This window comes from Mytilus trossulus, chromosome 1 (genome assembly GCF_036588685.1).
Source record: "Mytilus trossulus isolate FHL-02 chromosome 1, PNRI_Mtr1.1.1.hap1, whole genome shotgun sequence".
Classification (NCBI taxonomy): domain Eukaryota; kingdom Metazoa; phylum Mollusca; class Bivalvia; order Mytilida; family Mytilidae; genus Mytilus; species Mytilus trossulus.
The window spans coordinates 14,119,933-14,192,021 of NC_086373.1; the positions used below are offsets into that span (position 1 = coordinate 14,119,933).

A 72,089-nucleotide genomic window follows, 5' to 3' on the forward strand; every position below is an offset into this window, starting at 1 on the left:
TTAATGTTTTTGGTTAATGTATCAAATACGAAGATGATGACTTTTTGGTTATTTCATATCAATCAAGTGGGAATTTATATAGCAACAATATGTCTCTGCAACAACATATCAGTATTTAAAACAAAAATATGGACTCGTTTTTAAATTTAGAATGTTTTGAAAATGTTTAACCGCTTTCACGTACATTCAATAGCAATGTGCATCTTATATACGAAAGCAATCGATAATATTGAAAAAAAAACATTCAATCATATTTTTGAAAATTTAAGGGATGCATGTTATTTTTTCAATTTTTAGTTTAACATGCCAAAGTTAAATCTAATAACAATCTATGACCTCTATTCATCACACCGAGCAATCAACGTGAAGACAAATGTGTACCCATAATCAAAGTCACGAATAAAACCTCCTCATTGGCCAGAAACTGCTTCTCAAGCTTTACTGTGACACATTATATCAGTCATAGGCTCCCAATGGCTTTAAACCCGTTCTTAATTAAAATTTAACTCAATTTTCTCCGTTTTCCACCAGTCTGCAGGGACCTTGTTTCGAAAGCCAGCAGTGTGTAACAATTTGAGGTACAACAATATCACTGAATTATCTTTCAGCTATTCATTTTATACATTTAATAGAAGGTAACTCATTTAATATACTATCGTCTTATAGTAATGATGATAATTACATTTTCTCATAAGGATATGATATAAATAGTAGATTTAAGAAATAACGGGTTATATGGGCTTCGAAGCAAGTTTCTTCATATTTAAAAACATTCTTATAATAACCCTGTTATAAAATTAGCTTGTCAGTTTCCTTTTTTATTCACATATTAATGTGCTGCATAACTGTTTGCAAGTTGTCATCTCAAATGAGACAAATATGTGGTCCTGTGCTTGCTCAATTAAATACAAATGTCAAATAAGGAACAACAACAGACATTTTTTTTTTTTTTTTTTATATAAAAAGCATCTAGCAGTTCTCTCAGTCAAGTCAAATTCATCTAGGTTTAAGCTGAGGGCGCTTCGGTTAACAAGTAAGTGTGGTGTTCCCTGCTGTCTGTGCCCTTGCGAACTCTCATAAGAGGATTACCACTGTCGCTTTTCTTTGTTGCATGAAACTTCCATGCTACGCTGAAGCACTCGATCTGTAAAACAAATGAAAAGTAAATTAAATATATACATTTTTTTATAAAGAAGGTTAAATCATAGAGCTCTACGCACTGGAATATTTTCATTAATGTTATCTTGAGTTTCAACTTTATATAAAAAAAAGAAGATGTGGTATGATTGTCAACGAGACAACTCTTCTCAAGAGACTCGATGACACAGAAATTCAGAACTACATGCCACCTTATACGACCTTTAACAATGAGCAAAGAATAACGTTTTTAACTTTAATCATCAGTTTGAGTGTTAGTCGTACCAGTGGTAGAACTGGTAAAAGACGATCTTTCTCCTTTGCATACTTTGAAAATTGGTTCCCACGAAAATAGATAAATCCACAGTAACAAAAAAAATTAGGAAAATGCATTAACGCTATCATTATTTTTATGTTGGCTGTGATTATACTGAAGAAAATTTAATGACTTACTGGTACAAAGGGTTCTTTTCTATTTTCAACCTCAATTTTCTCTATTTCTTCTGGGGTAAAAAGTGTTAATCTTATCTGTTTTACTGCTTTCTTTCCTATCTCTACATATGGCTTCTTAAGAACGACCTGTAATATTACAAAAACATGTATGTTCAATTTTTTTTCTGTATTAGTCGTAGCGTTTGATATAAATGCTGTTATTATAGAGTTATTTAATACCAAGTTTTATTTTGAGATATATTAATATTATTTGCAAATCAATGTGACTTGCGTAACCTGTAAAAACTATGTCAATTTCATTGGGATAATTATATTTATGCGATATAAATTGAAACTTAAAGAAGAAAAACAAATGATTGGATAAAGTTACAAGGATCAAACAGATTTTCTAGATTTTATGTACTTGTAAACTGGACAGCGGACACAAAAAACTTTACATTATTCAGTTTGTGAATCCATTGCCTCTGTTTGTACATTTATAATCTCTTACACTAACTGTTGAATCTAAATCCTATAATGCATAACTTCATCTTCATGATACATCTTTAAAAGTAAAGCATAAAGTTTCGTTACACACAACAATACCTTTCTTATTTGGAAATGAAATGTTACTTTTATATGTACAAAGGGAGATGACACAAAAAGTGCTTTTAATGTGTTTTGTCTCTGTGTTCTAGCTAGAAGAAAACGATTTACTCTGCGTAGACTATTCTGTCTTTGACAATTGTGGCGTAAAATTTACCATGAGGCGATTTCAGTTAATGATATATATAATCGTAAGGTACGAATTATGCGAGCAATCTGAAAAGGGTACCGGATATATAAGATATGAATTTGTTGTAGCGATTAATATTATAATAAAATTTATAGTCATACAATTTTTTTTTATTGACTTACAGAATTCACTTGTGCCCAGTCTCTTATGTATTTCAGTATCTTCGATTCGTCCATTGTTAAACCATCGCTCTTTAGTGACTCCACCAATGATTCTTCGGACAGCTCTGCAAATCCCTTTGATTTAAACACATCCTATAAAATAAGCATTTCAGGTTTTTAATTCATATTCAAAACTGTTAGAACAATGTTGGTATTTTGTAAAAAGAATTTTAACATTTGGCGATAGATTTATGGTGTACCTGATTTTAGTATTCCCTTCAATTGTAACCCATACCAATTGAATATTAGATTTAAATTATTAAAAAAGTATTTGTGTTCTACAGAACATGTGTATAGCCTGAAACTTCGGCTGACAATGTATTATTAAAATAATGACTGCAACAAATATACTTCTTTATTTATCAGTAAAATACAAAGAATGAATAAGATAAAACTTCACAACTTTGATCTACTGATCACGAAGACGGTTCTGTACTAGTTTCATAAGATTCCGTGAAGGTTTGAACAAGTTACTAATGTCTTAAACTCTTAAACCCCATCTTATATCTAAATGTTAATATTGTAAAATACGGGAATTTTTTTTTTTTTTTTTTAAATTATCTCTTATGAACCTTCTGTGCAAGTTTCGTAAAACATGGAGATAAGACAAAGTAATAGATTCCGAAAAAACGTAACCACAGATTGACTTCCAAAAATGCTGACAACACGACGATGCCGACAACATGTAGGATGCCTATATCTGGCGGCATTCACGAACTATGAAAGAACAAGATGGAAAAGAAAACAAACACAAAAATATATAGTATACCTCGGTGTGCTTATCAATATATAAGATGCATGCGTCTTTGAGTTCATTCTGGGCGAACACTATCGATGCTTGTAAACATTCGCAAACATTGTGGACTGCTAAATTCTCTATCAAATAGTGGCCTGCAAGCTAAATGGTAACATGAATTGAGAAGGTTGTCACAAACAATCAAATGATACACAAAATAAATGTTCATAAAACATTTAATTAATCACTTTGTAACAAAACTTTAAACCAAAAATAATAAAACGTTCCTTAACACATATAATAAAAAAGAAAGGATATGACACAGCAACAATCACACAAACAAAGGAACAGTGCTTTTAGTGTTGATCTTTAACCCCGTGATCTTGAAGCCTGTTTCTTTCATTTGAACTAGTGAAGATTTCAATCAGTTAAATACTGTTTTACAAATGTATTGCCTCAAATTTTGATTCCACTGCAATTCCCCTTTTACAAGTGATGCATATTTAGCATACCAAGTTCAAATGTTTTGTACATGATTATATCGCCATATGATGTAATGTATACGTTTTACATACCTTTCTTAATTCTTCTAGCCCGTATTCTAATCCTATTCCTAGCGAATCAATAGCCTACAAAACAGAATTACAGAAATATGGGTGAGCTTGTTTTACAAATAATTAAAAAAATAAAAGTCAATAAAAGTTAGCACATTGAAGTAAGTGAGAGTGTTGCAATTCTTTAAAACTTAAAGTTCGACAAAACAATGATGTTTACCCAAACAACTTACTTTGAAAGCAAATGCATGCATAGCATAAACACATTTGTCAAATATTTATAACATTACTTCCTATCACAACGATAAATCTAAAGTCTTTTCCATTTGATAATTGAACCTGCGAAAAAATATTTATCGATAATTATTTTGCATTTAAAAATCTGATTTGAGCATGCAAAAATTGATTGCTTGAAACTATCTACTAATACACCAATGTTAAACTGAAACGGTCATTATGATCTGGACAGCTCTTAAAAGGCTCAAACATAATCATTGAGTTATGTTTTAAAAGGGTCACTAGCTACGAGATATATAAAAAAATGTAAAGTATGATTTTTTGTGTTCAATCATTAATGAAAGTGATATAGTGAAATATCAATTAGATTTTAGCAGCCAGAATGGTTCAATTTTGTGAAATTATGCTAAGAATCGTTGATAATGAATTTCTCACTTGCAAGTGAATAATTCGACCTCATTATATTCGTTTTCATATGAACATCAATTTAATTCCTTAGTTAGATATGGATAACGCATGCATTCTGCGTGTTTAGTAATATTAAGACAAACAATGTCAACATTTAACGTGAAACAACGGTAAATCATTTGATTGACTATCTCGATCCACAAAAAAAATCATGCTTATGCAGGTTAAAACGATGGTTAACATATATTTTTAATCTATAATATGAAATTGCACACTGTACAAAATTCCAATAGCACGAGTATGCTTTATATTTATCAAATATATCTATTTTTATATCGATTATATGACAATCGGAGGTGTTCGGAGGACAACCTGATAGTTAATTAGATGGTGGCAAGACTGAAATTACACACAAAAAGAAGCTACATTTTTCGAGCCCATGCCCTATCAATTGTTTATTTTGGTTATTTTATCATTTCATAAAGTTTTACAAATATAAGAATTGGAGTCAAATAGGTGAACATGAATTTGACAGCTAGCGCCACTTTAGTTCCTTCAGCAAACTTTCAATCATTTTCAAATTGCGGTAAATTCGGCACTGATTAAACAATTCGCTTATGGTCAATAAAAATCTGTCCTCTCTATGTTTTAGTAGCTATTAATTACCTGTACGAAACAAAAACATGCTGAATTGTCTGAAAAGATACTGAACAGTACTAAATGGACTGCAAGCAAAATATCTGAACCGTAATTTATTTACAGCAAGAAAATATTTGAAAAAGAACTTTAACTATTATATTAAAGACTTCTTGTTTTTCGTTTCAGTTGTTGTTAAGATCAAAATGACCATTTCAGACTAAAATTACTTTACTAGTGATTGAAATTTGTTTAAAGCGAGTGAATTGCCTATTTAATATCGAACGCGATACATGGGTCTTACTGTTTTCATAGTCACCGAGAACATTTATCTATAAAGGATATACTGGTCCGGATATACTATTTTCGGTATTACATAGAAAACTAAAACACATAAAACCTACAATTTTTGGTGTCAGTGTTACACAGTTGGTGTAGATAAATTCCATCACAGCAAGAAATATATCCGGTGTCATGTCTGCCAGAACAAAAGGGACAGTATTGTCTACCACACCAGCTCTTTGTGCCTGATCTTGAAACATTGCCTTGAAAACAGCACATCGATTGGCTAGGATGCATCTGTGTGCGTATATTGGTTTTCTATTGGATCCGATCAAAAATTTAATGTCACTGAAAATATACAACAAACGAAATATTTGTGTATTCTCAATCTGTTTTGTGATAATCATGAACATATATTATAGAAAGATAGTGTCCTATAGGACTGCTGTTTGAATCTGGGATTAAAACAGACATTTAAAAAAATCTGAGACCACAATTCAATTAAATTAATATTTAAATGTTTAGAATTTTACATATTATTTGGTAACCAGGTAAAGATAGAATATCAAACAGTGTTGCTTTGGAATTACAGTGTGTGCTGAAACGATGAACATTATCAGCCCTGAGATACTGTCATACCTTTGTTCTTTGTTGTTCACCAATCTTTTCATCTGGACGGCAAATTCTTCTATATTCCCCTTCATAGTTTTTTCGTTCGCCATTTTGGAGTATTTTATTTCAAACACCTTCAGTAAAAATGTTTTAAAAGTTTATGCATAGCTAAGCGGATAAAAACCTATTAATCTGGATTAATTTATTTGGTTAATCATTGATTTAAAGAGATCTTGTTTGATGAAGAAAGTGGTATATATATATGACATTGTATTGGCTCATTAAAAATAGATGTTTAATATTTCTACAGAACAATACAGAAGCCCAAGTAAAAAAGATACGAATTATATTTCTGCAAAATGAAAAGACTGTACTAAAAAGGCCTTTTCATGCAAAAAGTTATAAAACCAGGATAATTCAAGGCTTATTACTATATTTATATATATGATTACTATACCTATCACGAAAAGCACATGAATCATGAAAAAAGCATCGTTATTGACTAGGCATGATGAAATACCACCGAATGGCATCAACTAAAATCATTATGATTGTGTTTTTTTATACAGGTAATAACAAGATGTATTCAATGCTCAACATTATACACAATAAGTACAATCTAATCCGATTTTGAACTTTAAAAAAAAGCAGAATATAGACGAAATAATGAGAAAATATCTTCTATAATCCGATACAGAAAAGATGAAATAATATATTATTAAAACAAAGACAATAAGAAGATCGTACTTATTCTAATATTTGCCAACACGTGAATGGTTAAAAAAAACCAGTTGTAAGCAATCATTTGATAATAGATCGATATGTGCAATTAGAATCATATTCAAAACAGTGTGGTCCTGGCCATTGATTGACGACCTAAATTATCCCATTGACTGGGACAGATTAGGTGAACGTTTGTCTGTAACGACCATTGCTCACTTCTTCCTAAAAAAGTTTCAATTACCATTGGCTTGGTATGGATTAAAAAAAAATGTGTGAACACCAGCTTTTAGAATGCATTTGTACCAGTTCTTGTAAGTCTATTGGTTATTCCTGTCCTTAGGAATACTGTCTGTTTGGCATATTTGCCGCATTTTCTGTTATTTATATCAACATTTGCAAGTCCAGTTGTTCATACCACATTTAGCTCAGAAAAGCCAATAACGACAAACGCCTCGGTGATCTTGACATGCTCGCCTCGAGTAAGCTCAACTCAAGACCGGGTAAAACCAACGACTTTAAACTTGGTATATGCTGCTTCACCACTATCCACGCAGTATTAAGGTGTAAAGACAAATACTGGTTGGAGCGGAATCAGAAATATATGTAAGGGTAGAATATGTTTTCTTCCTGTGGACTGTTCAGAACCTTCAGAACCATGACGTTAGAATCCATCTCAGCATGACAGTCTAATTTAAAGCAGTGTTTATATCCATAACGTACGAGAAACGGAAACGTACCGGACAGAACGGATGTCGAACGTACATACAACGGACGAGTACCGCATAAAACGGGCACATAACAGAAGCGTACCGGATAAAACGGATGAACAATATATAAAACTCGGCCTCACCTTACCGGATAGCACGAACGGACGACTAACGGATGAAAATAAAAGTTGTCCGTTGGCAAAATTGTTATCCGTTGGGAGTCCGTTGATGTATAACAGACGCGTAACGAATGGATAACGGACACACACCGGATATGCAACGTACGAGTAACGGAGACGTACCGGACAGAACGGATGTCGCACGTACATCAAACGGACGAGTATCGCAGAAAACGCACACCTAATGGCAGCGTACCGGATAAAACGGATGAACAAGATATACGGAAAAATTAAGGCGACAATAATAATACATGTAAATCGCATAAAAGCGTCTAACGGACATGAACGGATTGAAAAAAAGTTATCCATTAGACGTCCGTTCGAGCTTTCCGGTAAGGTGTGACCGAGGCTTTTCGGAGAATAACAAGCTTATAATTATTAAATTGATTGGTCGATACCAATATGCTAATCATCTTCGTTTGTTACAAAGATGCAGAAGAAACCAAAGGAAACAGTCAAACTCTTAAACCAAAACAAACTGCCAACGTCATGGTAAAAAATCTCGAAAAACGACCAAAAGACTAACAACTATCTACAAAACACAATAAAGAAAACTAACGTCTGAACAACAAAAACACCACGAAACACCGAGGGTTTTCTAATGTGCTTTGGATGGTAAGCAGATCATGATCTGCTCACTAATTTGCACCCTTCGTATTGCTCATGTAATTACAAACCTGGTGTAAATTATAAATCGGAAGGTCACATTCGAGAAATTGAGAACGTGATTGTTTAACAACATTTGGACTGTATTCGCCGTCATCTGTGAAACAGGTATTCAATAACGGCAAATAAACTCGTAATGGCGTCCGTTAAATTTTCGAAATGATAATTCATCTTCACAACTTGAAACTCTTGTTATCAATGAAATCATGATAGGAAATATATTTTGAAGATTTGGAATACCGTATCAACTGGGGAAAATAAACTCCATACGCAGGCTTTGGTGGAATGTTGCAACATAGAAATAGAAGGCTTCGGTGGAATGTTGCAACATAGAAATAGAAATTTCACAATTCGAAAGCCGAAATGATCTTTCTTGTTTTCAACTGACTCTTGTTGTCAATTTTTAGATGAAAGTTTAGATATGAGACAAATTTAAATGTATCTATTGTATCCTTTACTTTGTGCAATCAACAGTCATCAGATACACCACTCTATAAGTGAGAGGATATCATCTTTATAGCGGAAAATGCAGTTATCCGGATAATGAAAGCTTCTATTTATTCTTTCTGAGAACATCCTGTATGAAGTCAGCCTCATATGAATAAGGGAACAAGTCGTTAGGAGGGGCTTAGTTGTTGCCTCTGGATTGTAGATTGTTTGTTAAAAAAACATATCCTGCAAACGTATCAAATGAGTTGTCAATCTAGAAATGAAGCATCTTGATAACGTTGTTGTCAGAGATTTTTTTTTTAAACAGGCAATTTTTTTACAAAGACAAAAACCTTGTTTCTATGGTGGCAATCTATTTTAAGAAACAAAGCAGTACCAATTATTTCAACATTTGTTTTAGTTTGGAATTGGAAATACTTATGTACAGTGTAGAAAAGACAAAAATATTTCAATACTATTGCAAAAGGAAAGACAATCAAGTTGTATCAACTCTAACAGATTTTAGTAATTATTCAATATCTTCATCTTGTCATGCCAAGTCGAGTCGAGTCGATGGTTTCACAATTACTTTGAAGTCTGGTTTTGATTGCTGATAACATTTATTTTGATAATTTTTAAGGTTCGCAAAACACTTGGTAATCCTAGCAAAATCAAGTTGCTGGTTAACGTGTAATTTGGTATCCGATAGAGTGAAGTTCCGAAGACAAATAGATCAGACCTATGATTATTAAAGATTTCTTCCTCGTAAGTTTCAAGGGAGTATATGTTGAGTTCCCAAGTGAATTATCAATACCTAGTTTGTTTATCAAATAAACTCATCTTAGAAACCAACATTGAAATTTTATATGCGCGCCAGATGCGTGTTTGGTCTACAAAAGACTCATCAGTGAATCTTGTAGCAAATAAAGTTAAAAAGGCCAAGTTAAGTACGTAAAAAAAAGCATTGAGAACCAAAAATTCCTAAAAGTTTTGCCAAATACAGCTAAGGTAATCTATTTCTGAGGTAGAAAAGCCTTAAATTTAAAGTTTTGTAAACAGTTAATTTATAATTATGACCATATCAATGATAATTCATGTTAACGCTGAAGTACTGACTACTGGGCTGGTAATGCCCTCCCGGAATAAAAACTCCAACAGCAGTAACAGGACAAAAATGCTGAAATCCGAGGAAAATTCAAAACTGAGAGTCCATAAACAAATGGTAAATCCAAAAGCTCAAACTCGTCAAACGAATATTGATATTGATATTCCTGACCGGGCACAGGCATTTTCTTAAGTAGAAAATGGTGGCCTAAACCTAGTTTTATAGCTAGCTAAACCTCTCATTTGTAATAGTGTCGTATTAAATTCCATTCTACAACAAAATGTGAACAAAACAGACAGAATAGGCAAAAATGTAAAAAAAAGAGGTATAATCAGTTTATGTTATGTGATATATACACAAAATCGATGTTGTACAGGGCTTCATCTGCCAATGAGGTAGGAAAGGTTCTTTGTGACTTAGGATATTAAAAGATTAACACAGAAGAGAGACAAAAAAATAAAAACGACCAAAACAGTACACAAAACACAAAAAATAAAGACTTATCAACATGAACCCTCCTTACACCTATAAATTCGTGCATATGTTATATCAAGTGGTTATCACAAAAAAAGATAACAGGCAAATGACAATAGCGTTCCAAAAGGTAACCCATCAATCCATATGTTGTTAATATGTGAATTGTAAAGCCCCTAATAATAAAGGATGTAATGAAACTGCTTTGTACATATGTTTAGGAAAGATGTACCATCACCATTATCAAAGGCTTTTTATTAATGTTATAAAATTGCTTAGTCTTAATGAATGGTTTAAAAAAGACACTCATTAAATGTAATTAAGTAAGCCAGAGGATTGTTTTGTCTTCATAACAAAACTGAGAAAGGAAATGGGGAATATGTCAAAGAAACAACAACCTGGCCAAAGTGCTGACAACAGCCAAAGGCCACAAATGGGTCTTCAACACAGCGAGAAAATTCCACACCCTGAGGTGTGCCTCGGTGGCCCCATAAATAAAATTGTGTACTAGTTGAGAGAAAATGAACATCACAGCAAACTACAAAAGATATAACTATCTTGGACTAAAATTAAAACCATACAAGACTAACAAAGGCCAGATGCTCGTGAATTGGGACAGGCACAAATATGTGGCAGGGTTAATGTTTTGTGAAATAACAACCCTCTCCCTATATCTCAAGCCAATGCAGAATAAAGAAACTAATAGCAATTCACTTTTTCATAAGACTATTCAGTGGAAAATGAATTAACATATTATAAGAGCATTTAAAAGTATGAATGATATTTCATGTAAGGGACAGGAGCACTGACTTCAGAAATGAAAACAATTCTATTTACAAATATCTAATGAGAGGAACACATTTTTTCAAATATTATTAATGACTCATAAATTAAACAAAGAGTATGCTAATAAATTAATATTTAAATCTGCATGAAAGTGGGACGAAAGATACCAAAGGGCCAGTCAAACTCATAAAACAAACTGACAACGCCATGGCTAAAAATGAAAAAGACAAACAGACAAACAATAGTACACATGACACAACATAGAAAACTAAACATATGTTGTTCTGTCCATACATATGTTGTTCTGTCCATACATATTTCGTTCTGTCCATGACATTTGTTGCTGTTGGAACAAAAATCAAAGTAAAACACCACAATTTTTACTGCAATTATGAAACAATAATAATCACTATGATGAATTGTTATATTTAATAAATAAATTTCATATATTTAAACATATCTATTACAATCAAGTGAGGTCACATGAGTTTCTAATGATACATTCATCATACTTTAAATATAAATAAACATTATAAAACTTTAAAAAATAATTATTACCAAGTTATTCCCCTTGTACATATTATCTGATATGTAAAATTGCGTACATACTTCTTTTTCTCAAAGGAGGAAAAAGAAAATCCAAAATGATAAATGGTCTTGACTCATTTGATCAAAGGTCAACTATAATCTTAATCTTCAAAGAAAAAAAAGTTTGAAATGTTCATGCTGATGTGAAATCTAAACAATAATTTACTCATCAAAGGTATTAGATGTTTTAGATAAGGTACAATAAAAAATGATGTTGCTGCATCAATTTCTTCAAGAAAACTGAATTTGATAATGAATATTACAATGTTTGTGAACACCATATAAACAAATCATAACAAAAACTAATGGAATGTTTATTATAAAAAAATATCACATACAGCAAAAGGTACACAAACATCGCATAAAAAATGGACGGACCTACTTTATAAAAGGGTGGACACATACAAGTCAAAAAGGTTCACACAAAAGCACCTAAGTTGTAAAATTGCTAAGATATACTATAGACATATAACTATAAAATGAAATTAAAACTATGAAACAATAAAAATTGTGTAGTAACTGTTACAAATAAAGGTAAAATATACCATTTCTAATTTATCAACAAACAAACTTATTTAACAATACTAAAGTTGAAAAAAATTCAAAATAAACAAAAATGTTTACATCTAAACTTACATAAAAATTTATTCAACAATGACTTTGGACACATTTTACTAAAGATGTATCACAGAATATTGTTCAAAACAATCTAGTGAGATATAACAATGAGATTACGCTTTTATAATGAAACTGCACAAAAAATGATAGGAAATGGTTTAAAAGTTCAAAATGAGTACATATAACTAATGTCCCAATGCCTAACTGAGAAAAGATTATACATAATGCTTACCAGATTTGTAAATACAACTTAATACATAATTTGTTTGGAGCTATATAGGCCTAACAAATTTAATAAAAGCACACAATGCATTTAATTATTTCTGAGAATTTTATAACCCTTATATTCCCTACACTGCTAGCTCTTAAAAATTGATTAGAAATTCAAGTCTAGCTATCTATGTGCACACAGTTTTGATTATCACATAGTTTGAAAATTATTCATTTACTGGTCCAGGTATTTTAGATGATCTCTGTTTTCTGTGCCCTTTCTTCTCTTCATAAGAGGATTTGAAGGGTCACCTTTCTTTGTTGCATGGAAGCGCCATGAATTGTTAAAACAATCAATCTGAAAAAAAGCAACAATTTTTTTTATTTCAACAATGCATGAAAATAACTTCAATAAAAGAATTATGACATTAAACACTTTAGCAAGAATGGAAATAAACACCTATAAACTTTTAAATACTTTCACTTTTACAATCTCTCTTAAATTCTCTCATTTTGTAGATACATTTTAAGCTGTTGGTCAGCTTGTACTGAAAACTTTCTGCAATTAATGTTTACATTTTGTAAAATTTTCAAAAAAAGTTCAAATATTGTGTAAGTGACAAAGTGTAGATTGAATTCAGCTAGGATGTACCAATACAACAAACCACATTTTATAAATCAAAAAATGCAATAGAAATAATTTTGCTACTACTAAAATTTACTCAATACAGAGTTATTGGTCTAAATGTTTATAATTAGTTGATTGTAGTATCAATAGTATCATACAAAAAAGTAACCCAACAACTCAAAAAATCTTTAAAAAAAAATCTTTTGATAGATTTATATATACATATATTAAGTTCATAATTAGAAAGGATAATATCAGCTACTTACAGGAATAAGATTGTCTTTTTTATTGTCTTTTTCTATCTTCTCTAACTCTTCGGGAGAGAGCAATGAAAACCTAATCTTAGGTATAACTTTTCTGGCTACTTCACTCACTGATTTTTCTAAAACTGTCTAAATAAAAAGATACAAATGTGATATTTACTATTCATTTTGCATATAATTGAATGAATCAAAAGCAATTGTGAAATAAATGGTGAATGTGGCTAGTACATTTTGTGCTGCCATATTTATCAAAACTTCTACTTGTGTGTCTTAAACTGTATTTCCAAATTTTGTTCATTGTCTTAGTTGTCATTATTTTCACAATCTTGAGATCAAGGACTAGCCCAAATTTAACCAAAAAGACAAGTACATGTAATAACTACATAAATAACTGAAATCAAAGCTTAGGTAACATATGAAAAGTTGAAAACCAGTAGGTTTTTTTTAAGATACTCTGTGTGCATGCAAGTCTCCTTTTAGTATTTAACGACATTTAAGTGCTTATTAAGGCGGTATGGGTGTCTTTCGCCATCTTGGATTGTAAAAAACAGAGAATCTAAGGACCATATTTTCTATCAAGTTAGCAAAATTTGATGCAGGAATGCAATATTTAATGTGAATTTTCATTTAAAAGAACCAATTTATAAGAATATAACTTAGAAATATTCAATTTTTACAAGTGTAGATTATTTTTGGTTGTTTTTTGAATATTTTCAAATTGGCATTTTAAGGGGAGGTAACTCTAAAACAGTGCATTTTCTGAAGGACTCTACATGAAATTTTCCTTTTTTGTCTTTTAGCCGGAAAAAACATACGGTGACCCTATCTTTTCTTTTGATATTCTAAAAGCATTGTCTGAAAGCTATCTTTTTCTAATTTATTATACGATTCTATCATTTTGTTTAGTTTCTATTCACAAAATGGTGCTTTTTCCTGTATAATCCATACAAAATTTGTCATTTTGTCACAACCTGTAGCTTGAGAAAATGCGCAGTGACCAATCATTTTTATAACATTTTTGAACATGTATCAATAGATACTACATTTTGACAAAGTATGAACAAATTCTATCATTTTTTTTTTAGACTCCCATACCACCTTAATATTTCTGAGCTTACTTTTATACTGAGGAAATTTCATACCGTCAGAATATTCAGTTTTTCTTTAATAACTACATTTAGGTACTTACTGAGTTAATGGTTGCCCAATCTTTGACATATTTCAGCAGTTCAATCTCATCCATTTGTAAGTTATCACTTTGTAGAATTTCATTCATAGATTCATCCGAAAGTTCCTGGAATGCTTTGGACTTCAGAACAGCCTAAAATCAAACAAAGACAAATTACGTCAACCAAAAATAGTTATAAATGCTACAAGCTAGGGTATCCAGATATTTGAAGATAGATTTTTCTTGATTTTTGTTATATACTACTGAGTCATTGTACTTATAAATTTTAATATAAAACTGGGGCTCACAGACCTAGTTTTTTCATTAAAATACATTTTAAATTAACAAAATCAAAGCTATTTTATATTGTTTATACAGGATAATTGATTCTTCCTTATTGAAGACACAATAACAAAAAAATGTTTTTCATAGATACTTCTATAATATAAAAAAATAGGGAGTCATGGCCCTTATTTTCCTAAAAAAAAATAATGGTAAATCAAATTCAGTATAATTATCTCCCCTTGATTCTAAAAGATTTTTTTCCCTTAAAAGGTTAATACATGCAACAACACTTTATTTTATGAAATTTTTATCTTTATATTTAATATTTATATGTTTTTTTTGTATATACATTAATACATAGTTTGTAAAAAAATGTTATAACTAAAAAGTATTTTGCAACATAATGCCCAGATGGTCAAAATAAGAAAGAAAACACAATAATACAGTGTTTTTTATGTCTGATTATCCCCCCAATTCAATGACAAAATTGGCATGTAAAATTTCAGCTGATTATCATTTTTAGTCATTATTTAAGAGCACACAAAAGACACTGTAGTATATAAAGATGTAAAGATAACTTAATCTTTAATTATCAATTGATGTGGTCTACTGTACAGTAAATTGATGTGGTCTACTGTACAGTAAATTGATGTGGTCTACTGTATAGTAAATTGATGTGGTCTACTGTACAGTAAATTGATGTGGTGTACTGTACAGTAAATTGATGTGGTGTACTGTACAGTAAATTGATGTGGTCTACTGTACAGTAAATTGATGTGGTGTACTATACAGTTAATAGATGTGGTCTACTGTACAGTAAATTGATGTGGTCTACTGTACAGTAAATTGATGTGGTGTACTGTACAGTAAATTGATGTGGTCTACTGTACAGTAAATTTATGTAATGCCATCTTGTTTCTAGAGATAATTTTTAATATCACTCCACTCTGCTAAGAAAGGAAATTATCAGTCAGTAAGATCAACGGAAAATTTTATAAAAAAGCGATAACTATACATTATTTACCTCTGTGTGTTCCTCTATGAACCTGAGAGTAGCCCCCAATAATTCAATATTACTATAAGTGACAGCTACTTGTAGACATTCAGAGTAACTGTATACATGTATTACTAACCTCTGTGTGTTCCTCTATGAACCTAAGAGTAGCCCCCAATAATTCAATATTACTATAAGTGACAGCTACTTGTAGACACTCACAAGCGTTGTGTACACTTAGATTTTCTACAAGGTATAATGCTGCAAGCTGAAAAATACAACAAAACACAGCATGTATTTGAAAGATGTGTAGACATCATAATAACACAGTCAGAAAAAGACATGAGATGTGTGCATTTGACAATTTAAATTTCAATGAGATTCAATTACACAAATATTCAGAAAAAAATGGTTAATTATTGGTTACATTTTTAAAAGTGTTTTCTTGTGTGTCCATTCATCATGCAGTTACATTTTGTGTAACTTGTTTATGTACATGTATTGTCTTTGTCTTTTGATTTTCTATTCTCCTTTAAAGTTAATTGGCATTATATCATTTACCTGTTTCAATGACAGTTTTTCTGGCAATATCAGATTCATGTACATTGTACCTACCAGTGGCGGATCCAGAACTTTTTGTAAGGAGGGGCCTGCTGACTGACCTAAGGGGGCCCGCTCCAGTCATGCTTCAATGATTCCCTATATAATCAACCAAATTTTTCCTATGAAAGGGGGGGACCGGGCCCCCAGCCCCCCATGGATCCGCCCAAGCCTACCAACTAGATATGACCACTATACCTGAATTCATTTCTTTATGAAAACCATTATTTGTTACTCTTTCATTAATAATTTTTGCACATTGTAGATTGATTGTAGTATTCCTTTTTGGCTCATCATACATTTTTACTGTAATTTCTTTTATGACAATTTTAGTTGTCAAAATGGTCTACATTATAAATCAGCTAAATGATTTTTTAAGGTTACTTTACGAATGTCTTTAAATTACTGATTTTCATTTTGCCAGTGTTTTACAGTTGTCACCCTATAAGCCGTATGAAAGAACAGAACTTAACTATGAACATTATCCAATAAAGACCTGGCATTCATACATGTACGAAGTATTACATGTATAATAAAGTAATTAATTATATATGTCTTACTTTTCTAAGTTCATCTAATCCATATTCAATTGACACTCCAAATGTATCTAAAGCCTGCAACAGATTAGGTAGAAATGTATCTTTCAATTACATTATATATGACAATATAGTTTTTTCTAACTTTTCATTCAACAGAATTCTGTATCCTAATCAGTATACAGCAGAAATAAAAATAACCACTTACTACTAACTAGTGAAAAACATTTAAATTTAACATCCTGACGTGACAGAAATTAAAATTCAAAAACAATTGATCATTCAAAAATGTACACAAAACTAATGGGATATGGTTAGAATGTTTTAAATTTTATTTAAGATCTAAAGAACTACCCATAGTACTATAACATATGTACATAAATGCATGGTTTATGACATATGTGATAAATTACTGATTTTAAAATTGATTTTTAAACACATTTATTAAGATGCTTACAATTTTTGGTGTAAGTGAGACACAGTTTGTATACATAAACTCTAACATGGCCTGAAATATTTCTGGTGATGTGTCTGGTAAAGGAATCTCTACATCTCTGTTAGGGGTCTGTTCAGCAAACAAGGCTTTAAATATGGCTGATCTTGCTGATAGAATACATCTGTGAGCGTAAAAGGCTTTTCTGTTTGGTCCAATTTTGAACTTAACATCACTAAAAAATATGAAATACATATGAAATCTTATTTTGTTTTTGGCATGCTTCAAAGTTTATTCTAAAAATAAAAAATCTTTGAAATAAACCAGAATTCAGTTTTGTTTGGTATTTCCCTAAATCTTACTGCCTTTTCTCCTTTTGGTTTAGAATTTCAAATAGACTTTCATTAAAAGGATTAAGTTGTGTACAGGATTAGAACAAAATGTACTGATATCACATATACATGTACATGCTTAAGATTTTAAACATATGATTACAATGACAGCTCACATAAAATACTAATATAAATCAAGTGGCTGAAAAGCTACACCATTTAAAAACCTCATACATTAAATAGGTAATCTAACACAAAAAATGTTTAAATGCATCAGTACAAAAACAGTGAACCTTTGTGTGTGTAACAATGAAACAAACCCTTTCTGTACTAAGTTACCTTGCATGCTGAATAAAGGGTTCTTTATTATAGACCATTTTAAAATAACTAAATATTAAAATTGTGCTTCTTTTGATTCACATTCTTCTCTTGTAACAAATACAAATTTCCATTTTACTATTTGTTTGTAATTTTGACTATTCTTCTACATTAAAATTGAGTCTGTCAGTCAGTTTATTCATGCAATTTTTTCTGAACAACATAGTTTTATCTGGTTTAATTGATATTATTAATTTTTAAAAATAATTCTGAATGTACATTGTATTTGCCATTCCCAAGACAGGAGCCTGTAATTCAGTGGTTGTCTTTTGTTTATGTGTGACATATTTGTTTTTCTTTCATTTTTTATGGGCCCTGTAATTTGGGAAATAAAAATATTCTATTCTATTATATTCTATACATAACATTACATTATTACATTGTCATTTCAGGTCCTTTTATAGCTGACTATGCAATATGGGCTTTGCAGCATTGTTGAAGGCCGTAAGGTGACCTATAGTTGTTAATTTTTGTGTCATTTTGGTCTCTTGTTGAGAGTTGTCTCAATGGCAATCATACTACATGTACATCCTGTTTTTTTTTATATTAATCAAATTGCTCAAATGACTCAACACCAATTGCAATTTGTAAATGGTCTCTACATTTTTTTTTGTACAGTCAATCACTAAATTATTATTTAAATGTAACATAGTTTTTCTGGTACCTGTATTATTCATATTAATTGTGAGTTTTTAAAAAATACCCACTAAAGTCTACAAAAAAAGCCTTGAAATGTTTGTCTATATTATTTCTAATTAATGAATCGTGAAATGTGGAAAAAAAATAATTATGGTTTTAATCAAACTTCTTAAACTTACACTTTAAATTTGTGTCCAGAAACAATATAAAATTGAGAAAGGAAATGGTGAATGTGTCAAAGCCACAACCACCCGACCATAGAGCAGACAACAGCCGAAAGCAACAAATGGGTCTTCAATGTAGCGAAAATTCCCGTTTCAATGCATTTATGTATTGAAACAAAATGGCTCAAAGGTGTCAATTTAAACAGAAATTTCATGGGACATTTAAAAATTGATAAAATAGCATGTTTTTTTATTTTTGCTATTTGTTGAAGGCAGGCCTTACAATTACCTATACATGTAGTTGTTTTGAAATATCTGTGTCATTTAATGTGGCCATGGTCTCTTGTTGAGAGTTGTCTCTTATTAAACATGTTAAAGCAAAAAGCAATCATACCACATATTTTTTTATATCATAGCCATTCATCTCAGATCATGTGTTTTCGTACTTCATATGAATTCATACTAAGCATCGAGTGGGATAGGAGGGGGTCCTGATCCCGAAATCCTGAGGTCCTGAATTCAAATAATTTAAATACTGACATCCCGAATTTCGAAAAAAAAAAGAATTCCCGGATCCTGACAGTTTCAATCCCCAAATCCTGAGCTTACAAATTCCCGATCCTGGAGTCCCTATAAAGGTCCTATCCCCCCTCAAGCATGATGTTTCAAAAGGATTCTTAATAGCACGAAAACCTGTAAGAGAACATATAAAATTCCTTACAATCTATAGACCTAAACTCAGTTATTTGTCTGTTACCTTACAGTAATTCAAATGATTTACGAGAATCAGTACTGTAGCCATCAGTCTTTACCCCTAGACCACAAAATCTGTGTGGTGGAAGGGATGTGGACAAAATAAAACCTACAAACATGTAGACAAAAAGGCCAAGGGAAACCTTGGATCAGGACTGCACAATTAGTCTGGACTCAGGTATTTCCATGTTAAATTGGCCGCATTTTCATTTGATCTATTGTTTTATTTTTCTTTAATCTTTACTAGTTTTGGCTAAATCTCACAAATTAGCTTCATGAAAACGGTTACACTCCATTATTCTGACAGCCCATTAGTCCGACAGCGCATTGGTCCGACAACCCATTAGTCTGACAACCCAATAGTCCGACAACCCATTGCTCTGAAAGCCAAATACTCCAACAACCCATAAATCCGACACTTAGCAAATCAAGTATCAGGGTAAAATAAAATGTGCCTGTCTGTATTATTACGTTTAGATATGTAATAACATATCTTAAGAAATAACTCAGTATATATAACATAAAGGCTATGGTAGTTCAAATACTTTCTATATACTAGTAGTTGAAATCTGTTTATAGAATAGAACAGAAAACAATATTTCATTTTCCGGCAGTGTAAACTGACACAAACGACAAAATATAAAGACAAATAAAATACCAAGACACGTAAAACGAAAGAGGGACGAGGGTAAGGACTATGCAGTTGCAATACGCATGTGTATCAACTCCAATATACTGAGACAAATATCCGGCATGGAAAAATAATTGGAATCAAAACCACAAATATTATATGGGGACGAAGTCCCCAATTATGGTAGAAAAATCAATAAAAATAATTTTTACAAAAAATCGGGAAAATTTCCCGAATTTTTCATTCTACTAATGAACTCAAAATCGTTAACTTTTTTTTTCAGATCTACTTCCTGTTCCGGTTTTCCCCGCATTTGCGCAGATATCTGTCTTGTTTGCATGAGACTGATTTTTTTATATATTTATCAGTCTAGTAAATTATAAGATTGAATCTCAATACAAATTCAATTTTAATTAAAAACCAATTGTTCAGAGAACAATTGAAGGTCTTTCCACTGAAAACAATGTATTTTAATATGAAAGTTGTAAAATTAAGTTTAAAATGTCATTTCAATCGTCAACTGATAGATTATTGTACGCTGATTCCAGAAATATATGGTTTCTATACATTTTTTTTTAAATAAGGGAGATAATTTGTTACTTCCGGTTTGAAAAATGTTACTTCCGATAATATTTGAATATTTAATTGACAGTGATTCCAAAAAGATCTGGTTCTATATACTTTTTTATTAATAAAGTACAAAAAATAGCTACTTCCGGTTTACACAAGGTCACTTCCGGTTATTTTTTTCAAGGTTAAATGGTTTGATACCTTTCGCCAAAAGTCTCATGGCTATATCATGTATACATATGAGCTGAAAGCAAAGGTCATAAACTAGAAGGTCAAATTAATCTATGACCTTGAGATCAATTTCAAGGTCATAAACCAAGGACCTAAAATCAAAAGACCATAGGTCTTAATTATATTTGGTTAATCAGTTATATCACCATACGCATATTTTTAAATACAAGAGGGGAGAAAACTCACTTTTAAGTTTAACGTACCCTTGGCAATCAAAATTTACGTGTTACGACATGTCGCAACTAACAATTTAGAAAAAATAATTTGTCGATATCTTATACGGTTTCTGGAAATTAGTGGAAATAAGCCAAAGTCAAAAATTAGAATATGACCTTGACCTTTGACCTTCACCTATTTTTTATTTTTTTGGACCAAGGACCTCAAATCAAAAGATCCTAGGTCTCTATCACTTATGATTTATAAGATAGAAATTCATATCACTTATATCAGATGCATAAGGGGAAATAACTCTCATATGGAGCGGTCATATCGCTTCGGTCAAAATAGGACAAATCATGCGAAGGATATAACGAGCAATTTTGTAAAATAAATTTGTCTTAATCTTTTACGGTTGCGAAGGAGATGCGCTAACAAGGAAAACAGTGTTTGGGGAGATAACTCCTACAAAGAAAAGTATTCGTTTACGCAGGGTAAATTTCAAAAGCGCATAAACTGTTCGATATCATATACCAAATATCTAAGCGACATATTGCTAAACAAATGTTTATCGCAAGAGCAAAATTAGGCGGAAGAAAAAAAAAAAAATAATCAGAAGAAAAACAATAGGTCTTTCCACAGAAAAGTGGAAAGACCTAATTATTGTTTGATATGAAAAAAACGTTACCTGATGAATGCGTTTCTTTTGTTTACATCAAATATGACGTCATAACTTAATTCCCTTACAACAGAACCAAAATCGGGAACGTTACGTACGGTATTTCGGGTTCTTTTATCAACATGATTGAATTAAAAAAATAATACATACAGACTTCATCCCCATTCACAGGTTATGCCTGCCTCATATTAGAGAACCAAGTTGTTTTTTTTAGAGAAAATTTACCCATACACATAACAAAATTGCATTGTCGGAATAATGAGCTGTCGGAGTAATGGGTTGTCGGAATAGTGGGCTGTCGGAGTAAGGGGTGTCGGACTAATGGGATGTCACCATGAAAACTTGGCAGTACAGCTGGGTATATATTCTTTTTCACCTGACCGTACCTGTGTTCTTTATTGTTGATAATCTTTTTCATTTCTTTAGCAAATTCTGTAATGTTCCCTTCCATTTTAAGATCGTTAGACATTCTTAAAGATTATTATCACACTATTCTGATAATTTTCCACTGTATCCAAGCACTTGTTTTTCCGGATGTAGAATTAGCTCGAGTCGTAGTTCCGGTTTTGAAAGTGTAAAGTGTTCATTCACCTTCCAGGGACATTCAACTCTGCTTAATATGTAGGGTAAATAAGCAAAGCAATGCAAGAATGTTTCAGCAAAGACAATATTTTTTAATATAGAAATTGAACACAATACACATTTGCCATCAGTGATAAGAATTATGCTATCACAATAAAAATCCGGTTGTAACTAGATTTTGTAAACAAAAAATATGTTTATGTTGTTGGTCCACAGACAAATATGAAGATACTCATACTGCTCAAGAAATAATTGATGTCAGTTACGGTCACAGTCATCTTATGGGGGTCTCATTGGGGGGTTCCGATCCTGGATCCCGCTTATTGTTTTGTCAGATTCCCATATCCCGCTTATTGTTTTGTCAGATTCCCATATCCCGCTTACACTATATGCACGTAAGCAATTCTCATTTTTTTGTCATTTCCGAGTCCCACTAGACCACAATTCCCATTTTTACAACACAATTATTTGACTTTCACGTGTCACGCTTACAAAAATTCGGCAATCCTGGGTCACGCTTAGATCCCAATCGGACCCACTCTTATGTATGAACCCACTTATTGCTCATAGAATTTGGTTTACTTCGAATTCAGACAAATATTTTTATTTCATTTAAAAATCAAACTTTTTAAAACTTTTTTTGAAAAGGGGGGACAGGACCTTTATCAGGACTCCAGGATAAGGTGTTTTTTAGGGCAGGATTTCGGGATTGACCCTCTCGGATCTGGGAATTCTTTTTTTGAATTTCAGGATGTCTGGATTAAGATTTATTTAAATTTCGGGACCTCAGGATTTCGTGTTTTTATGCATTAAAGTATTTGGTTTACTTTCAAGTCATATTATTTAGCCATTCCGGTAAAGAAACCCTCCAAATACTTATATATATTTCTTTGGTTTTCTTACTTATCATGAAATTGTGTTTTATTAATCATTTAAGTTTTGATCAATTATATGAGCTACATGTAAGTCCTCTCAGATAAAGCATATTGTAAGCCTACTCTTGTTTACATAATCCTTGAACCTGAAAGGAGTAGGTCCGGTAAGACCCCTTTTTGGCCCCAAAATATAGCAGTTTTACCAAATTGTTAAAATGTAAACTTTTAATTATTTATTGGACAGAAGAATGCTTCTGCTACATTAATATTGGTTGTTTTTTTTGCAAAACAATGCACATATATCGAGTACTAGCACCATTAAGTCACGCTAAATTACTGAAATCTTCACAATTCTATCATTTTAGCTAAATTTTAGACGGTTTTCGTGTAAAACGAAAGTGGCCGCATTTGTGTTCATCCTTAATATTGAAATGTAAGTTGTATTTTATGATAATACATAACATATATAAAGATTTTGGATGAACACAGATGCGGCCACTTTCATTTTTGACAACAACTAAACTATCTAAAAAGTGACATTTTTCGACATATTTGGTAGATTTTCATATTTGAGCTTGAATCGGATCGTTTTTAACGACTAAATCAGTTAAAATCTTTCACATAAACTAATTGATTCAAATAAAATAGACACTTAAGTGTTTAAAAAGAGGTCAAAATCATTCATCAGATGAACTTGAAATTTGAGGCCAAAATTGATCCTTACCGGACCTACTCCTTTCAGGCCAAAATCAGCCCTTACAAGACCTACTCCTTTGACATACTTGTATGAAAACAAATATCTTTTATATACAGGACCTAAGAATTTCCTGAGTTCTAAACATTTTTTGCCAATTACCTCAGGTCAACTTTACTACTGCAGTTCATTTATATAAGGAAAATATTGAAAACTTGATTGTCTATAATTGATATTTCTTTTCAAACAATTAAAAGTCTTTATACTTACATGTACATAAGTAAACCAAACTATCCTATGCAAACAGAATGACTTAAATATGTTAAATGTTAAGTTCAGATAAGAGAAAGAAGAAAATATATAATTTTCCAATTTTATTTGCAAATGCCATGACAATGTGCTTGTTTTATTTGACCATCCTTCTAATTGCAACAAAAAGGCAAACTATGTCATTAATTTTCATGTGAAGTGAAAATTCCAGACATTTTGTTGTTATATCAAAATTCAGTTAGTAACTTGTCCTCATAACTAAAAATTTATCCCTCAAAAATCATCACAAAAGTGTTAACACTTTATTGGTTTACTAATAAGATAATTCAAAGTTCAAGACTGCATGTATGTTCAATCTATTAATACTTAAACATGTATATGTAAAAAGAATTCCTTTCAAACAATATTCAAGAAAAAATGAGAACTTCTTATGGTACTAGACTAGGACACACAAGTAACTGCAGGCAAGCAAATTTAAAACTAGGACTATGCATTAATTATTATAAAATCTAAATGTGAAGGAGGGTAGGAAGGGTCCTGATCCCGAAATCCCGAGCTTAAAAACATGAAATCTTGAAATCCCAAAATCCTGAGGTCCCGAAATTTGAAAAAAAAATTCCCAGATCCCGAAAGGGTCAATCCTGAAATCCCGAGCTTAAAAACACCGACCCCGGAGTCCTGATAAAGGTCCTATCCCCCCTCAAATGTGGAAGTTGCAGTCTATTCTATTCTTGTTTAATGGCTGCACGGGTTTACATGTATAACCACAAAATCTTGGTGTAAAAACAACTACATTGTATTTAATGACATTTCTACAATCTTATTCTATATTTGAGATAAAAATAATGAAAATAGGATCTAGGATGTAAATGACAATTTCAGTTTGTCCACTTTCAACTTCCCATATTTCAGTAGCAACAGATATAACCCTCTCCCCAAATGTATGACTTAAAATATCTCCATTGATATTTAAAGATAATTTATTTTCATATTATAGACATTAAAAACAGGGATATTCTCTTTATATGATTTTTTTTTCTTATCAGGTACATACAATATTCAATGAAATGAAATGAAATTGATAAACTAAAATCACCAGAGAATGAATTACACCAGATTTCTCAACAGACTTAGTCTGGCTAGAAAGCCCTCACCAATTCGTATATTGAGTAAGTAATTATTATCTATAATTGAATCAGAATGGTATTCTATGTTTGAATTTATTCTATGGGACTTAAAAAGATGTTTGTGTATATCAAATGATTATGTTAAGAAAATGATGGTTATTCGTTATTTTTTTCTGATAACAAGCAAAAAATTTGCAGTTGGCGGATGGAAGATATTTTTTTTTTATTAGATTATAGACTTTAACAAAATTTGCTAATCTCTAGTGGTATCATAGTTTATCAAGGCTTAATTGAAATGAATCAAAAGTGCTGGTAGTGAAGTAAACGTTTTTATTGTTGGATTTAAATTAGGAATAGACAGGATGACAGGAACTGCATTGTTTGTCTTTTTCATTATGAGCCATGGCGTTAGTCAGTTTTTTGTTTTTTTTTTAAATTTATGAGTTTGACTGTCCCTCTTGTATCTTTCGTCCCTCTTTTATATATGTATATATTTTCAACCTCTTTTTTCAGACCATGAGTGCTTTTAATGTCTTCACACTTAAATATATTGGATAGGTGTTAAATTAATGATCATGATATGTAAGTCAAGGTAAACATGCCCTATTTATAATTTGAAATTATAATTTGATAAAGCTTTCAATAACTGTAAGTACATGTACTCTCAGATTAATACTTTGTGGCATTAGTAATTTTGTTAGCTGTTTTTGTGCTTAGTTCCAATCCCATGAGTAAAGCCCTTTTCAACTGATTTTTAGTTTATTTTATACTTGTGCTGTTACCATTTAGAATTTTCCTTGGAGTTCTGACAGTTATTTTGTTATTTTACTTTTTACACCACTGTTCAAGGTAAGGTGGAGGATTGGATTTCCTTTGATATTTCATTCCTGCAAAATTTCCTAGAGGTTGATGGTTGTAATAAAAAAAAGATAGTATGGTAATTGAAAACTCACATTATCATGATTATTTTCAAGTTTAATCTAGGAAGGTATGAAAACAAAATCTTAAAATATCAAATGTTATGGGTTGTGGTATATTAGGAAGATATGAAGATAGTCAGATAGTCTTTTTTTTTTTATACAAACAGATTTCAATTGTGAAGTTTTAGTTTGAATAAAGTTTAAGTTTTAAGGAATAGAATGTCTTGGAACAAATACACTTTAGCAACAGGTCATATTTTAAATGGTTTTTGCCAATACTCATTTGAAACACAGCACATTAATAATACTTCTGAGATATAGCCAATGAATATGATTTTTTTTATCAAAATTAAAAACATTTCAGCTGCCATTTTGAATGAGAGTTCAGCCGAGATGATTTCAATGGCAGGAGGAATGCCAAATACACAGACTTTCCCAATAATGGAGGCTTCTTTCAAACTAAGGTATGACTATATATATATACTGTAAAAGCAGAAATTTTCGTGGATTTAATTTTGTTTTTTTCGTGGAAAGAACACATCCACGAAATTAAAAAGCCCCAGGAATATTTAACCTTCATATACTTTCACTTGCATTTAATAGAAACAACGAAATTAAATCCCCATGAAAACTTATGTAGATACAAAACCACAAAATGTTTACCCCACGAAAATTAATGTTTCTACAGTATATATATAAGAACAATATATGAGTTTGCTGTTACCTACAAATGTCAGATGACAAGTGACAAACTTGACCATAGCTAATATTTTTTTTAAAATATTAATTTTGATCAAAAGGTGAAAAACTTTAACATTATTTATTATTGGGTGATTAAATAAATAAAAACATAGGACAACACTCATATTCAATTATTAAAATCTGTTGAGTTTGAAAAGTATTAGTGTTCAACATACTTTTTACTATTTTGTACAGCTTGTTAATGTAGTGATTGCAAATAAACAAGAACTAAGCTATCAAATTACATTTTAGGGATGGTACTGTGTTAAAGCTTGATCAGAAAATTATGAATAAAGGATTACAGTATGCTCCCACACCAGGGTTTGTATTGTTAAAAGATATTTCTAGAAATTAATACTGTTTTTGAAAAAAACGTGCTAAAGAGACACATCTGTTTGGCAGTGCAGAATATATAAATATGTGTGAATCAGAAGCCATGTTAGTCAGGATGAGGATGTTGTGATGTTAGGTGTAGGTAGATGGCAATGCTATAGAAAATTTACTATGTTGTTTGTTCATGAATATTCATGACCTGTAACCATGTTTATACACTTAATATCTGTGTGGTCACCTTCCTGAAATATTGTCTCTTTCTATAGAAGAGTGCTTTGCTATGTTTATTCATGCATACTAATTATGAGCATTTGTATTCGTAATATAAGTTTATGATAAGGTCAGTTTAAGGACCAAAGAAAACAGACACAATTAAAAAAAATAGCGCTTAGACTATTTTTTCTTTAGTCTGCCAGATTTGGTACAGTGGATAGAAGGCTTACAGTCGAGGGTGCATAACCCGCCAACTTATAATGACAAGAGCCATCCAGGTAAAATGGAATGCTTGGTAACCTGTGGGAGTCAAGATGGATTATGTAAGGTAATAAATAATATTTGATTTATTGAAAATTCAGAAATTATTGCATTGTTTTTTTTAAGGCTAAAAATGTGACAGTATCAGGATCACAATAATAAAAACTTACAATCATAATTTTCAGAAGTGATTTTTCCTTCAAGTTATTGTAAGCACATTAATTATAGAATAACAAATCAAAGAATTCAAATGAAGAATTAAGAAATATATTCAATAAGTAACTGAACAACAAATTATAAAGAATATATTACACTCAAACAATCTTTTTCATATCAGACTTATAAAGCATATGGAGTTGTCTTTCTTTACCTGTTTTATGGTGACTTGAAAAACACCGGTACCACTCAGATTACAATTCTACCTTGACAGGTAAGTTTGTATCTAGCCTATAACATACTTATTTAGCCTTGAGAATTTAAAGGTCAGTTTATCCCATACATACAAAAGAAGTTTACCTATGAGGGTCAGAATGGGGTTAACAGAATAGAGAATACATGTAATAGCAGCAAAAAATAATAGAGAATAGAGAAAATGAACATCAAAATAAAGAATAGAGAATAATTTACTGCACTGCAAAAGTATAAAGAATAACTGTGCAAAATAAAGGGTTACTTAGGTAACTGAAATGCAATACTGATAATATAATCATGATCAATGTACATAATGGATAAATAATCTTGTAACAGAAAGACTAAATAGTAAAATCATTTTCATGAGAATTTTACAGTATGAGTTATTTCAAGGCTATTAAAAGAAAATGTCCTAAAACTTTAAAGAATACAGATATTAAAAAAAACCATCCAGGTCCTCAGGTTATTTACATTGTCAAAATATAGGCCACACCATTGTTATTCCAAGAATAATCTAGACATCTAGTCAAACCGGTTTTAAACTAGAGATCAAGTCAAACTGGTTTGGTATAACTGACAGTTTGCTCCTGCCCTAGATGTCTATTTCACAGTGACCTTATGTGTTTGTGCTTAGAGTACATTGTACTGTCATATTTATTGATTTTTTTGTTGGGACATGACCTAAACATGCAAAACAGTGGCTTGAGATTTCAATTTAAAAGGAATCAATAAAATCTTAGAAAGTTTATTCTACATGAACTTATTTTAGTATAATAAATTAATATTTGGAATTTTATATCCTGATTGATGTTTATTTTTTTGGGACCAAGATGTTTTCTTCATTCTAATTCACATTATAATTATTTAACCTTCAATTCACATTAAAAGATAATAATAAAAAAAAAATTCAGCTCTCGTTTAAAATATTTTGCAACTAAATTTGGTGTAAACAAAAAACAAGAGAACCTGCAAGCATAGTCTATTTCTATAAAGTCAAGCCGACATTTTTTTTTATATCTGAAAAGAAAACTAACAGGTAAAAAAAAGGCCGAAAGTAACCCCTAAAATTCACCATTAACATATTTTAAACAATTGAATCAAGATGCACAAAGTTTAAGCATTGGTCAGAATATAGGGTTCTTTTGTACTTTAACAATATCACAAGAACAATAAAGTGACCTTAATTTTGGACAAGGTAAATGGCATGAAGCCAATTTTACCAACTTCTTTTGTATGAATGGGATAAACTGACCTTTCAATTCTCAAGGCTAAATAAGTATTTTATAGGCTAGATACAAACTTACCTGTCAAGGTAGAATTGTAATCTGAGTGGTACCCGTGTTTTTCAAGTCACCATATATATGATCATTGATACATCTATGGTATGATGTTCTGTGTATGTTAGCCAATGAAGTATCTTTTAAAATGTGGTTTTTCTTCTATTCTCAGGCATTTGAAGCTTTAGTTTCTGAAGGAGATAATGTTTTATTGGAGCATCCAACATACTCTGGTACTTTGGCTATAGTAAGTAGTCCAGATTAATTTCTTTTTTTTTTGCACAAGAATTTTTATGCTGAAAGTTATGTTTTTTCATAAGTTTAAACAGTTTTGTAATATTTTGAACAGTCAAGCATGTTTTCTTGGTACATGTTGAACTTTCTCACATATATTGTACTAATTCCCTAACAAAGTTATTAAAAAGCGGACATAAATTACCCAGTAGCACATGTATGTTATTTTCTTAATTATTTGAGAAAATGTTAAAATATTAAAATACCCCAAATCCCTGACCTCTCTATACTTTTTAAAATTTTGTATTCAGTTACCACCATTCATTTCATATGCAAAATCTATGGGCACTTTCTTTCCGTTAAAAAGTTGTATGTTAAGAAATTTCTGATTGAAAATTATAGTTTAAAAATATAAGAATTGAGTGTGAAGTAAACTGAGATTTGGAGGTCTTAAAAACTGTTGTTTCATGCTTGCATTCTTTCAGTTACAGGATAAAGCAAGCCTCTTAGTTCATTTATACCCTGTTCACACTATACCTTTTTAAACCGGGTTTCTACCTGAATTAGTAAATCCAGGTAAATCCAGGTTAAAATCAGGTCGAACCCAGATTAAAATTAACCCTCACTTGAGTTGGAGTTAATGTGTGTGGGGGGGGGGGGGGGGGGGGAACCCATATTAACTACCTCACTTTTAAGTGTGAACACAAAGGGAAGTTAATTTGAGGTTGTTGCTCTAGTGACATATATGAAATTTGCTTTAAAAGTCATCAATTTGACGTAACTATTACGTGACGTCTGATTTTGACAGACATCCAGTAAATGTGTATACTGGGTCATGAATAATATAATCATAAAGTATAAAACAAAACAAAAAGAGGGATTTAAGTTTATTTTGATAATCTGAACAATGACAAACGATGAAACCTATATCTCTTTTTGGGCAAAAAAAATGGGTGCAATTTGGATTAAGTGAAGTTATCTGAAGAAGAAAAAAACAGAAAGCCATTGTTTGTGAATGAACTCCTCAAATGTGACCATTTGGGTAAAATATTTCAGACTTTAAAATAATCATTTGTCATGAGAAAAAAAATATGTACAGTCGACATGCAGATGTGGGTTACATTTTTTAGCTCACCTGGCCCGAAGGGCCAAGTGAGCTTTTCTAATCACTTGGCGTCCGGCGTCGTCCGTCGTCGTCGTCGTCCGTCGTCGTTAACTTTTACAAAAATCTTCTCCTCTGAAACTACTGGGCCAAATTAAACCAAACTTGGCCACAATCATCATTAGGGTATCTAGTTTAAAAAATGTGTGGCGTGACCCGCCAAACCAACCAAGATGGCCGCTATGGCTAAAAATAGAACATAGGGGTAAAATGCAGTTTTCGGCTTATAACTCAAAAACCAAAGCATTTAGGGCAAATCTGACATGGGGTAAAATTGTTTATCAGGTCAAGATCTATCTGCTCTGAAATTTTCAGATGAATCAGACAACCCATTGTTGGGTTGCTGCCCCTGAATTGGTAATTTTAAGGAAATTTTGCTGTTTTTTGTTATTATCTTGAATATAATTATACATAGAGATAAACTGTAAACAGCAATAATGTTCAGCAAAGTAAGATTTACAAATAAGTTAACATGACCAAAATTGTCAGTTTACCCCTTTAGGAGTTATTGCCCTTTAAAGTCAATTTTTAACCATTTTTCGTAAATTTTATATATCTTTTACAAAAATCTTCTCCTCTGAAACGGCTGGGCCAAATTAATCCGAAATTGGCCACAATCATCTTTGGGGTATGTAGTTTTAAAAATGTGTGGCGTGACCCGCCAAACCAACCAAGATGGCGGCCATGACTAAAAATAGAACATAGGGGTAAAATGCAGTTGTTGGCTTATAACTCAAAAACCAAACCATTTAGAGCAAATCTGATATGGGGTAAAATTGTTTAGTAGGTCAAGATCTATCTGCCCTGAAATTTTCAGATGATTGGTCAACCCGTTGTTAGGTTGCTGCCCCTGAATTGGTAATTTTAAGGAAATTTTGCTGTTTTTTGGGTTATTATCTTGAATATTATTATAGATAGAGATAAACTGTAAACATCAATAATGTTCAGCAAAGTAAGATTTACAAATAAGTCAACATGACCAAAATAGTCAGATGACCCCCTAAGGAGTTATTGTCCTTTATAGTCAATTTTTAACAATTTTTCATAAAATTTGTAAATTTTTACTACCAGTAACATTTTCCACAAAAAACTACTGGGCCAAGTTCATTATAGATAGTTGTAATTGTAAGCAGCAAGAATGTTCAGTAAAGTAAGATGAACAAACATGTCACCATCACCAAAACACAATTTTGTCATGAATCCATCTGCTTCCTCTGTTTAATATTCACATAGACCAAGGTGAGTGACACAGGCTCTTTAGAGCCTCTAGTTTTTTGTTGAGAGGGAAAATCTCAAACCAGGTTAATTTTTTATCAAGTGCAAACTGGGGTAATTAATTTCGGGTAAGTTAACCCAGGTTTTCCCCACGGTGCAGATTTTATAATGTGAACACAGTATTAGGCATGTTTAATATAGGGTCATTTGGATCATTACAGAGAACTTTAATGATGAAAAGGACAAATAATGTTTTTTCTATCCTTTAGATGTTTGCCAGTCAGTTCCACCAATGTTTTAGTTATATCAGAAATGGTTGACCAGGAAAATTTTGAATGAATGTTTACTTTTGGAACATGATGATTGAAAGATTTATTGAATTTAGTGGGTTATTTGATAGCAGTTATACCCCTCCCTTCATAAGATCAATAAAAGTTTATCTTTCGTTTGACTTAATGTTTGATATCTTAATAACATTGCTAACATCTTTAAAAAACCTGATTTTCTCTTGATATTTTATATTTTATTAGGTTGGACCTATGGCAGCTAACCTTATACCAGTAAACTCAGATAGTCAGGGATTAGATCCTAGTCATTTACGAAAGACATTATCAAGATGGAGTCCATCTGATTTTTCAAGATCAGGCAGTGGTGCTCCTAAAATTTTATATTGTATACCTAATGGGGGAAACCCAACAGGAACTAGTCTAAATTTAGAAAGAAAGAAAGAGATATACAAGATTGCCCAGGAATATGATTTATTGATATTGGAGGATGATCCATATTTTTATATTCAGTTCACTAAGGTACATTTTATAACAAGATTAGTTTAAAGCTTATAGATTATTAGCCGGTTTTGTTTTCTCCAAAATTTACACTTTTATGCCCCACCTAAGATTATTCTTTCTGGTTTGTGCGTCCGTCCGTCCATCTGTTCATCCGTCTGTCCCGCTTCAGGTTAAAGTTTTTGGTCAAGGTAGGTTTTGATGAAGTTGAAGTCCAATCAATTTCAAACTTAATACACATGTTCCCAATGATATGATCTTTCTCATTTTAATGCCATATTAGAGTTTTTATCCCAATGTCACGGTCCACTGTACATAGAAAATGATAGTTCGAGTGGGGCATTCGTGTACTGAGGACACATTCTTGTTTTTTTATACATTTGGAATTTTAATGCATCTAAAAGAGGGTCAAAAGATACCAGAGGGAGAGTCAAACTCATAGATAGAAAATAAACTGACAAAGCCATGGCTAAAAATAAAAATAAAAACAGACAATTATTAGTACAGAAGACACAACATAGAAAACTAAAGACTAAGCCACACGAACCCCACCAAAAACTGGGGGTGATCTCAGGTGCTCCGGAAGGGTACGCAGATTCTGCTCCACATGTGGCACCTGTCGTGTTGCTTATGTTATAACAAATTCGTTAAATAGTCAACTTCAATAGGTCACATTTGTGAAAAGGGAAGGGTATTGTAGTTATGATATAAGGAACATATCCGATATCATCTGTGAATTGGTTATTCCATAATGGTCTACTTTGTATCTGTTATAAAGAGGAAAAACAATGGTCAGTGATTAGTAAACAAGCAGAGGAGGGACAACTTTATACACATGACATGCTTATTTGTCTTATATTATAGACCAGTAGCAATGATGATTTACATCATGTGGTTTTGAGGAAATATACTGTACCATGTGATGCTTTTTCAAATGCATTCTGATCTTGCACTAATTGAGGAACTCATCAGTTTTAAAAAATCTGAATCAAGGAAGAAATATTTATTTTTATAGAAATGAATAGCATCTTTTTTTTTTAATCATTTTTAATTAGAAACTTTACATAGAAAAAATTCTGTTAATCTTTAATGTAATAAGATCCAATAGTTGCTATTTTAGTTTTGCATTTTAAACTTAATAAATAGGAACATAAAATCTTTAAGATATGTTCAACTTGCAAAAAAACACAAGTATTGATACAAAATGTATAAATATAGTTTACATGGATTTTATTATAGTTTCATTGCCAAATGTTCTCTGTTGTTATAAGTATTTTATATATTGTGTCTGATTGGAAATCCATTATTTCATAATAAAATTAGCTATTGAAATATCACAATTATGACAAATTTGATGAAAAACAATACATATTTGCTAGACCTATTTCATTTTCATTTGTAGCCTTATATACCTAGTCTGTTATCCATGGATGTAGATGGAAGAGTTTTACGTTTTGACTCAATGTCAAAATTGTTATCGTCAGGGTAAGATAGTCTTATATTTAAATGGTCGTAAAAAAAAACCTCCCTTATTTTTTTACTTTAAAAAGCTCAATAAGCCAATGATGATAACTTAATATCTTAATAGTTTTAAGATTTATGCATTGACAAAAGGCACTGATGTGCTACTTTGAATGAATTTGATAGGACCAAATTAGTTGAGGAACCGTAGCTCTTAGGATCTATGGTCCGCAAATAGTCAAAAAATAACATAAGGACCTAAGAGCCACGGTTCCGCAGCTAGGACCTGATAAGCCTTTAGGATTTTAAATGACCAAAGCAAAGAAAAATATTTAAAAATAATAACCTTTGATATTCTATGATCAAAGATGGTAGCATGCTTTGCTTTCACACCAACACACCACTTCAGGAATATTTTTTTTTATATAAATATTTGAATTATATAAGTGATAATTGCACATTGCTAAGGACAGATGCAAGTATTATGCACATTATAAATCATTGATAGCATTTGAAATATGATATACTCTTATATTTTTGTAAAGTTTTCATGATTAAGTCTGTATATAAGATGCGTTACTTAATTTGTTATGGCTGTAATGTCTTAAGCTATGATACAAGTGGAAAAAAACACACTTGAAAGACACATGCACCAGTGAAATTTTATCCATTTGTATTTAATAACTAGGAAACAGTAATTTTTTATTTATGGTTTGAGGAAAATCTTTATCAATAACAGTTACTTAAAATACACTTAAAAATAATGTCTGTATTTATTGTTCTTATTAGAATGAGCTATTCATAGATCAGTACCTAGTCTAGCTTTATATAAAATGATACTCTTGACATTTATAAATATATATGTGTAATTTTTTTTTCAAAATAGGGTCAAATGTGGTAAAGAAATTATATCATGGTAGTACATTTTCAAATGTTAATTCGTTACTTCATTATTACAATGTTTTTGGTTTTTATATTTGAATTTTTAGTTTTACTGTTTGAAATGGAATCTTAGATGTCTCACCTGTGACACAATTCACAGAATTGTGAGATATATGACTGTTAAACAGAAAGGCAGTATAAAAGTTATACTTTAAACTGCTTTTATATAATAAAAGTAAAGTCTTTATAATGTCATTGGTTCAATGCATATTTTAAAATTTACCTTCAAAAGGAAGTCTCAAAGCTGAAAGTTATAAAAGTCATAAAAATATGAATACATGATAAGTTTTATAACCAAATAAATCCTAAAATTAGGTAAAGTTTGAAACCCTTTCTCTTTTGATTTTTTGTCTGAAATGATATAATTTAAATGTATCATCTGATAATTTATTACAATATTGTAACAAATCATTATCAGAGCTGAAATATGGACTTTTGCATGGCTATACATATATCAGTTTTATTTATCAATTTAAGCCATTAAAGAGCATTTAGGGATTTACTCTCTACAGGAACATTAAAAGCCAAAAGTTTGGGAAAACCAATGATGTATACTGGGTAAATACATAGGGATTTACTGTACAGAAAACCAATGACAAAACAACTCCCAGTCAAGTGTAACTTTTGATGATTTAACCTCCCCTTGATAGTTTAAGTAAACAATGACATCACACCACAGCTCAGGTGGATTTTGCTTTGTCCACTGGCCCACCATGGGAGTGGGCAACGGGTGGGAAAAACTTCTACCTTGTCCACTCTGTCCATCTGTAGGAGTGGGCATGTATTTTTTTTTGTTTACTCTAAAGACTTGCAAGTATTATCACTTGAAAAAAGCAGATAAGCATTTGTAATCAATATTTTTACAAAAAAGAGATTATAGCTAGAGTGGGCACGGGTGGACTGCCCACGGTTGGCCGGTGGAAAAAGCAAAATCCACACGGGCTGTTGTGTCAATAAACACCTCATAGATACCAGGATTGAAATTTTATATTTGCGCCAGAGGCGTAATTTCAACTATTTGTCTACAAAAGACTCATCAGTGACGCTTGAATCAAAAATTGTTAAAAAGGCCAAATAAAGTTCAAAGTTGAAGAGCATTGAGGACCAAAAATTCCTAAAAGTTTTGTCAAATACAGCTAAGGTAATCTGTTGCGGAGGTAGAAAAGCACTATTTTGGATCATGGAAGGGCTACTTTCACACACATACAATCTGAACTGAAGTGGTTGAATTTGTGGTCTGACACCTTTAGGCATTGACTTTAAACTTATAAATTGTTAATGATTACTTTTTAAGGGACACAGTCTCACCTTCAGAGTACGTAAGTTAGTATACTGTTGGCCTATGCTTTCATTGTACTATGTTTTCCTTTATTGTACTGTATGCCTTATGTTCATCATTTCATTTTTCTAGGTGAACAGATAGTTATAAGGGACTGCCTTGGAAATTAAAATGTTTGCTATCAAAATCTAGACTCACAACCAAGACATATATGGATCATTTCTAAAAAGTGTTGAATTTTAATACATCTATGCCAAAATTTATATCTTAATTGAAAAATGAAGTTATTTTAATGTCTAAATAAAAGTTTGTAGGATTTTTGTGTCTTTTCATTAATAATAAACACAATTAGATCAGATTAAAATATATTTAAGTCAGATTTTTGTGTAATTTATGTCAATACAGTGTTAGGATAACACATTTCAAACTATTTTTTTCATGTTTTCTGATTGCCTTGAAATCTGAAAAATGAACTGTATTAGAAAGTTTATAATAACTCAGATAAAAATCACAGTTTCTTTTTTATTCTACTTCATATTTTCTAACACAAACTAAACTCAATCAGTGTACATAAAATTCTGTCTATCCTGTTATCGATACTTGTAATAGAACAGCTTAAATTACTCCTCCCTATAAATATGGAACTATTCAGGGATGACTTTAAAAAAGCATCCTTAGAATTATAGCTTTATCTTTGCAATTTGCTTACATGAAATGAAGTACTTCTATCGGTAACAGGAAAGACAATAAAGGTTACAGGAAAGACCTTAGTTTAGTGATTATGATATATCGTAAATGCACTTTCCTGTTACCAAAGAAAAATAAATAAAAGAAGACAAAACCAAAACAATAGGTGAGGGAAATGCTTGATGCTAGGTTTATTATAAAGAGGAAAATACTGCACAGTATTTATTGCTATCTTAGACTTAACCCTCTTGCTGTTGACTGTTTTTCGAGGTTTCATTTCATATGCGGGAAATTAATACAGCTCGATGTCAGTGATGTAATATGCCAAACAACGACGTCATTCGATATATGACGTCATCTAAATAATAGCCGTTACATTTGGGACCCATTGGAGACAACATAACACTGTTTAATCTTCGGTCTTTTGATTGAAAGAGATACAGCATTGACGAGAATTAAGCCTGCATAAATTTAACCCTGGCCATATGTGTCCCTCCGGCATCAAGAGGGTTAAAGTGCTGGTGGTAATTTTTAAAACCTTTGAAAATCAAATATATTTGGATATTTTTTGGTATGGACAATTGACATACTATCTATCAATATGCCGAAAGAAAATACATTGAAGCTGTGTTCTTGAAAACAACCTTATTGACCTCAAACAAGCATGAATTTTATCAAGACCTTTTCTAAATAGCTTAAAATTCTTATTGACAATGGTAACAGGAGAGACAAAATATTGCATCAATCACCTATCAAAAATAGTTTTAATATATTCTTGTATGACATAAGTTAGATTGCATTTTTTAAATGTTGCTCTAAAACTACTGTTTGTTTTGATATATGCATATAAAGAGGATAGTCTTAACAAGTAACTTTTTTCCAATTTTTTCAATTTCAAGATTCAACATTATTTTGTAAATGTCCCATATATATGTCAACAGTTATCTTTAACAAAATTTTAAATCCTAATGAAAGTCCATAAAAAGGAGCATTATTGATTAACATAGTTTAGGTAGTGCTATTGCATGTCTTTTTTAATGCTTCTTTACTGTGAAAAAATAACTACTTGGCATTTTATTTTACCCAACGGTAATACTCTCTGTAAAAAATATCCAAGTTAATCATTTGTAAGGGTACAGTACCAATTTTTTGGCCTGTTATTCTCTGAAGGTGAGTTCTTCACCTAGCCTTACTTTTTACAGTTTTTTGTCTTCTAATTAAACCAATTGACAAAAGATTAAGAAAAGGAATATAAATTCAAAACATATATAAAGCCAATGTTACAAGATAATTTTGCTCTGATTATTTCAGGATGAGAATAGGAGTACTAACTGGTCCAAAACCAATTGTTGATAGGGTGAACTTACATATGCAGTGTTCAGTGATGCATGCCAGTGGTTTGTCAAAGGTATATACATTGTACATCAAAGTTTGATGAAAAGACTGATATAACACTGGGTTAACAATGATCTGACAATCAGTTTTGACTGAGACTACTACAACATATAGTTAAGCAGCTTACCACAAAAATCATGCAAATTGCGATACAAGCATGAAACTTTGTGAGAACATGCCTGTAGGTGTATGTAATCATATTAGGGAGGTAGCCACGAAAAAAAATCATCCAATCATGGTGGCCATCTTGGATTTTTGAAATGACGTCTTTACAGGAAAAAGACATTATATTTATGGCCCGTTTTGCTTGTATTGTATCCAAAATGTTACAAAATGGAGTAAATCATTGTTATATGAGATAAAGTATCACTTTCGGTCAAATATCGGTCGATAACCCTCTCATGATTTTTTATATAATATTCCGAATATGACTGTTTTAAAACCCGATTAATATCAGTCGTTATATTCCACAAATATTCAATTGCTACATTAGGTTCGATATGTTATATGCCATTAGAGGGCGCAATTTTATTCTAGTAAATCGTTTTTAGAGTGTGTGTGTTCTCATTGTTATAAGACGTGGCTCGGTACTTGTCTATCCACCGTTCATATTTTAGTTACGAAGTTTTATTTTCAATTCTGATCGGATATTAATTTGAAGGAATTCTATCCCTATTTCTAACACAATTCCATAATAATAATGTTGTTAATACATCAAATCACATAATTAGAAAAGTAATCTTGAAATTTTTACAATTTCTAGAATTTTTCCTGTGACGTTTCTCTATGTTGGGTAAATGAATTCAAGTTACAATTGTACACTTTTCGTGCACTTCTTTTAATAATAGTTGAAATATATGAATTATTATTGCTCAAATAAGATTTGTGTTGTTGTTCCATAAGTTCATTGTTGATAACTTTTGTTTATATAATAGTCACTTAGGTTTTGAAAAGAATTCGCTTATCAGGTTCTTCAGCAGATAGTTGGGAAACTGATTGACAAAATGTTGTTTGTGTCAGGAGTTCATAACAGACCTACTGAAATCGTCAGCCAAAGAATATACAATGTTAGGCAAAAATATCCCTCTTTTTCATGAATTAAACACCCTCCCTATCCCTCTTGATAATCGTCGATTAAACCACAGAGATGGTATTGAACTCACAATGAAAAAAGAAAATGCCAAGTACCATAAGTTGTGTAGGATAAAGTTCAGTAATACTAAACTTGAGAGAGCCCAGAAACGCAATGTGTCACCGATACCATCTGGAAGTTCTAGTGATTGTACGTGTACTCCTCATTCTAAAGATCAACAACAAAATCCAGTTGAAAATGTGCATAAATTTTTCATTTGTGATAAAGAGTCACCATTATCTGTCTTAAGAGAGGCAGTGATAATGAAACTAAACCAATGACTAGTGGTTTGTGCAACAGCTTTTCAGGATAAACAACTGTTGGCAAAGCTGAGTAGTGGTGATGCCATAGCACAAGAGATAAAGCATAACCCGTCTCGTCTCGCAGCTGTATATAACAGAGAGAGATAAAAAAAAAAAAAAAAAAAAGAGACAAACAGAGATCAAAAGCACTTGCACACAGGAGGAAACTATAATAAAAGAAACTGCATTAGCTGAGCTGGTCACCTACATTTTTGAAACTCATAGAAACTCTGAGGAGTCGGTTGTGTTTCGATTAGCAGACCTGGCACATCTGTTTAAGGAAAGATTGGCACAGCTTGGTTCTTCTCCTGCACAGGTACATTCTACTCGACCCAAGGACAAGCTATTGCAAAAGATACCAGAATTAGAAGCACACACAAAGGGCGGAGATGTACATTTGATTTTTGAAAAAGATATAGCGTTTGCTTGTGATTAAAATTATTATTTCAAAATAGGTTATGTACTTCTTACGATCAGTTACTGGAAATATCAAATCAACTAGATGAAGTTGTTGTTTAACATTATTTAATTGAAGGTGTGGTATGCCCGCCTTTATTAAAGGGCACAGTGTTTACCACAGCTGCAGTCGACAACATAGATCACAACTCAACAACATCAAAATCATCTTTTCATTTGACCAAAATCTCTATTTTTATACGACCGCAAATTTTGAAAAAATTTTCGTCGTATATAGCTATCACGTTGGCGTCGTCGTCGTCCGAATACTTTTAGTTTTCGCACTCTAACTTTAGTAAAAGTGAATAGAAATCTATGAAATTTTAACACAAGGTTTATGACCATAAAAGGAAGGCTGGTATTGATTTTGGGAGTTTTGGTTCCAACATTTTAGGAATTAGGGGCCAAAAAGGGCCCAAATAAGCATTTTCTTGGTTTTCGCACTATAACTTTAGTTTAAGTTAATAGAAATCTATGAAATTTTGACACAAGGTTTATAACCATAAAATAAAGGTTGGGATTGATTTTGGGAGTTTCATTTTCAACAGTTTAGGAATTAGGGGCCAAAAAAGGGCCCAAATAAGCATTATTCTTGGTTTTCCCACAATAACTTTAGTTAAAGTAAATAGAAATCAATGAAATTTAAACACAATGTTTATGACCACAAAAGGAAGGTTGGTATTGATTTTGGGAGTTTCGGTCCCAACAGTTTAGGAATTAGGGGCCAAAAAGGGACCCAAATAAGCATTTTTCTTGGTTTTCGCACCATAGCGTTAGTATAAGTAAATAGAAATCTATGAAATTTAAACACAAGGTTTATGACTATAAAAGGAAGGTTGGTATTGATTTTGGAAGTTTTGGTCCCAACAGTTAAGGAAAAAGGGGCCCAAAGGGTCCAAAATTAAACTTTGTTTGATTTCATCAAAATTGAATAATTGGGGTTCTTTAATATGCCGAATCTAACTGTGTATGTAGATTCTTAATTTTTGGTCCCGTTTTCAAATTGGTCTACATTAAGGTCCAAAGGGTCCAAAATTAAACTTAGTTTGATTTTAACAAAAATTGAAACCTTGGGGTTCTTTGATATGCTGAATCTAAAAATGTACTTAGATTTTTGATTATTGGCCCAGTTTTCAAGTTGGCCCAAATCGGGGTCCAAAATTAAACATTGTTTGATTTCATCAAAAATTGAATAATTGGGGTTCTTTGATATGCCAAATCTAACTGTGTATGTAGATTCTTAATTTTTGGTCCAGTTTTAAAATTGGTCTAAATTAAAGTGCAAAGGGTCCAAAATTAAACTAAGTTCGATTTGAACAAAAATTAAATTCTTGGGCCTCTTTGATATGCTGAATCTAAACATGTACTTAGATTTTTGATTATGGGCCCAGTTTTCAAGTTGGTCCAAATCAGGATCTAAAATTATTATATTAAGTATTGTGCAATAGCAAGTCTTTTCAATTGCACAGTATTGTGCAATGGCAAGAAATATCTAATTTCACAATATTGTGAAATAGCAAATTTTTTTTAATTAAGAGTTATCTTTCTTTGTCCATTATAGTAAGCAAGAAATATCTGCAAGAATTTTTTTAATTGGAGTTATCTTTCTTTGTCCAGAATCAACTTAAATCTTTGTTATATACAATATACAATGTATATTCACTTTTTACTACCAACTGATAAATTTAAATAATCTTTACCATTCAGTGATAACAAGCAGTTTTTTTACATCATGTATTTAAATGAGTAGTAATTGTTGCAAACTCCATTAGAATATTTTAATTGAAATTAGTTTTGGAATAAGGGAAAGGGGGATGTGAATAAAAAATTGGGTTAAATTTTTCTCATTTGAAATTTCATAAATAAAAAGAAAATTTCTTCAAACATTTTTTTGAGAGGATTAATATTAAACAGCATAGTGAATTGCTCTAAGAGAAAACAAAAATTTTAAGTTCATTTGAATACATTCATTCTGTGTCAGAAACCTATGCTGTGTCAACTATTTAATCACAATCCAAATTTAGAGCGGAATCCAGCTTGAATGTTGTGTCCATACTTGCCCCAACCGTTCAGGGTTCAACCTCTGCGGTCGTATAAAGCTACGCCCTGCGGAGCATCTGGTTCATAAATGATTATGGAAATCCATTTCTTGAGGATTCTTAAGATATTTACAAGATAGACAGTAAACATATTGTACAAGTAGGCACAGGGAAACTGTCACAAATTAAACAAATTGGAGGCAATCAGTATGCTGACTTCAGAAACAGAATGCAGAACACGGCAAGCATTTATGAGCCTATCAAGAAAAACAAATTCTGTTGTTCAGTCGCCAACCAAAGAAAAGTTCATGTGAAACAAAAAGCAAACTTGACCTCGCCCGAGAAGATTGCAGTTTGTTTTCAAGGCTTTTCATATCCTGTCAAAGCAGACAATGCAACTTGGAAGAGTTTTTCAGCCACGCAAATCAGAAGTTCCCTCCATCTTAACCACAAAGTGGAAAAATCAATATTGGCGTCAAATCACAGCTAATGGAAATCCTAGAAGCTAAGGGAGATTTACCAAAAAAAGAACATCAGACAGACATAGTAGTTGTTGATGGTGCGGCTATGGTCAATTCAAGACTTGGTCCTAAATCAGAAGCTTTGCCATTTTTTCATGCATTTACACGGTCTCCACTTCGGCATGGCAAATCGGCATGGCAGACGTGGGAAATATTTGATGATGAAACCAAGGTTTTTGAACGATTAAGGCATTTGTTGTGGTTATGTATGACAAAACTACAACAAAATTTGACATCAACGAATCCAGACTTGAACTGTTTGCACGCAAACAAAGACAGTATGACACCATTTCACCAACTAGAGCTGCGCTGCTTGAGCATACACAACGAGCTACATAACAAGCTGGCCATGTATGGGGACAGGCAGTCATGCAAAATCAACATCTACCTAGTCCTAGTGAGTGCAATTGCTGCATCTTGCCAGGAGTTACACCAATGTGGCCGCAAAACAAACCAACTTGTTCTGGTAGATATAAGTGTTACAAAGCTGCCTTGAACTGAAGGAGAAACACGTATAAATTAAATAAACAAACGACAACTACTGTACATCAGATTCCTGACTTAGGACAGGTGCAAACATTTGCAGCAGGATTAAACGTTTAAATGGATCCAAACCTTCTCCCTTTTTCTGAAACAATAGCATAACATCACAACATAGAAAAACACACAGTAAAATATCAATTGGCAGACTTAATTCAATCAAAAAATGTAAATTAAGATTGATCTTAAGTATACTGACTTGTTCATCTGTTACAATCAATCTTAGTCATAAGATTTTTGTTAAACTGACTCCAGATCCTGTGTCAAAGCTTTGCTTACAAGAATCTGAGAACCCCCTATCCTACATTCTTTTTTAAAGAACACTTTGGGAGCCTGTGTCTTTTATTGAATTATTACTTGCTGTAATAAAAAAACTTTTTACTTTAGCTTATAAATTTTTCTCAGGCATAAGGTCCTAGACCACCATTGTCGTCCCTTGATTTACGTTGTTCACAAATATAGTCCCTATTGTTGACAGTGGGTTACTTCCCATCAATTTTTATACCCCTTCCAAATTTATTTCTCCATGTTCAATGCCTCAAATTGCAAGTAGGGGGATGAAATTACACTAAAAAAATTTGGGTGCAGAATTGTAAAGGAAAGTAGTGATTTGGTCCAGCTGAAAAAGGTCGAAAATGAGCACTTCGGAATGTGTCAAAAGATTTCAAGACGCCCTAAACATAAAATTGTCCATATTTTGAGTTAGAGCCGATGAAGTTTTCTATAAATTTGATATAATTTGTCCCAAAAGTAGTACAACACACTGTAAAAGTTTCTTTGAGAAAGAGCAGGTGGGATTTTTTAATTTTTCATTTATGAGAGGTGAAATCTGTAAATATAGAATCTGTACTCTGGCAACTACCCTAAATGATTTGATGGTGTCAACTTGTCAAATAGCATGAAACTAAAGGATTTAAACTTTTATTTTATAGAATTTCTGCAAAAATGACCAATTTTGGCATTTTATGGTCAAAATAGACATTTTATAACTTTTTCAATATTGATGCATAAATGGCATCCTGACTTTCTATCTGACAGGTTTTCATGTGTCAATATTTGTGTTTCTATGCCTTTATCTGCTTCTTTTACTTATTTATGAACTCTGAATCTACAGAAAAGAAGTTTATCTCAGACAAAATGTGCAAAATGTGTTGTATAAATGACCCTTGTCTAACGCCTTGTTTGGATGAAGTCAATAGTGGGGAGCTTGGTACATAAAATTTGATGTCCATATTAAAGACCTAACTAAATTTGTATCAAATGCACTTTACAATGTCTATTGTACCTGTTCCATTTCACATAATATATTTCTTTTCTTCTGTAGGATAGCAAGTGATTTAAATATAAGCCTGTTGAGAATAAATTGCATGCAAGTTTTTCCCTAAAAAGGCAAAAATCTTTGTATCAGCCCATACTGCTTGTAAGAAAGGTTATTTGCAAGAGTCTTTTTGTGCTCAGATTTGTTGTATCATGTCACATGAGTATAGAAATGATAAAAAAGACACAATTTTTTATTTCTGATAGCCTCAATATGCATTTTTTAATGTAAATATGTGGCACGGCCTAAATTGACCCTAAATTTTTTTTCAAGAGGCCCTAAACATAAAATTGTCCATATTTTGAGTTAGAGCCGATGAAGTTTTCTATAAATTTGATATAATTTGTCCCAAAAGTAGTACAACACACTAAAAGTTTCTTTGAGAAAGAGCAGGTGGAATTTTTTAATTTTTCATTTATGTTCTAAAAGAAATGCACTACGAATTAATTGTGTTCTCGGACCTAAGAGGTGAAATCTGTAAATATAGAATCTGTACTCTGGCAACTACCCTAAATGATTTGATGGTGTCAACTTGTCAAATAGCATGAAACTAAAGGATTTAAACTTTTATTTTATAGAATTTCTGCAAAAATGACCAATTTTGGCATTTTATGGTCAAAATAGACATTTTATAACTTTTTCAATATTGATGCATAAATGGCATCCTGACTTTCTATCTGACAGGTTTTCATGTGTCAATATTTGTGTTTCTATGCCTTTATCTGCTTCTTTTACTTATTTATGAACTCTGAATCTACAGAAAAGAAGTTTATCTCAGACAAAATGTGCAAAATGTGTTGTATAAATGACCCTTGTCTAACGCCTTGTTTGGATGAAGTCAATAGTGGGGAGCTTGGTACATAAAATTTGATGTCCATATTAAAGACCTAACTAAATTTGTATCAAATGCACTTTACAATGTCTATTGTACCTGTTCCATTTCACATAATATATTTCTTTTCTTCTGTAGGATAGCAAGTGATTTAAATATAAGCCTGTTGAGAATAAATTGCATGCAAGTTTTTCCCTAAAAAGGCAAAAATCTTTGTATCAGCCCATACTGCTTGTAAGAAAGGTTATTTGCAAGAGTCTTTTTGTGCTCAGATTTGTTGTATCATGTCACATGAGTATAGAAATGATAAAAAAGACACAATTTTTTATTTCTGATAGCCTCAATATGCATTTTTTAATGTAAATATGTGGCACGGCCTAAATTGACCCTAAATTTTTTTTCAAGAGGCCCTAAACATAAAATTGTCCATATTTTGAGTTAGAGCCGATGAAGTTTTCTATAAATTTGATATAATTTGTCCCAAAAGTAGTACAACACACTAAAAGTTTCTTTGAGAAAGAGCAGGTGGAATTTTTTAATTTTTCATTTATGTTCTAAAAGAAATGCACTACGATTAATTGTGTTCTCGGACCTAAGAGGTGAAATCTGTAAATATAGAATCTGTACTCTGGCAACTACCCTAAATGATTTGATGGTGTCAACTTGTCAAATAGCATGAAACTAAAGGATTTAAACTTTTATTTTATAGAATTTCTGCAAAAATGACCAATTTTGGCATTTTATGGTCAAAATAGACATTTTATAACTTTTTCAATATTGATGCATAAATGGCATCCTGACTTTCTATCTGACAGGTTTTCATGTGTCAATATTTGTGTTTCTATGCCTTTATCTGCTTCTTTTACTTATTTATGAACTCTGAATCTACAGAAAAGAAGTTTATCTCAGACAAAATGTGCAAAATGTGTTGTATAAATGACCCTTGTCTAACGCCTTGTTTGGATGAAGTCAATAGTGGGGAGCTTGGTACATAAAATTTGATGTCCATATTAAAGACCTAACTAAATTTGTATCAAATGCACTTTACAATGTCTATTGTACCTGTTCCATTTCACATAATATATTTCTTTTCTTCTGTAGGATAGCAAGTGATTTAAATATAAGCCTGTTGAGAATAAATTGCATGCAAGTTTTTCCCTAAAAAGGCAAAAATCTTTGTATCAGCCCATACTGCTTGTAAGAAAGGTTATTTGCAAGAGTCTTTTTGTGCTCAGATTTGTTGTATCATGTCACATGAGTATAGAAATGATAAAAAAGACACAATTTTTTATTTCTGATAGCCTCAATATGCATTTTTTAATGTAAATATGTGGCACGGCCTAAATTGACCCTAAATTTTTTTTCAAGAGGCCCTAAACATAAAATTGTCCATATTTTGAGTTAGAGCCGATGAAGTTTTCTATAAATTTGATATAATTTGTCCCAAAAGTAGTACAACACACTAAAAGTTTCTTTGAGAAAGAGCAGGTGGAATTTTTTAATTTTTCATTTATGTTCTAAAAGAAATGCACTACGAATTAATTGTGTTCTCGGACCTAAGAGGTGAAATCTGTAAATATAGAATCTGTACTCTGGCAACTACCCTAAATGATTTGATGGTGTCAACTTGTCAAATAGCATGAAACTAAAGGATTTAAACTTTTATTTTATAGAATTTCTGCAAAAATGACCAATTTTGGCATTTTATGGTCAAAATAGACATTTTATAACTTTTTCAATATTGATGCATAAATGGCATCCTGACTTTCTATCTGACAGGTTTTCATGTGTCAATATTTGTGTTTCTATGCCTTTATCTGCTTCTTTTACTTATTTATGAACTCTGAATCTACAGAAAAGAAGTTTATCTCAGACAAAATGTGCAAAATGTGTTGTATAAATGACCCTTGTCTAACGCCTTGTTTGGATGAAGTCAATAGTGGGGAGCTTGGTACATAAAATTTGATGTCCATATTAAAGACCTAACTAAATTTGTATCAAATGCACTTTACAATGTCTATTGTACCTGTTCCATTTCACATAATATATTTCTTTTCTTCTGTAGGATAGCAAGTGATTTAAATATAAGCCTGTTGAGAATAAATTGCATGCAAGTTTTTCCCTAAAAAGGCAAAAATCTTTGTATCAGCCCATACTGCTTGTAAGAAAGGTTATTTGCAAGAGTCTTTTTGTGCTCAGATTTGTTGTATCATGTCACATGAGTATAGAAATGATAAAAAAGACACAATTTTTTATTTCTGATAGCCTCAATATGCATTTTTAATGTAAATATGTGGCACGGCCTAAATTGACCCTAAATTTTTTTTCAAGAGGCCCTAAACATAAAATTGTCCATATTTTGAGTTAGAGCCGATGAAGTTTTCTATAAATTTGATATAATTTGTCCCAAAAGTAGTACAACACACTAAAAGTTTCTTTGAGAAAGAGCAGGTGGAATTTTTTAATTTTTCATTTATGTTCTAAAAGAAATGCACTACGATTAATTGTGTTCTCGGACCTAAGAGGTGAAATCTGTAAATATAGAATCTGTACTCTGGCAACTACCCTAAATGATTTGATGGTGTCAACTTGTCAAATAGCATGAAACTAAAGGATTTAAACTTTTATTTTATAGAATTTCTGCAAAAATGACCAATTTTGGCATTTTATGGTCAAAATAGACATTTTATAACTTTTTCAATATTGATGCATAAATGGCATCCTGACTTTCTATCTGACAGGTTTTCATGTGTCAATATTTGTGTTTCTATGCCTTTATCTGCTTCTTTTACTTATTTATGAACTCTGAATCTACAGAAAAGAAGTTTATCTCAGACAAAATGTGCAAAATGTGTTGTATAAATGACCCTTGTCTAACGCCTTGTTTGGATGAAGTCAATAGTGGGGAGCTTGGTACATAAAATTTGATGTCCATATTAAAGACCTAACTAAATTTGTATCAAATGCACTTTACAATGTCTATTGTACCTGTTCCATTTCACATAATATATTTCTTTTCTTCTGTAGGATAGCAAGTGATTTAAATATAAGCCTGTTGAGAATAAATTGCATGCAAGTTTTTCCCTAAAAAGGCAAAAATCTTTGTATCAGCCCATACTGCTTGTAAGAAAGGTTATTTGCAAGAGTCTTTTTGTGCTCAGATTTGTTGTATCATGTCACATGAGTATAGAAATGATAAAAAAGACACAATTTTTTATTTCTGATAGCCTCAATATGCATTTTTTAATGTAAATATGTGGCACGGCCAAAATTGACCCTAATTTTTTTCCAGTCTTACCTGGCCTAAGACCCTTGTAAACTAATATGATATGTTATTTGTAACTTTTCTTTCCATTTAAAGTACTTTCAATACATATGTAAGGATTATTTATAACCAAAAAGCTTCACAAATTTAAAATTGCTGGAAAATATTACAACTTCATGTAAGGCCCCCCTTCATTGAAAAACCTAAATTTTTAGGCACAGGCTCATATAAAGTTGACTTTTGAATAATTATGCCAAGTCTGATAAATCAAATGAGTACTCTATTGCTTTTAGTACATGATAAGTTATATATTAAGGCATTTAAAAAGTATTTTTTTGCAATATTTGAATTTTTAAAGGCCCAAATGTTGATAGTTGAAATTTTTCAATTTTAACGTCAAAATTTTACACGCAAAGATGAGTATAGAACTTAACTTAATGTCTTTGATATACATCCTATTGTCATGAAACTTTGTAAGCAATGTTATAATTTATTAAGCTTTGTTCATACCAAGATTTTTTAAGATTTGTCAACTCTTTCTACCCTATTAGGTCCGAGACCACCATTGTCGTCCCTTGATTTACGTTGTTCACAAATATAGTCCCTATTGTCGACAGTGGGTTACTTCCCATCAATTTTTATACCCCTTCCAAATTTATTTCTCCATGTTCAATGCCTCAAATTGCAAGTAGGGGGATGAAATTACACCAAAAAAATTTGGGTGCAGAATTGTAAAGGAAAGTAGTGATTTGGTCCAGCTGAAAAAGGTCGAAAATGAGCACTTCGGAAGCTGTCAAAAGATTTCAAGACGCCCTAAACATAAAAATTGTACATATTTTGAGTTAGAGCCGATGAAGTTTTCTATAAATTTGGTATAATTTGTCCCAAAAGTAGTATAACACACTGTAAAAGTTTCTTTGAGAAAGCGCTGGTGGGATTTTTTTAATTTTCATTTATGTTCTAAAAGAAATGCACTACGAATTAATTGTGTTCTCGGACCATAATAAACATCCTTTATTCTTATCATAATTCATAAAAAGAATGATTGTTATGAAATTAAAATAATACAAACATACAATAGAATAGATTCAAAGTCATGAACTCTTTCTTTAATTGGAAACCTCAAAATCTTTTTTTTCTTTCAACTTTTAGATTAATTTTAATGACAACATAAGGATTGCACTTTATTTTGAAGATTTCCCCCAAAATCCTTTCATTATAAATACAAAAATTCATTTCATGTTTATTTTTAAACTCAGAAGTCCAATTTAATATATTTTTTGGAAAATAATTTGTTCAAAATCTATGATTACACAACTAATAACCCGTAATTACTTTTGAAATTTTAAATCATGGGTGCATCCATTATTCAGCATAACTAGTTGTACAGCAATATGATTCAGTATGTAGGTGCCTCTAACCAAGACTGTTTATTACCATAAGATGTAAGTCCCTCATTCAATATTTTAATTGCTTTTATACAGTTGTGTTTAATTTCTTTCCATTTTGACTTGTGCTTCATTGACTGATTAAGTTTAACACCCTTATACAAAAGCAAGTCATTGTGGCCTATAAGTTATGCTTCAGTGACTAATTAAGTTTTTCACCCTCATACAAAAGTGAGTCATTGTGGCCTACAATTTATGCTTCAGTGACTGATGAAGTTTTTCACCCTCATACAAAAGTAAGTCATTGTGCCCTACAATGTATGCTTCAGTGACTGATTTAAAGTTTAACCACATAGTTCAGACCTAAGATACAAAGCAACCTACAATTATAACATATTGCAAGGATGCAAATTTAGGGACTTCTATCCATAGATACTTTCTCAGGTCTTTTAAAAATCGAAATAAATCATATAGCAAAGTTATGAAGCATTAAATTCTGAGATATATGCCTGTGGCACTTTTGTAACTGTTTATCAACAAATAGCAAGATAATGTTAGATCTTCTCAATATATATAGTGGTGATTATGGACTATTGTTCAACATCCAGTGGCAAATATTACATGCATTTAAGGACAAGAGAATGTTAATGTGATATGTGTATGAACTATTCTTTGTACTAATTTATCCAGATATTTAACAGGCTTGTTTATAAAGTTAAAAACTGGCATAAAGGTATGACAACCTTCTGCAGACATGCTTATCTATCTAATAGCTGATCAATCTTTCCTCATACTCCTATTTGTGTTTTTAAGCAGAGAAGCAGCAAATACCAATTGAAATTTCAATTCTTTGTATTCACCTTGCTGTAAAGTAACCCAACTCCACCTTGAGTAAGACACTATGATCAGAAAGGTCATTATATGTAACGGTAACCTTTGTATCTCTGTAACAGTTTCAGTTTATAACCAAGTTGTTAATAAGCAATCTATCCCTAGAGCTATTTCACACCTTTTTCATTTCAATCACACTATATGATTAAGGACAGGCTGACCTATCTGATTTACAAAACATCAAGGAATTTGAAAGGTTGTGAGTACACAAAATGTCATCCTCACTAACCTTTCAAATTTAAAAAAAAAAACATCAATGGATTGAAAGGTTATGAGTACACAGAATGTCAGCCTCACTTACCTTTCGGACTGAAAAAAATCATCAATGGATTGAAAGGTTTTAAGTACACAAAATGTCAGCCTCACCAACCTTTCAGACTTTTAAAAAAAGATCAATGGCTTTGAAAGGTAATAAAGGACATGAAATATCAGCTGCTACTTGAATATTATTTTCACAGTCTTTTTTTATTGCCATCATTGTCTACCACCTTGACTGAAGTTTGTAATGCCAAACTGATGTATATGACGCATAAACCCCCCCCCAAAAAATAGTTTATTCAGAAAAGATTTTCTTTAAATAATTTTGTTTTAATTATAGTCCCTGTTTTTCACAATATATGAATCATGCTCAAAATTCACAAATATTTTTTCTTTAAAAGTTTAATTTGAAAATACTGTGTTTTTCTTTAAAAATAATCTGTAAATTTCAAAAATGATATTATGACATTCTGCCATTTGAAAAATTTGATATGCAATAGATTTTTCATATTGCCAATTTTTGACGCCAGATATATAATTTTTTCGACAGGTTGCCTACTATATGGTAGGTAATCCTTGTACTCTGTCATGTAAAGAGCAACTAAAAAAGTAAAGTCCAACTTTAAAACATATAATCAATGCATTTTTATGCCCCACCTTCTATAATAGAGGGGCATTTTGTTTTCTGGTCTGTCCTTCAGTTTTCCATCCATCCTTCTGTCCCTCTGTCCCAATTCAGGTTAAATTTTTTGGTCAAGGTAGTTTTTGATGAAGTTGAAATCCTATCAACTTGAAACTTAGTATACATGTCCCCTATGATATGATCTCTCTAATTTAAATCCCAAATTAGAGTTTTATCCCAATATCAGAGTACACTAAACATAGAAAATGATAGTGTGAGAGAGGCATCCATGTACTATGGACACATTCTTGTTCTTCTTATTTTTCATATCTTCAAAATTTATTAGATATTTTTTTCCATAAACATACGGTATAATTTAATTCAAAGTTAATTATAAACCAAAACTTTGTTTATTGAATTATTAGAAGATTAATGAATTTATCCACTTTCTGCTACATTTCCTATCATATCTTTGTCACAATGCTTTGTCATTTGGTCTCTTGTGGAGAGTTGTCTCATTTGCAATCACAACAACCTATGGAAGTTTTTAACGACCTCGACTGGCTATACAGCCCTTGCATGGTCGGTAAAATCATACCACATCTTCTTATTTTTATATTATCTTATTACCTCACAGTAGAACTGGTTGTTTAATGATGTTATTTACACCGATTGGTCTTGCCGTAGTTGCGTCAATAGGTGTAACTCATTCATAGAAAACAACTAGAGATTGGTATTTAGATGTATAATGCATCATATAGAATTGTCAATATATAACATACAATCTACATTTAATTTTAGGTATTTCTTATGAAACTGTTTGAACATTGGGGCCATGATGGTTTTCTTCAACATGCTGAAAAAACTGCCACATTTTATGAAATGAAGAGAGACCTTTGTTTAAAATCAGCAGAAAAACATTTGAAAGGTTTGGAATGATCTTCATTTTTTGTCAAATTTGTTCCATATTACACTAGAACTGTTACACTGTGACCTTTCATACAGAGTAGAATGCAACCAACCAGTGGCGGATCCAGGGGTTGGACGATCAATGCATTTGAATGGGGGACGTGGTTTGACCCCCCCCCCCCCCCCCCCCCCCCCCCCTCCCCCATTTATCCTGGGTTGGGAACACCCTTTTTAAAATGATTGGATCCGCCCCTGCCAACTTAAATTATATTTAAGAGAATAAAGAAATTAGGTAATGTGGTACGAATGCCAATGAGACAGCTATCCACCAAATTACAAATGGTGAAGATAAAAGTAATTTTAGGTCAGCAATTCAACAATGAGAAAACCCCATACATGCATAACAGGCTCCTGACTTCAGTTCAGGTATACAAAAGTGTGGAAAGGTTTAAGAAAATATGATCTCTCTGTCATATCTCAAAAAGAAAACTTGGAAAAGAGTGTTTCTAGTATAAATGTGCATTGTAGGCGTTGGAATTGAATTCAGAGTAAAACATGAAGTGAAGGGAGGGGTAGTGCAGAATTTAATTAGAAGTTCAGGACATATATATGTTGAAAATATGTGACCTTTGAATAAAAAAGTAAAATGTGTTTCTATTTCATTTATCTCATTTTGCTATTAATAATGACAAACTTTGAAGAACCTGTTGATAGCGCCTGTCACAAATATTATAGGTAGGATTGGTACAAATAATTGTACTTCTATAATGTCAAAAACAAAATATTTTTTTCTATCAAACTTCCCGACCTTTTGCAAACCTTTAAAATATGGTAGACAGGGGGTATTTCTTGTCTCATGGTGTGAATTGAAATAACTTTTTTTTCTGTTTTTGAAAGTTAAAAAATATGTTTTCTATAATAAACTAAATGCCAAAAAATAATTTTAAGTATTTTTGCATACAGGAACCTTTTATTTAATAATTAAAGAATGCTGAACTTTTGAAATTTGATACATGCTATGATGTTCACAAGCATCTTGGTAAACAAAGCATGTTTTAATCTTAAAGTGTCCACACTAATATGTGATAAAAAGTAAAATGAAATCTATTAGCACAGACCACTTGATGGTGTCAGAGCAAACAAGTGGCCTTCCAATACAGGTTCAATCTATATGAAACACACATGTGTAGCGGAGGAACCAAAATTAAGTAGACTTGTAACACAGTTTTTTGCTTAATACAGGTGGTCTTCTTTGCTGTTTTGACTGTATTAATATTAGTGTATTTGAACAAAAATTATAATAAAAGTATAATTTCAGGTCTTGCAGAATGGTCAGTGCCAACTGGTGGTATGTTTTTATGGTTGAAGCTGAATGTAAAAGACACTAAGAAAATGATTGAAGTTAAAGCTAGGGCAAATAATGTCCTGTTTGTTCCTGGTAGTGCTTTTATGATTGACCAATCACAGCCATGTTCACATATCAGAGCTTCCTATTCTACAGCAACACCAGAAGAGATGGATCTGGTAATTTTCTAACACTTTATATTTATTTGGTCAAAACATAGATATTTTTATCCAGATAGCTCAGTCCTGTAAAAAAATTCTCATGGAGACATATACACCTAATCACTATTTATTCCATTTCGGATAAGTTCTAAAATACTTTTTCATCCAGTTGAAAATATCTGGGACCCTGTTTAAATGATGCAACATACATGATACTTTTTAATAAGACCTGTTTAAACTACCGTAAATACTTCAAACAAAATATTTTTTTACTTCAATTCAAATTACGAAAAAAGTGGACAATACTCATTCAAAGTTTTTTAATGGTTGCTTTCTAAAGTTTTTCCTCCCTCAGCTCACTACTGATGACCTCTATTTTCGACAGCATGACCCAAACAGTAAGTTGTGTAAATGACTGTTTTCCCCGGATTGGACTAAATAGCAATAAGGTGTATTGTATTACTCCTTGTCAAAATGTCAGCAGAGGTTTACATTGACTGCATGTTAATTTTATAATCATACTTTTTGTAAAAAGTTGAAAATCTAAAGCATTTTATCATGCTATATTTGAAATGATACTTCAACAAAAAATCCTGTAAAACATTGCATTACATTTGCATGACAGTTATATTACATTTACATTACATTTACATTACATTTACATTACATTTACATTACATTTACATTACATTTACATTACATTTACATTACATTTACATTACATTTACATTACATTTACATTACATTTACATTACATTTACATTACATTACATTACATTTACATTACATTTACATTACATTTACATTACATTTACATTACATTTACATTACATTTACATTACATTTACATTACATTTACATTACATTTACATTACATTTACTTTACATTAACATTACATTAACATTACATTTATTTTTCATGCACATTACATTTCATTACATTCATATTACATTATGTCATATTGACATTCCATTTTAGGCATTTAAAAGACTGGCAGACCTAATAAGAGAAGAAGTGAAAGAATCTGATTGAGGTTTAAAATATTCTAGGAGTACAAATGCTGTTTGATCTAGGTGTTTGTAAAATTCAGCATTAATTTATGTTTTAAAATTAATAGTGAGAAGTGATTTATATTGAATTTTACCAAAGATGGCATAGTTTTAATATTTGTTTGGAAAGAAGATTAAATTGTCAGTTATTGTTGTACAATGAATCTCTTTTAACATATACAATGTGTTGAAAAATAAATATTAATCATGTAACTTAGTTGTTTACACATTTTCTGCATTTTAGAGCTTGAAATAATTTCAATGTTCAGTTCTGGTTTCAATTAATTTTCAGCTTTGTCTTAGATGGAGAAAAAAGGCTAGACATAAGTATGGTGTTTCTGGGCAGCAGTGGTGTCAACAATGTATTGATTTGTGATTAGGTCTTGTTTAAGGTGAACCACTTACGGTATATGACAATAATATTTGGTATATAGTTGTATAAGCATTTCCATGAAGATTATTAGACCTGCCCCTCCCCATAGTCTATTGCTTTTAAAACATTTGCATAGTTTACATGGTTAAGTTTGTGATGATGTTAAGTTTAAAGGGAACCTCTTGTGATAGGTCAGGATAGTTTTCCATGTATGTATGTGTATATTAAATCATTTAAAAATTGTATTTCTATGGAGAATAATTTTTGCTTACCCCTTAGTCATGGTTTAATGACTTTGAAAATATTTGCTTAGTTTCCATGTTTCCTTAGTTATGATTGCCAATGACACAACTCTCCACAAGAGACCTACTAACACAGAAATTAACAACTATAGGCCACCACATGGTCTTCAACACTGAGCAAAGCCCTAACTGCATAGTCAACTATAAAAGGTCCTGAAATGCAAACGTAAAACAATTCAAAAGAGAAAACTAACAACCTATTTTATGTACATTGTACAATGAAAATGAGCAACACATCAACAGTCTAAGATGAACCACTGATGTTCAGTCAATATCCTGCGAGATTAAGTGGCCACATCCTCTCATCATGGTTCATCAAATTTTATACTTTTGCATAGTTTACAAGTTAATGTTTTATGCTTAGGTTTGTTTAGGGAACGACTTATGATGATAACAAATATATATAGGAGTGTATTTCCTTAGTTGTTTTTTTTTTAAAAGATTATGTAGAGGAATAGTTATCAAAGTTACCAGGATTATAATTGAGTTCGCCAGGCGCGCGTTTCGTCTTCATAAGACTCATCAGTGAAGCTCATATCAAAATATTTTTAAAGCCAAACAATTATAAAGTTGAAGAGCATTGAGGATCTAAAATTCCAAAAAGTTGTGCCAAATACGGCTAAGGAAATACACATATATGAGGAAAAAAACATCTTTTGTGATTCATATACACCTTATCGCTAATCCGGGCTGACTCAGCCGCTTCAACTTTTGAGGCATACAACAATCACTTTTTCATTGTGGCGTTAGATATTTTATATTGTGATGTCAAAATTTTACTGGAACCTGTGTGATATCCAGTAATGGCGTACAAATAGCGATAAGGTGTATTGCCAATAGAATGCTTGTAATATAATATTAGACTATATTTTTTGTGCACTTTAATGACACAAGCTGACCAATAACTTGCAAGGACCTGTGTCAAATGGTGTTGTTTTGAAGAATAACTTTCAGTGCCTTAAAGATGGGAAAGTTCTCAAGACAATAGTTTTGTCCACCGTACAGTTGCGCCCATTTAAAGTTCCTGAATAGGTAAATGGTAAATAAGACCCTGTTAATAGATATTACTTATAACAAGATTTTTGTGGTGCAAAAAATGTGTATTTGACCCCAAAAAAATCAATATACAAAAAAATTACAAATCTTAAAATTTTATCAAAACACTAATATGAATAATATTGTCTAAAACCATTCGCAAGTTACACATGATTTTATAAAACTAGTCATCATCTATGACACAAAATAGGTACCATCTACATGTATATCCTTCAAGTTCTATATAGTGAATACCAAGAAAAAGTGAGGCACATCTGTCTTTTAAAATAAAACACATCTTCAATCTGTTTGCATCTTCAGTATATAAGTTTAAAGATATCAATTGAAAACTGTAAACTAGAAAGTCCAGTCCATACAATGGTGTTCCTTACATGTGCATTTTTATTTTATGGCACAACTTTTTGGAATTTTGGATCCTCAATGCTCTTAAACTTTGAACTTGTGTGGCTTTATAACTTTTTTGATTTGAGCGTCACTGATGAGTCTTATGTAGACGAAACGTTCGTCTGGCGTACTAAATTATAATCCTGGTACCTTTGATAACTATTTAAACCACTGGGTCGATGCCACTGCTGGGGACGTTTCGTCCCCGAGGGTATCACCAGCCCAGTAGGCAGCACTTCGGTGTTGACATGCATATCAATTATGTGGTAATTTTTATAAATTTCCGGTTTACAAAACTTTGAACATTTCGAAAAACTAAGGATTTTCTTATCCCAGGCATAGATTAACCTAGCCGTATTTGGAACAACTTTTGGGAATTTTGGATCCTCAATGCATTTCATCTTTGAACCTGTTTGGCTTTATATTTTTTTTTATTTGAGTGTCACTAATGAGTCTTATGTAGACCACTGGATTTTATAGATTATACTATCAAAATATTTATCTAAAAATGTAATCAATAAATTCCTTCTCTGTAATAAAGTGTATTAAGTAAAAGTTTAGGTTATTCAGTAAAATATTAAACGAGATGTTTCAAACCACCAAATGACGTTTGATTTTGGACACCTGTTAACATTCTGAATATGGGAAAAGAAGGTTTGATTGTCAATAAGATAACTATCCATCAGGGTCCAAATGACGTGGATTTGACCAACTAAAGGTCATCTTATCTTTTCACATATCTTCCGGGTTGAGTGATGGTAATCAATAGTGACATTTTATTGCGTCATTTACTTTCAGAAGTACCATAAAAGATATCTTATTGGTTGTTAACTTTGAATTTGATTCCAAATGAATTTAGCTCGAAGTACTTTTTTTAATGAACTTTATGAAATTGGTTACATCGATGTGAAGGAAAATAATAACAAAAATATCGAATTTAAGGTAAATTCACAAGCTAAAGAGATAAGTCCATAAGCCTGACAAATAAAACCCTGGACTGTATCAACTAACTGAACGGATGGGAAAACCAGTGAGAAAAACAACCGTAATATGACCTTTAAAAATAGCTTTAAGCTTAAGGTCATCACCCGTATTCTACACATTGATTAAGTTGTTAAAGGAATCACACTGATCCAAATATTCTCTATGCGTTTGTCATTTTTTACTTTGTCCTAGGTTTATGTTAATGAAATCACTGACTGTCTTGGATGCTCATTTCTATTCAACTCTATACTTTATTTGGCACTTTTTACTTTGATGAAGAGTCTTTTTTGAAACGCGTCTGGTGAACTCAGTTTTTATCCTGGTATCAATGATGAGTTTATTTGGCAATATAAGAATTCAGTTGTCAGGTATATGCGATTTAAACTTATATAAGTAAGTAAACTGATGAATCAAAGATAATCTATCGGTTTCCAGTCGAAACCCAATATAACATTCATTTCATAATTAATATATTGTTTGTATTGTTTAAGAAAGTCTTGTTTTTTACTTTATGTTTGATAACTTGCCATTGGGTTTTGTCTGTTTGAAATGAAGCTTATAAAGATGAGCGGCACACCACGAGGGGTTATAACCATGATTTGAATGAAATTTATACAAATAGAGGTTAGTTATAAAAGGATGACCTATCGATTTGAAAAACTGTATCCAATGCAGGGGCGGATCCATGATTTCCGATAAAGGGGGGCGCAATGTTTTTGAGGTTATTTTTTTGAAATGTTCTTCTAAAAGGGTACAATGTAGGTATTTCGAACTATTTTGAGGTACAGTCAGCAAGAAATTAGAAACCACCTAAATCCAACATGACAACAATCTACAATCACTAGTATCATGGACGGACAGATGTAAAACAATATGTTCCTGTTCCGCGAAAAACCTCTCAGTTATGATGGCAAGGTCTCCTACAAACTTGAAAAATCTTCAATAATCTCCTAACACCAATAACTTACGCACTACATGTAAGAGATTAATTCTGCATATCTATGATTGAGTTTATAAAGCTGCAGCCCAAAACAGAAGTTGGTAGTTGTGATAAACAGAAAAACAGAATTATCACAAAAATAAGAAGCCCTTGTTTGCAGATCGTCAACGTGTCTTAGCCATTCAACATGGTTTCAATTATGTGACATGAAACCCGTTCACTTAATAATTACTTTAACACTCCATAACACCATCCTCGACAAACTTGGTTAGGACGATGGAAATGTAAAGAGTTGACAGATAGACGGGCGGATCGACGGAAGCAAAGTGAGACAAGACAGATCACATCAGCTCACATGACCAATACAAGATACTAGAATTAGATTTTGCAAACGAAAGTTTCCACTTTTCGCCGTGATTTTCAATTGTCCTTTCATAATATGTTTTTACTTTTTGGATTTTCGGAGGTCGTGCCAGACTTTATATATACTGTGTCCGCCAAAAACCACCAAAATCAGAATGAAATGCATTTTCGAAGTTATTTTTATTTTGTGGAGATCCCGGCCATGCATGTAAAATGGAATACATAATTCGGCACTTCGATTATCAAAGAAATTGATTATAAAAACGGCAAATACAATGTAACAATTTTTTGTACTTTAACTGCTAAAACATTTTTTCAATTTTTCAGTCAGACACCTTCCTTTGAAGTATATAATATTTATAGAACTTGAATAAATCGTAGGTCAGTTGATTAGTAAACACGTTGATTCTGTACTAAGTCACTTAGTATTGAAAGTCCCTGGTTAAACTGACTGTTTTATATACTTTGAATGTTAAGAACGAATGGTCTCTTCTGATATACTAAAACCAGTTGAAGACAACCCATACTTTGCAAATTTGTTGGTTTCTTGATGAAATCTCTTTGTCATGTCGTCGAATATATTATTTTGAGCCAATATTCAACGTTTTCAATGCGATAGTTCAAAGAAAGCCTCTCTGTATATATAGGTTGTGTACAAGTTATCATTTTGTACAAATTATAATTTGTACAAAAATATTGTACAAATTATAATTTGTATTTTGACTTTGTACAAATTGTAATTTGTACAAAAAGTGCTTGTACAACTTTCAATTTGTACAAAATTGGACAAAAATTCACTTATAACTTGTACAATAATTTATTATATGGATTTTGGAGAAACAGCATTGATACACATTATTGAATTGCTATCAAATGACAACACATTACACTTAAGTTTAAAAATTCAAAAATCAGTACTTTATCATTCGTTTGAGCAGGTGATCTAGTGATTTATGGAATCTGATATTGCAAACCATCTTTTCACTTTCATTCGATGACGACCTGTTTTTCCCTTTATCTGCTTCACATAGCAAACGTTGAAGCTGAGGAACCGTTGCTGTTAATAAACATGTGTATTTGTTTATTGATTTTTTTTTTTTTATGAAAATAAACTATTACAAAGAGCGTACGCCTGCTGGAATCCCTGGCACCAACTAATAGACTGATTTTATAAGTAAACTTTCACGTAATAAAAATATCTACCCAATCCATGCTACTTCAGAATAAGATTTTCTGTTCTTTTTAAAAATTATTATTATTAATATTATACGTTTATGGAGGATTTAAAATATCAACTTTATGTACCTGTCTCGATTTTGCAGATGTACTATGATCTTACTTACTATTATTATTATATATGTAGTTCTTTGCCAAAAAACACATTACAAAAACAAATAATAAAAAAAAAATAAACATGTGTATTTGACTGCTTCAGTTAGGCTTTTAGACAAATAAATATCCCATAAAGAAAGCGAGATTAAACACCCCATTTGGTTAGGAATATGACTATGCTAAAGTCAGGAATGTGTCAGTTGTTATTCTGCCGTTTTTTATCAATGTGTTTTTTCAACAAGGATTTTTGTTTTATAAATATTTGTGATTGTTCATAAAACTTAACAGACAATCTGAAATTTAAAAACAACATAAAACGTATGCAGAACAGACAGACTTTTATTTTATACGAAAACAAGTTGGTGTAGTATCATAAAATCCAATGTCATTGAACCATCAATCTTTTCACAACCAGAAGTGAAGCGGAATAAGTCATGCCAATCCAATCTTTTATATACCTATGTATAAATCATCACTTGTTTAAAGACAAATTTTGATTATGATTTTGATTGTTTTCATGGACTTTTTGAAATAACGAATAATTATATAGTGACAAACAAATATTTTGAGATCCTTTTAACGATCATCAAAATGCTGTACACGATCTTTCACGATACAAACTATAATAGTTTTTGCAAAGTCTCTGAATAAAAAAAATATCCTCAAAATAACGATAAGTTCTATTCAAGCACTACTATTAAACGATATTTTTTTAAGAACAAGTAGTTTGTGTATTAACAATTGAAAAAAAATCCTACTTGTTTACTTTTTTTCTCTCAAAAATTTCGAAGATCAAACTGTCGTTTGTAGTTGTGTAAAAACGGTGTATTTTGTTAATAAGGTTTGTTGTGTGGTCAGTTAACTACAATTCTATCGTGTGAATCAATGCATTTTTCAACAAAATTCATATTTGAAACTGTTGTACAAGTTATAAGTGAATTTTGGTCAAATTTTGTACAAATTACAATTTGTACAGGCACGTTTTGTACAAATTATAATGTGTACAAAGTCACAAAATACAAATTAGAACTTGTACAATATTTTTTTTAAATATCATAATTTGTACAAATTGATAACATGTACACAACATAATTATATATTCTGTGACTGGAGAAAAAATGTTTCTCTAAAATCAAGTTTTCTTTTATGATTTTTATGTAATTTTGAAGTCATCTTATATTAGGTTTAATATCTTGCATCTTAGATTTTTAAATGAAATACTTTGTCAGTAAATAAATAACTATATTTTTTGATAAAGATAATTCTCCTAAAGACAAAAAGACAATATTCAAATTGAGTGGAATTTCGATAAACAAAATCTAAGAATTTATATTATGTCAAATGTCGGCTACAATATGACAACCTCAAAGTCCTATAGTTTCTAAATTTTCCTTGCAAAATGTACACAGATTATAATTAACAAGGCGCTGAATAACTATTTATATATTGAAACCAAAATAACCTCGTGTTTTTTTAAACCTTGGTAACACAAAAGTGTATTGTTTTTCTACAACTTTATTTAAAATACCTTCCCATTTTTTCTGATGCAAAATATAGTTATAATACCTTGATTCAAAACAGTATACATGTTCTTTGGACCCTGTTTTGACTTAAATAAGTATTAATATTAAAAGATATGATAGCCTGATTTTTTTTTAATATTGATTCTTATGGCTTGTAACCAAATTTTTAGCGCTAGTATAAGCCCATAAAACTAAAAACTCAGGTTTCACGACACCAAAATTTAACACAGGATGAGTACAAGCAACACCAATTTCAAGGTGGCCTAATATAAACTGGAACTGAAATCACGATAGATTATAAAAAAATATGTCAACATTAGTTTCAACCGAGTAATTGTGTCTCAAAATCATTAAAAGGTATATATTAGCAAATCAAAATCTCCTTTTTCTGGCGGGCGATTGGAACAAAACTCATTTTGGGGAAGGCTTGTTCACAGTAATTTGACTTGTCTTTAAATGTATAACACAAACGACGTACGTCAAGTGATCACGACATATTGTATAACATGAATTTAGGTAATCTGATAATGTTAGAAAAGTGTTTTAAAAATAATTATCATTAAATTGGTCCACTGTTATAAAGGTATAAAGTAAAAATCGAAACCTCTAGGGGACGTTTGAGCGCAGACATCAGAGCCCATTTAAGCGCCGGATTAATACGCTCACCTGTGCTTTCGATAGGCCATTTTAGCGAAAATTTACCTGGTTAATTAATGATCGCCTTTCTATATGTACCATGAACAGTAATATAGTCTTGAGTCTATTAAACATTTTTTAATTTATTATGTTATTTATTTACTAAAAAGGGTTAAAAATATTTCGCTAAAATGGGCTTTGACAATTTTAATTTTCGCTAAAATGGGTTTAATACTGGTGCTCAAATGGGTTCTACTTTGGCACTCAAACGTCATATTTTTTTCGCTCAAATGTCCTCGCCGGTACAACGCGACGGTTATTGAAAAACGTCAGGCAAACGCGTGTGTGTGTTATGATACGTAACTTTCATAATAATGAGATATATTATTCTGAGACATTCAGATACAAATGATAATGATGCAAATCGCAAATCCGCTAGATGAGAATAATCTCACAATAAGAAATTAATGCTTAACTAGAGAGCAATTCCCAAATGCTTTTCAAAGAGTGATTGGGTAAATATTCAAGCTGTTAAATCATATGTTGTTGCCTAAGATACAAACTTAATTGGGTTTCCTGTTTAAATATAATTGAGAGTATCAAACATATATCCCATATGCTTATATATCTCTCAGAGAACGAATTAATATTTTAGTATTTCAGTGCAGCCTGAACTATAACAAATAAGCATTTTCAAATATATACAAGTGATTTTCAGTTATCCAAATAGGCTTATATATAAGTAACATCACACGTCCAGAATGCTTAAATAATAGTATTAGATATTTTCGTTGCAATTTATTCAATACTTTTTCACGTATATTATAAGACTGGTAACTTTGATAACTTTATAAAAGTCAAACCCCTATTCAAATGTAACAATACGAATACGAATACTTCATTAAATCTAATTAAAGATTACACATGATTCCTAGATTTGAAATGTTGTTCCAAATTGTTGGGTTTACTCAATTTATATGCGACGTCATCAGGCATTGTCGCCTTTTTTCATGACGTCACAATAGGAAAATTCAGAAGAAAACAAAACATTTAGACGTCATAATCAAATTTCGACTAATCATTTGCCGAGAACAGATTTTTCACTAGTGGGGAGAAATATTTTTTCACACCAGTCAGGAAATGTGAAAATAGTACAAAAATTAGAGAAACATCGTTATTTGTTTAGAGAGATTATAATCGATGATTATTAATTCCAATAAAAAATTAAACATCATATACATGAAGCGTTGATTTTGATTGAATATCGTCTAATGCCAATTGCTTCCCTACAGTATATTCAGTAGTTATCCGCCATGACTTTAGCTATGCATCCACTTTTATGATGTACAATTGTATGAAACTACTTTATAGAGTCGAATTGAATATTCCCCATCAATCTTTGGATTCGAGCGTCACTGATGAGTCTTTTAAATTTGAAGACGAAACTCAAATATAAAATTTAGTACTGGTATCTATGATGAGTTTATATTCAAAAGTTGAGTGAGGACTTTACTGCTGTTAATTGGGAAGTTAACAATTGGAAAGTTGAAATCATCATATATGTCGAAGATTCTACAATCTAGTTGAGATAGTAGTTTGAAACCCGAGTTAACTTGGATATGTTAGATGCAGCAACAATTGGAAACATGGTTACGGAGTAACACGATATAATCAATATTTCTGAGAGTAAAATTGAACATTTTTGCATAAAGCTGGTTTTTTTTTGTTCTGATGAGTTCAGAATATAACATTAGAATTGCACAATTTGGAATACCCGAGTTAACTTGGATATGTTAGATGCAGCAACAATTGGAAACATGGTTACGGAGTAACACGATATAATCAATATTTCTTAGAGTAAAATTGAACATTTTTGCATAAAGCTGTTTTTTTTTTGTTCTGATGAGTTCAGAATATAACATTAGAATTGCACAATTTGGAATACCGACTTCCTGTTTAAATATCAAGCAACAAAACTCGCATGATATGTTAACCATTAAAAAAAAGGCAAGCATTTGATGACATCATCAATCTGCTGTTGTAATCAGTGTGGTTTCTTACAAAGTAAAATTTTTCGTACTTTAAAAATCTTTTTGTTGGGGGGGGGGGGGGAAGAAAAAGGGAGCTGTTTAAAGAGAAAATGCAGTATTTTTTTCAAAAGAGCATGGGGAATAATATATAAAGCGTAGAAAAATCCAGTTTTGATAATACTAAAAAATTGTAAAGATTGTGAGTAAAGCTGTTGACGTAAAATATCTTGCATTGTACAAATAATTATGGGACGAACTTAAGGCAGATATTAAGTCAAATATCTTGAAGATCGTTTTTATGACTTTTTTAAAGGATAGTGTTTACATTTTTGGTTTAATGCTAAACATTGAAATTTCATTAAAAAGAAATTGCTGCCTTTCATCTTGTACTTCTATATTTGACAACCCAGAGCTTGATAGATAAAGCATTGTTACATGCAGTGAAAGCAACGATTTCCCCTAAAAACAAGCATATACATCAAGATATTGGTTAAAACAAGTATAACAAAGGGACATCTCCTAAGATGCACTCGACTTTCGAGACCAAGCAAGAAGATTTTAGAATTGTAAAAGGTTTACTTTTTGTAGACAATTGATATTATGGACAAATAAAGGCAACAGTAGTATACCGCTGTTCAAAACTCATAAATCCATGGACAAAAAACAAAATCGGGGTAACAAACTAAAACCGAAGGAAACGCATTAAATATAAGAGGAGAACAATGACACAACACCGAAACGCAACACACACAGAAACGGACCAAGCATCAGACAAAATCCCACGAGAATAACACATATATCATCTAAACCAAATACATGAATTTGGGATAAACAAGTACCGTGCCACGTCTTATCTTAATATCTAAAATATAAGAGAAAACAAACGACACAACATTAAAATGCAACACACACAGAAACGAACAATAATATAACAATGGCCATCTTCCTGACTTGGTACAGGACATTTTTAAAGGGGAGTAAAATGGTGGGTTGAACCTGGTTTTGTGGCATGCCAAACCTCCCTTTTTAATGGCCAAGTTAAATATAACATTGAAATGACAACATAATATTACAAGACTACAATACAAATAAATAGGAGAACATATTAGACAAAGAAACACATGATTAATAGATAACAAAAAGAATCAGGTTTAAAATTCAATACGTCAAAAACGCGCCTCGTCAACACAAGACTCACCAGTGACGCCCAGATATAAAATATCGAAAGTGAAATATGTACAAAGTTGTACAGCACTGAAGATCAAAAATTGAAAAAAGTTGTGTCAAATACGGCGTAGTTTTTATGCTTGGGATAAGAACATCCTTATTATTTAGAACAATTAATGCTAATGTAAACAGTAAATTTTATCAAATGAATATGAAAGAGATGTATATAATGAAACTGAAGTATTAACTAATTACCAAAAACTAAACCCTAATACATAATGCTAAGACCAAACAAAATAGACACACCCGACTCAGTTCAGGCCTAAACGCAGTAAATCATAAATTTTAAAATGACGTCACATACGATGGCGAAAGGCACAAACATTACGCCACATTTGAATTTATGAAATTTAGAAACAGCAAGTTATCCATTTTCGATTTTGTTATGAAAATCTCTGTAATAAAGTCGGTGGACTTTTTGAAAAAATCTCGGATTTATTTGCCACTAAATCCCCCATTTTCTATATAACGTTTTCCTTTGATACATGTCCAAAATGGCACGTCATTTTATTCTGTATTTCTGCTGTTTTTATTGTGTAGCACTTTGAAAATTTCGTAGTACACATGCCTAACGAAAAAGTCACCAACCTTTTTATCGTCATGGCGTTGATAGTTTACCTTCTACTTATAAGTTTGAATATCCCTTTGGTGTCTTCCGCTCAACTGTCTTATATACCCAGTGACAAGGCGGGAGATGGTTTTCGTCCTTTTTTTATACAAAAAGTGAAAAGGATGGATTGGGATTCTTCTAAAAATCCTCTCTTTTGGGAAAATTAGGGAATATGTTGAATTTTCAGTTGATAAGTCAGACACCTGGGAAGAAAAGGGTGTTTGAGGCTTTACAAAACTGTCGACTCAATAAATGACCTTTATGATTAAGAACCCTATGTTTATTTGATTAAATTAGCATTTAAAATTAAATAATGTGGTTCTGATTTAGTTAGCAGTCAAATAAGTTGTGCTTAATGCAATTGATCTATTCTCCTTATATCGTTGAATAAAAAGTAGTTGGTATCCTGCGATTCCCAACTATCTAACATGTAACATTTAAATGTTAACTGTTGCCCCAGTTTCATCAGAATACAACTTGTTTATCATTTCATTCATTTTAATTACATGCTTTTAGTATGTTTTCAGGTGTTTCATTTTATTTATCACTGCTGAATATACTGACACAAAAAGAATATAGACATGCTTAATCAGTAACAGCATGAATAATTTTGATATATATGTCTCCTAGTCCAACTGTTCCTTTTAATTAGATTTGCATTATAAATTCAAATTAAAATCACTCTTTAAGAGCATTTACACTGGGGTGAATTGTATAAAAAAGTACATTTTTGTACGATGTTTTTCAGTCGCGCAGTCATTATCCAACGTCTTCTCTACAAGTCATTACCGCCTAATGGAATTGAACACTAGTCCAATAACATTACTAAATCTTTATTAAATCTGTCACGCTTCTGATTGAATAGGAATATAACAGAATATAACACCCACAATTGTCAATTTACAAGTTCCTCACATCGCGTTTGACGTCATCAGTCATAGAAATCAATAATGGCCGACATGATCAAAATATCTGCAGATGGAACCATTCAGAGCAAACAATATACAGTATTATATTGATCGTAAAAATATACATTTGACTAGAATTACTTCTTATCTGTCGCTGATTCGAATGTCAAATAGAATTAAGTATGCAGATGGTTTTGGTTTTTGATACGGTACTATGTACTTTAAATTGTTAACTTCAAGATGATATATAAACTGGAGATAAAATGATCCTACATTACCCGATTAATTTTACTTTCTTAAAATAATTGTTTTGTGTCTGAAAGAATCAATTACTCTTTTCATCGCTTTTCGCTCTTTAACTTATATAAGAAGGAGGCACTACTAAAACAAAAAAATCAAGAATCTAAGTTGCATTATCTTAATTAACTTCATATTTAGTATTTCATTGGACAGTCGGTTCTCAAATGGGTACTAATTGTGCAACCTACTTGTTCATTTGTTTTTCCATTCATAAGAACCAGAATCCACACGAAACCTTCTAAGCCAACATTTAGTATCTTCCATATGTTCTTTTCTCTGCTGTCAGATATATAGTTTTTGTCCCATCACTCACATATCTTTAGATTTTTATGTTGTGTTTTGTGTACTTTTATTTGTTTGTGTGTCTGTTGATTCTTTTTTTTTTTATTATCCATGGCATTGCCAGTATATTTTTGACTTTTGGGTTTGAATGTCCCCCTGGTGGTGTGGTGATGTGGCGAGTGATGAATACAAAGAAGGGAAAGTTAACCTAGTCGACGCCCATATTGACACTCCTTTTGAAGAACATGCGATACCCTCAGTTTTTGTTGGTAATCTTAATTTTTCTTTGAAGTGATTTGCAGTCAGATTTTGGCTATCTAATTATTTCAAATAAGTTCAGTCTATAAAACAGTTGTTTTTCTTTACAAATTTTTCAATGGCTTATATCTTTAAAACAAGAACATTAACATTATATAACTGTTTATGCTTACGGATTATGCTTTTTTAGTTCCGTTAAATACTCTCAAACATTCCTTAACTGCTTTTCCATTTCTGGTCTTGTTATTTGGTTGTAATCTTCTTTATTAAACAAAAATGGTCACGACATCTAATTAATTATTAGAAACATAATGACCCTCCAGACAAAGTTGAATAAGGTAGGCTTGGCTATGTTTGGTATCTCCCTATTACCATATACCTCCTTTAGATAACACATATTAATAAGGCCTCTAGCTTTCCTATTCATGTTCACCGATTTGACTTATTTTCATATTCGACTTAAACCATGCTAAAACGGATATCCAAGTAAAACAGTCTAAGGAAAACAATCTACGATGCAGAACCTTGAATTAATGTATCAGCATTTGGTGAGTATTTAAGTCTACACGCAATCTAAACAACCATCGAGTTGACTTTTCGAAGACTATCGACGGTTATATGACCCGATAAACATAAATATAGATATCAATAGAGAGAAAACTCGTGCTTTTGAATTTTCTACGTCTGTTTGATTTCATAATATGTTTTTATCTGTATAAGTACTAATTTTTCTTATCTAGGAACAGATTACTATAGCCGTATTTGGTACAACTTTTTGGAATGTTTGGTCCTCAATGATCTTCAACTTTGTAATTGTTTGGCTTTATTTTTATCTTAACGTCACCGATGAGTCTTTATGTAGAATAAAAGCGCGTCTGGCAGATTAAGTTATAATCCTGATAGCTTTGATAACTATTGTAGATCGAATTTGTCAACTAAATAGTGACCCTTGTTTCACTTTTATTGACATTCTATTCCTTTACTAGCTGAACACGCTAAGTTTGTGGGAATACGATACAGTTTTGATCCCATATTGAAATTCTGCTGACAATTTCCATATAGGCTAATTTTTTTCCCTGATTAAATCAAATATGTAAAAAAAATATACCTTCATGTGCTACATTTTAAGTAAAATGAGGTCCAGATTTTATATATTTGCTCAAAATTCGGTTTCGTGAACGTAATTTTCCTTTCAACAGAAATACATAACTTTTTTGTTTTAAAGAAAAACACAAGCTGTTTTTTGTTAAATTACTTGAAAATTCTGTTTTATATAAATGTCCTTTTCTTTGGTTTTCAAATAACTCATATTAATCAAATATTCACGAATGTAGAAAAAAACAACGTCATTTTTGCTGTATTTTTATCAAATAAAACGATCTAAAACATATGCACTATTTACGTTTTCAGGAAAATTGACACACACAACCTTCTCACGTAATCAAACCAAATGACATTTTGAAAAAGAGCGGCCCTTCAACTCTTTTTTAGTTAGATATAAGTTAAAAAGATAAAATTCAGTCGAAAACTGAATCTTTTTCCGATAAGTCATAGTTTGACGTCGCGAAAATAACAATTAACGTAAGCAACGTCATTTTCTCCCCTGTAACTGTATTGTATGTTCTTGAGAGGTTCAACTGATGTTCACAATAGTACGGATTTAATGAGGTCATCTTATTCATTTGCAAGTGTATAACGCATTAGAAATGTTTCTTTTGTATTTCACTATTTTACTGTCTTGGACAAGAAATTATACTTTAGTTTTTTTTCTAAATATCTCCTAGCTAGTTACCCTTAAGTCATCCAAGGCTATAAATCTTGAAACATGAACGTTTTCTGTATTTACATATAAAAGAGGGACGAAAGATACCAAAGGGACAGTCAAACTCGTTAATCTAAAACAAACTGACAACGCCATGGCTAAAAATGAAAATGACAAACAGAAAAACAATACTACACATGACACAACATAGAAAACTAAAGAATAAACAACACGAACCCCACTAAAAACTAGGGGTGATCTCAGGTGCTCCGGAAGGGTAAGCAGATCCTGCTCCACATGCGGCACCCGTCGTATAAGCCAACTTATATTTGTTAGTTTTGCCTAAAATGTTGAAACTGAAAATATTGTTTTTATAAGAACTTTTTTAATTCTGGATATTCTGTGTTCTTTTCTATGTTTGTATGTTAATATCATAAATGAGTTAATCCCATTTTAGATGGCACTGTTAGTTTCGCCAATTGTGTTATTTATTGGATTTGTGGTTTTTGATTGTCTCCTTGTTACGTTCTCTTCTCCATCTTTTTCTCAGCCATATAGAATGAAGCTTTTTCGTGCAAAATGTTTCATTCATTATTTTTGTACATTACACAATCATTTATCGCAAGCAGATGTGAGATATTTTTGAAAGTGATAATTGAGTAACGCCACTATTTTTTAACATTCATCTTTTTAATTAACATTTTACGCTATTCATTGACGTTGCTTCACATCGCTTTTAGCCTTTTTATTGAACAAACAAAAAGATAAAACAACGTAAATAACATTTGTTTACTGCATATAAATGAAACATAAATAGATAGGATGAAAGATCATAAATATAACTAAATATCATAGCTTGATAGAAGGTGAACGAGTCAACATGCACGTCTTCTTGAAATAAAATTCATACATTTACTAACTGGCATACAGTGTTCATTATTACAATCACGAATGCTGAGTCATTGTTGATCTATTATAACAGAACACTACTTATTGCACGAACTGTAAAA

At 31.5% G+C, this 72,089-nt stretch overlaps 3 protein-coding genes across 7 annotated transcripts; 1 reads left to right on the plus strand and 2 right to left on the minus strand.

Moving 5' to 3' along the window:
* Positions 1 to 755: 755 nt before the first annotated feature.
* LOC134706759 (BTB/POZ domain-containing protein 19-like) lies at positions 756 to 8,407 on the minus strand. The gene is made up of 8 exons (XM_063566007.1): positions 8,278 to 8,407; positions 6,019 to 6,125; positions 5,502 to 5,727; positions 3,838 to 3,891; positions 3,296 to 3,424; positions 2,488 to 2,619; positions 1,591 to 1,716; positions 756 to 1,144 (listed from the first exon to the last, which is right to left on the minus strand). Exons 2-8 carry the CDS (start codon positions 6,099 to 6,101, stop codon positions 1,007 to 1,009), a joined length of 888 nt encoding a protein of 295 aa, XP_063422077.1. The 5' UTR covers positions 6,102 to 6,125; positions 8,278 to 8,407; the 3' UTR covers positions 756 to 1,006.
* Positions 8,408 to 11,475: 3,068 nt separating this feature from the next.
* Positions 11,476 to 22,493, minus strand: LOC134715956 (BTB/POZ domain-containing protein 19-like). Its single transcript, XM_063578553.1, has 7 exons — positions 22,303 to 22,493; positions 17,408 to 17,618; positions 16,975 to 17,028; positions 15,954 to 16,082; positions 14,557 to 14,688; positions 13,371 to 13,496; positions 11,476 to 12,834 (listed from the first exon to the last, which is right to left on the minus strand). Exons 1-7 carry the CDS (start codon positions 22,383 to 22,385, stop codon positions 12,712 to 12,714), a joined length of 858 nt encoding a protein of 285 aa, XP_063434623.1. The 5' UTR covers positions 22,386 to 22,493; the 3' UTR covers positions 11,476 to 12,711.
* On the plus strand, positions 22,452 to 56,022 carry LOC134715934 (kynurenine/alpha-aminoadipate aminotransferase, mitochondrial-like). Of its 5 annotated transcripts, none has more exons than XM_063578502.1 (13): positions 22,452 to 22,542; positions 25,384 to 25,506; positions 26,749 to 26,848; positions 27,378 to 27,446; positions 27,867 to 27,999; positions 29,793 to 29,867; positions 32,762 to 33,037; positions 34,419 to 34,501; positions 35,364 to 35,393; positions 38,697 to 38,793; positions 53,146 to 53,272; positions 54,572 to 54,777; positions 55,739 to 56,022. In XM_063578502.1, the coding sequence occupies exons 2-13, from the start codon at positions 25,440 to 25,442 to the stop codon at positions 55,790 to 55,792; spliced, it is 1,317 nt and encodes a 438-aa protein (XP_063434572.1). In that variant the 5' UTR covers positions 22,452 to 22,542; positions 25,384 to 25,439; the 3' UTR covers positions 55,793 to 56,022. The 5 variants fall into 5 exon arrangements, with proteins under 5 accessions (XP_063434572.1, XP_063434590.1, XP_063434581.1 ...); XM_063578520.1 differs by having other exon boundaries at positions 22,465 to 22,537; XM_063578511.1 differs by lacking the exon at positions 22,452 to 22,542 and adding an exon at positions 22,632 to 22,755.
* The last annotated feature ends 16,067 nt before the right edge of the window (positions 56,023 to 72,089 follow it).

What these genes read in the sequence shown, in the direction of transcription:
- LOC134706759 (XM_063566007.1), bottom strand. Translation starts at nt 6,101, where the DNA reads ATGGCGAACGAAAAAACTATGAAGGGGAATATAGAAGAATTTGCCGTC. An exon ending in GTGAACAACAAAGAACAAAG is followed by an intron (nt 5,728 to 6,018) that starts GTATGACAGTAT and finishes GTATATTTTCAG; the next exon opens with TGACATTAAATTTTTGATCG. An exon ending in ACTGGGCACAAGTGAATTCT is followed by an intron (nt 1,717 to 2,487) that starts GTAAGTCAATAA and finishes GTAATATTACAG; the next exon opens with GTCGTTCTTAAGAAGCCATA.
- LOC134715956 (XM_063578553.1), bottom strand. Translation starts at nt 22,385, where the DNA reads ATGTCTAACGATCTTAAAATGGAAGGGAACATTACAGAATTTGCTAAA. An exon ending in TCATAGAGGAACACACAGAG is followed by an intron (nt 14,689 to 15,953) that starts GTTAGTAATACA and finishes GTTTGATTTTAG; the next exon opens with GCTGTTCTGAAGTCCAAAGC. An exon ending in AAAAAGACAATCTTATTCCT is followed by an intron (nt 12,835 to 13,370) that starts GTAAGTAGCTGA and finishes GCTTTTTTTCAG; the next exon opens with ATTGATTGTTTTAACAATTC.
- LOC134715934 (XM_063578502.1), top strand. Translation starts at nt 25,440, where the DNA reads ATGAATTACACCAGATTTCTCAACAGACTTAGTCTGGCTAGAAAGCCC. An exon ending in GAGGCTTCTTTCAAACTAAG is followed by an intron (nt 26,849 to 27,377) that starts GTATGACTATAT and finishes ATTACATTTTAG; the next exon opens with GGATGGTACTGTGTTAAAGC. An exon ending in ACTCTGGTACTTTGGCTATA is followed by an intron (nt 29,868 to 32,761) that starts GTAAGTAGTCCA and finishes ATATTTTATTAG; the next exon opens with GTTGGACCTATGGCAGCTAA.